This window comes from Chinchilla lanigera, unplaced genomic scaffold (genome assembly GCF_000276665.1).
Source record: "Chinchilla lanigera isolate Chin_1 unplaced genomic scaffold, ChiLan1.0 scaffold00048, whole genome shotgun sequence".
NCBI classification, from domain to species: Eukaryota; Metazoa; Chordata; class Mammalia; order Rodentia; family Chinchillidae; genus Chinchilla; species Chinchilla lanigera.
This window is the reverse complement of record NW_004955449.1, coordinates 1,711,313-1,783,401: the sequence shown is the minus strand read 5'-3', so window position 1 is coordinate 1,783,401 and position 72,089 is coordinate 1,711,313.

Here is a 72,089-nt window from a genome sequence, read left to right as displayed (position 1 = left end):
GCCGCAGCCCCACCCAGGCCAATTCCAAATAATGAGAGTGCTCGCGAAACAACTGCAGGGAGAAGGAAAGTGCATCCTCTTGCCATTTCTCTTTTTAAATAGCTCCTAACTAGAACCTAAACCTGGTGATAGGACTCTTTGTCATCTTGAGTCCAAATAAAGTCTTTTGCAGAATTCATTCCACTCTGTACTTTGAATGGTGGAAAAATCCTATTTTTGTAACCTTATGTCAACATGGAAGTAAGATTATTTTAAAATGTCCTGTCCCCTGAGACAAAATACCCTTGAAACCGAACTGCTGACTCCTTCCTCTTCCTCTTCTGATTGCTCTCATTTGGACGAATGAAAATAAGTGTTCCTCCAAGATCGCAGGTAAGCAAACATCCTGTTTCAAGGCCGATAGGCACCACTCTTACGTCACAAAACTCAAACATTCAAGCATAATTTTTTGGTTGTTGTTGTTGAGACAGGGTCTTGCTATGTATTTCAGGCTGCCTGGGCTCACTGTGTAGCCCAGGTTGGCCTTGAACTTGAGGCAATCTTCCTGCTTCAGCCTCCCGAGTGCTGAGATTACAGGCATGTGCCACTAGGCCTGGATTCAAGTATAATTTGTGCTCCACTGAAGAGTGAGCCAGCCTGGTGAGAGACTTGCTAGGGAGTGGCATTTTAGGGGATCTGACACTTGCCCACCAGCAAAGGCGGCAGGATTAACGTAGAGATTTTAAAGGCAGCGTTGACAGTGAGCTTGGAGACAGATGTCACTTGCATTGCTGTGCACGACAGGAAGAATGATACAAAACAACATGATTAATAATCAGTGGGGTCTGAATCACCAGGGGCCCTTACAGGCACTTCATAAAGATGAACAAAAGCTTTTGCTGTAAGTAATGCAGACTTAGCTGTGAGTGTCGCCTGGCATGTCCTTCGCTGTGGCAACTCATTGCCTCATTGTTGTTGGAGATCTTGCAGGGGAGAGACAAAAGACATCCAGGAGAAGGCAGGTGAATACGAGAGTTGTTATGTCTGACGCATAAAGGCATGGCACATACGGGTTAACATGGGAGTCTGCAAAGGAAGGATAAAGACGCTGGGTTATTGGCAGGGAGGAAGAGAAGATGGCAATTATTGAAGCGATTTCATCCTCTCTGGCTATCTTTTAGGGCACCATTATGAATACTAAATGAATTTCCACAAGACACCCACAGCTTTTCCCTCTTCTCATCAGCTTATATTTTACTCAGGGGACTCACGAAGAATAAATATTATGCCAAGGTAAAAAACAATTATTGTGAAAATAAAAACCCCTCCACTCGAGGTCATTTGATGCATTTCTGGAGGAAGGCTATCGCTGGCTCGTGCCCAAGCATTTAATCATACCTGTTGGTGTCTTTCTCATCACGGAGCTGCATCTTGCCTGTCTGAGAGTCAGCCCTGCTTGTGTGACAATTTAGGGATTGAATCTCAGCCCTTCCAACCTTCCCAGGGCACATGTGGAATTTCAAGGAAGCCTAAGGCTGCAGGAAGGTGGGGGTGGTGCTACTACTGCCACTCCCAGTGGGGAAGATGGACTACAAGGTGGAGGTGACCTGTGTCCCAGGGTTCTCTATCTCTCTTTAGCCCTCTCCCTTCTCCCTTCGTTAAAGGGCACTGACATGTGTCAGACACTGGGCAGATGGAGTGGAATAAGCTGTCTTTCATGTCCTCAGTGTGCTCGGTCAAATGGAGAAGACAGACCTATAAAGAAGTAATTTTAGTACACCGAGCATGGTGGAAGAGGCCCTGGGCAGGCTGCTCTGGAGGTGTGGAGGATGGACGGAGAGGAGGCTTGGACCGCTGTTCCTGGGAAGAACACTTGGCCAGCACTTTAAAGCACAAGAGGGAATTCCCTGGGTGAGTGAGGCGTGAGAGCCCCCTTCCAGGAAGAAGGAACTGCAGGTAAAATGTTCAGAAGCTTGAAATAATGAGGTGTGTTTAGGGAACGTCAAGCAGGTCGTCATGAAGCAGGGCAGGACATGAACGGGACAGAAGCTGAAAATGAGACTGGAAAGGAACCCTGATGCTCTGAGAGGCAGCTTGGCTATGGTGTTATTGCCCTTTTCATTTTACAGGTGATAGGAGTGTGGCAGAGGGAGACAGAGGGCTGGCCAAGCCCCTGAGGAGTGGCAGGAGGAGGATTTTGCTCACTTCCAACTTTATCCCACAGAGGATCCTGGAAAACCAAAGATGGATGTCACTGAGCACAGACCAGTATGACAGTAGGTAGCACACCTCTTCCCAGACTAAGAAACGGAAACTGGGGTCCATTAGGTGGTCCCTGGCCTGATGACCCAGAAGGAAGTGGAGTCTGCTTAGGATGGTTCCTGTAAGGAGAGTTACAGAAAGGGACTGCCTCAGAGGTGCGGGAAGGCAAAGGGCAGCCAGGCACCCCGGAGGAGCAGCAACGGGAGCTGTCCTACAGAGCCCAGAGAAGGGCAAGGAAGGGCGAGGAATGGAACTGAACTGGGGGCTGGGGGCAGATAGAGAATAGCTGCCACTCACTGTGTGTCCCTGCTTCTTGCTTAAAGACCCCCCGGGATGGGGAATTGACTCCCATGGACATCTTGGTCCCCTTCTTTTGCTGTCAATAAATCCCATACAACGTTTGCTTTAAGTCTTTCTGTTTAACTGGCTCTTTTGAGAATCTGGTGAAAGATACGGGCTCTTTAGGAAAAACAAAACAAAACATATAAGGGTGAAATTTGTGTTCCATTTTTATATCCTGAAGAACATACCCTCAGCCTGGGCCAGCGGAATGGGCTGCACTTGGGATCTTAGAAACAAGATTTTCTAACCAAATTCGCAGGTGGTTTATGTGCACATTTAAGGTTTGCGAAGCCTGGCACGAGACGTCAGCGGAACTCCTAGTTCCCTTGGTTGGCTGCAGGAGCTACATATATCAGTGAAGATGTGGTTTGGGCTGTGAATAGAAGAAAACCCAGCCAAATAATTGCTTAAACAAAACAGGGGCTTTATTTTTCTCAGAAATAGATCAGAGATCACCTAGAGATAAGTCAGTTTGAGGTTGGTATCATGATTGCCAGCATTCCACCTGTATTTCCACTTGGTCATCTTATTTTCATGGCTTTTGTCCTTGTGGTTGTCCTAGGATGGGTTCTAAAACCCCAGGTACTGTCTTCACATTCTGGGGAAAGAGTAAAATGAGCAAGCCACCAAGCACTTGTAAAGATCATTCCTAGAGTTGCCTCCTGGGCACTTGTACTGTCCATGATTTGATAGCTTCCTCTAGCTGCAAGGGACATTGCAGGCTAGAGGGCCGCTTTCACTCCCACACAAAACAGAGGTTATGTTAGCAAGAAAGAAGGGAGGAATTGATCCTGAGGAGGTGATTATGGGACTCTGTCATCATATATAGCAATGAAATCATTAGGTATGAAAAAAGTCTGTCATTTCACTTTGAATTACTGATAGAAATGTGTTACATGCATTCTGTACTTGGGAGCCAGCTTTTCTAAAATAAGATAAATTCAAAACTTAGCAGGGAGCAAAAGAAATTATAGAAATACAGAAAAGGGATATAAAATTATAAACTGAAAATATTATAAACTGATTAATTGTGGCTCTTATTATTTATAATTGGTAGTCATTTCTTTAGTATTTGAACCAAAATATACTTTTTTCTGTAAAGAAATATTTACCTAAACAAAATAGAAATATAGCAATAAATACAAAGCACACTCCATCTTAAAAAAATTATGCCCAAATTTCTTTTGTGCTTTTTTCTGGAAAGAAGTCTACAGTTTTTATTACAATCCTTTTAGTTTAAAAAGCACTGCTTTAGAATTATTTACAAGCAAATTACATGCTAATTCCATATCCATATTACATGCTATTCCACTCTTTATTGAGTTCTAAATGCAAGTTTACTCAGAGTTTTTGTTGCTGATTCACTCAAATGCATACAATTTGAAAGGAATACAACTGTTATTTTTTTTTAATCTATACTTCATATTCGTCTCTAATTCAGAGTTTTTCCAATTAAATGAATGACTTTTAATGATTTTAAGTAGCTGAGTTCTGTATGATCTTTCCTGTTTGTACAATACCAAGATGTAATATTGTCTTAAATACAACCTAGCTAAAGAGAGCTGGGTTCTCAGGAGACATGAGACTCAGATGAATGTTCTGGATTTTGAAAATAAAATCTGTTGCATAATATCCTTCAAATACTTCCAGTTTTTAATGGATCTATGTGCAGGGACATGTGAGAATGGTCAGGGTCTCAGGTGAAGGTTTTTGATTTCCATGGAGTCAGAGCTCGCAAGTGGACTCCGGGGGATTCTTGAGGGTGAGAGTTGAACTCTGCTCACAGACACTGTCAGAGCAAGACTCTCTGTCCAGGTCTCACAAACAGGCTGCAGGCCACCAGCTCCTGGAGCCACCAGGTGCACTATCAGAGTATCACAAGGGCTTGGGCGTTAGGAGTGTTCTAAGATGTGGGGTTTGTCTTGTCATCTTCTTAGATTGGGGGTATAAAGAAACATTTGTTTTGGTTACTCTGCCTTTCAGCTAGGTTTATTCATTGACTGTGTACTCAGCACCAACTATATTGTTCTGCTAGAGACAGGAGGGAAAAAGAAAAGCTACAAAGATGAACGAGACAGCATCCCTGTCTCTAAGTGGCATATGTATACAAAGCTGATCCTAGCTAGAGGATTGTACCACATGCAGAAGATTGTAAAGTGTTATATAAGACCTCTAAAGTCTTTGGGCCAGCTCCCTGCCCCTCAGGTGCCCAGGAGGAGGGTCCCCGGCACCGGGGAAGCCATGGGGCGGGGAACACTGGCCCTCAGGCCGGCCCCCAGCCTAGCAGGCGCCCGGGAGGAGGGGCTCCGGCACACGGGAAGCCGCGCAGCGGCGAGTTCTGTGGCATGCCGGCCCTGAGGCTGGCTGCCGCCACTCAATTGAGAACTGCCATGACACAGAGAAACAGTGACACAATTGGCCCACCATGCCCTGGCTGCAGATGTTCCCCCCCACAGACGTGAGTGAATCATTCAAACATGGAGAAACCCCTGGGAATACATGCCACACTACGGGTCACTCTTGCTCTTGCCCTTGAGAACCAGAAAGGTCCAGAGTCAGCAGAGGAGCAGCTGCTGAACAAGGACTCAGAGAACATGAGAATACGGACTAAGCCGGAGGAGTCAGAGGTCCTATGGACTGGGGTCATGAGAGCTGTTCAGAAGCTGTAAACCAGGAGGACCTTGCACAATACCTTCCAGGGAGACTCCCTGGAAGCCATTCTAGCCCTGACAGTACAGGCTGTGGTGGAGCTCCGGAGAGGTCTGCAGCAAGATTCCTGCTGCCTGTGCTGATGGTCGGGGAGAGAACACTAACTGGTTGTGGGATCCCAATGTGATGGGAGGCTGGAGAGAAAAAGCTACAAAAAATGGCTTTCACCCGAGACGGCTCACTTGAGATGTTAGTAAGGATTGCCTTTTCAGTATTCTATAGCCATGACAAGGAGGAGGCCAAGGAGACAAAATAAAGAGACTGAGAAAAAGCAGCTGCTTTTGCTGCACCACTAAGAGAAACAGATCCCAAGTCTGATTCCCGGGGCCCCAAGAAGAACTCGGTGACTGCATTCATCTGCTACCACTGTTAAAAGCCAGGCCACCTCAAGAGGAACTGCCCTAAGAGGCCCCATGGACCATGCCCTGAATGCAAAGGTGACCACTGGAGATAGGTCTGCCCTCTGAAGTGGAGGCCCCAGAGCTCAGACCCATCCTACCAGTTAGTCCAACAGGAGTGAGAGGGCCTGGGGCATACTCTGCCTTCTCCCTCTGGCCAGACAGTCACCTCCATGGAGGAGCCCTGGGTAATCATGACTATGGAGGAACAAGAAAACAGCCTGTTGCTAGACACAGGTGCCAGTCTCTCCGTCCTTCTTTTCAATCCTGGCCTTCCTTCCAGCCATCACACCTCAGTGACAGTAGTCACTGGTGAGGAGGTAATATGCTATTTTTGACAACACTTAGGCTGTAACTACTTTTTAGATCCTTCTTGTGTATCTCTGTCTTCCTGAGAAACCACTTTGAAGATGCCAACATGTATTACAGCAGCCACTCATATTTTCCTGCTAATCTGTCCATAACTCTGCAATGTTTGTATTGTTCCTATGCTATTTCATAAATGGATGCATGTTTATTTTTATGTGTTTCCTACAACAACCATTGAGAATAGTTAATGATTATTTAATAGGTCACTCATGTATAGCTCTATTTATTTTCTTTAGAAGCCATTTTGAAGATACCAAAGTATAGTACAACAACTATTGATAATCTCCTACCTCTTTTGTCTGTAACTCACTATTATTTGTCTATTTGTTTTCCTGAGAAACTATCTTGTAGATAACAATATGTAAAACAACAACCATTGATAATTTCCTACCACTTTGTAATTTGGTAAGCCCCCCTATTATTAGGTTATCCTTCTTTTACTCTTTAAAATAAAAAAAGACCTCTAAAGCCTTCCCATACTTCCCTGAAAACTTCAACTGATGCTTCATACATAAAATACAAAGCTATGAGATTCTGATTTAGCTTTCTAGTTTATAGATACGTTGAAAAGTAGGATGTATCCAATACTCAACCTCCATGTATAACTTCTAGTTGTGAAGAATCTGTACTAAATATTTGTCAAGTATATTCTCAAATCTGAGTAAGTTGTTGACACCGAGCTTGTATAGTTCGTGAACTTTACAATATCAAAGTTTACTTAAACTGTGTTTTGACAACTGTATTACAATTTTTGTTAACTATATTGTCTGTTTCTATAAATACAACATTGTGTATAGTGGTGCATATTTTTAGTCCCAGCATTGTTGTGGTGGGTGGCTGAGGCAGAAGGGTCCGAAGTTTGAGCCCAGTCTGGGAAACTTTGTGATTTAGTGAGACTGTCTCAAAATAAAATAAAATAAAGTGAAATAAAATAAATTAAGATAAAATAAATGGAAAAAGATGTAGCTCAGTGGCTTAGTATGAAGGTCCTGGGTTCAATCCCCAGTACCATAAACTAGTAGACAAAAAAATTTTCTTGTATTGCCGAAATATCTTCATTTCCATGTGTCGGTATATTCTCTTCAGGATGCTGAATACCCATGTGACATTACATTCCTCACTATACTTTTGGGAAATAGCCTTCCTAACCTATCCAAGTCTTCATGTTATATGCTGTTCAGAGACTCGGACATGGTCCATCCTGTTTCCAAGGCTTCTGTGATGTTATTGGCATGTTAATTATTATAGCAAATGACAAAATGTGCAAAATGGTACCCCCTTCTTAATGACATAAATAAATGAAGCAATTAATTTTACACAATAAAAACAAGCAATACAATAACTTACAAATTTGGAATTCCTTCATTATTACACCAAATTGCAAAATGGAAACATGTAATTTCAAAAGGCTCATAAGTAAAAATGGAAACACAGCTGATGCCGCGTCAGCTTGTGGGCTGCACAATAATGTGGGGCTCGCACAGTGTGGAATAGTCAACATCTTTTAGACGTCCCAGGCCAGATATGATTCAGAGACTACAACTCTTCCCAGAGTCGATCTGTCCCAACGATCTAAGCTATCTATGTGCTGTGATGAAAAACAAAACAACTTTTTCTTGTTGCCCTTCAATTTTAGTTTGGAATTCCAGAACTTACTTTGCCCAGGACACTCATTTCCACTTATCTGCAGTTGCAGAAGCTGGAAGCCTATGATTGATCTTGTAACTTCAATATCTGGAGAGAGATAAGTACGGAAGCAAATTTCCTGGGAGAGCTGACAACAGTTTTTAAAATGAAATGTGTATACAGCCAGCCTGACATACTCTATTGCCCACCATCTTTGAAACCGTCAGTTACAGGGCTGACATTGGGTTCTGTGTGTTTGTTTTGGTGAGTGAGAAAGTAACACATATTTTCTTTGACATCTTGTGCAATTTTACAAGTATTCAGGGCACATTCCTACTTTGCATGGAAAATGTATTTGCGCAGTTGTCAGAATGATGGACAGGGGAGCGAATGATAGGACAGAGCGCTGATCTTTGCTTGTTATTACATACAATAGCCTGGTAGGAATCCTGATGTGTTGGTGAGACAAACTGTGTCCCATTCTGGAACATATTAAGTTTGTCTCCAGGACACACATGACTTCGCTAGGGTGACGAACCTCATTCATAATAGATGCTAATCTTTTCAGGGCTGACTGATGACAGCACTTCCTGCCCTTCACGGAATTAGAGCTGGGTTTTATCAAAGGACTCAAACTGCCTGCTAATTAGACTAATTCCCTTCATCATGAATTATTTATTTCCATTGGTAACCGATCACTGTGACATTAATGGGTTCTGCTCAAGTTAGTTTCATACTAATACACACTAGGAGTTAAATGTTTAAAAATTCCTGATATTTCATTCTAGGTCAAGTGTATCTTTGCCTAATATTTGACAGATTTGAAGAAGCTTTGATGATTATGTTTTAGGTGCAAATAAAATGGGATGGAGTTCCAGATTTTGTTTAGATAGAAAAACAAATCCATTTCTTTCTCTGCTCAGGTGTCCCCCAATTTAGCACATGTCATTTTACCTTAGGACGTGCTTTCTGCACCACACAGCTCTATGTTTTCTCAAGGTCAAACTGTCACACGAAGGTGTTGGTGATCCTCAGGGTAATAGCATGGAGAAGGTGAACTAGACACAATGTCAGCTAGCAAAGTTGGAGCCATACTTCATTCAATTACTGATATCTGTTGATAAAAACTGGAATGTAATATCTTATTTCCTTTCTTGTAAAGTGCACTTTTATTTGTTTTTTTGTTTGTTTGTTTGTTTGTTTTGTTTTTCTCTGGTACCAGGAATCGAACTCACGACCTTGCGCTTGCCAGGCAGGCCCTTTGCCGCTGAGCTAAATCCCCAGCCCCCGTAAAGTGCACTTTTAAAAGGTAGAATTTACAGATCCAGCCTAGTGCTGTGCTTGTCTACGTTGGTCAGTGTTTTTCAAGGTGTAATGGGTACATCAGCTAGTGGTGTTAAAAGTGTGGATTCCAGGGCTGGGCCTGTTAGAATCTCTGAGAAAAAATCCTCAGAATTTGCATCATCAGCAAGCACCTGTCCTGAATCTGGAGCAGTGTGAGAGTTATTACATCAGTTATTCAGAAAATCCTTACATCGATTAACGTTTTGTCAGAAGTACCGAGTCAGCTCATTCAAGAGGGACAGGATCTACCTAGAGCGCTAGTGCTAGCTTCTGGAGCCGGCATCTACAGCAGTTGCATCCATGCAAGCTTGGCTTAGAACTGACTGACCATAAAGGCAGATCGTCAAGGAGGTCTGTGGACATCAGCCCCAGCATCAGGCATCACACTTTGCTCAGGGGACACAGAAGATGTCGAGGTCGAGGATTCCCAGTCGCTACTCACTGAGGTAACTGGGATCAGGTGATGAGGAGTCCTCAGCACACACTGAGGCACGTGTGCACCCTGAGCACTTTAACTACTGCATATTGAATTGTGGAAAAATAATAAGAGAAAAAAGAGTGATATAATGAGTGGTGACTGGAGATGAGGTGACAAATGTAGGGCAAAGACACATGCACACAATGCCCACAACGCAATACAGCAAAATCACAAGTAACACGGTCCCTCAGAAGCAGCTACGGTTCCAACCAAAGCTCGGTCTCCACACAGGTCCCACACATCTAGACTACTGGTCTCAAACACACGCACCTGTGGGAGCAGAAAACAGCGTTCTCTGCAAAGTCAGGGTAAAATACAAAAACCACTCTTTAACTCCAGGCAAATTCTATCACACTTGCACTTTGAAGCGTAGACTACCTTTCAGATTTTCGAAGGAAAGTGGTAACATTGCATCGTAGGAGGCTTTTTGTAGTGGAAGACACAAGATCTATGGGACTGAGAAAGCGTGGTTATGTGGGTTTGATTTGTGGTTACATATATATTACATTGTTGTTACATATATATTACATTGTTGTTGTATATATATTACATTGTTGATATATATGATTACGTATATATCGCCTGATCCCAGTTACCTCAGTGAATAGTGACTGGGAAGCCTCGAGCTGGGCATCTTCTGTTTCCCCTGAGCAAAGGTGTGATGCCTGGTGCTGGGGCTGACGTCCACAGACCTCCTTGAAATACACACACACACACACTAAACAAATATTGAAGTATTTACTATATTCTAAGCACTTACATCGGATAAAGCCAGGCTTACAAAAATATGTGAAGAAATTATGGACTCATGAAGAGTTTCTCAGTGTTTTCTGAACTATTTAGGCAAATGGCTCATTCTACCTGAAATCACAGACAGTTTTCAACTTAAGGGAATATTTGAAGACAAAAAGCTATTATTACTGATGTGAGGAAATATTTCTTATTTTCCTTTTTTCTTTTGGACAGACTTAGATAACTTCTGCACTATAGTTTTACAGAGACACACTCACATTTACATACGTTTAAATAAATCTTGGATCTCATCTCACTGTTTTACCCCCTTCTTTAAGTCACTGTTGTTTAATTCACTTCATTGATCTGAATTTGGAAGCTTATTACACTGTTTCTCTCTTTCCTATGCTCCTCTACAAGTCAAATTGAAGCTGGAATACGTTTAGTTTGGAGAGCTCATTCATGTGTTAATATTTGGTATCTTGAGTAGATCTTTTTTGTTTTTTTGTTTTCCGGTACCAGGAATCGAACTCACAACCTCACACTTGCCAGGCAGGCACTGTGCCACCTAGCTAAATCCCCAGCCCCCTTGAGTAGATCTTGAAGACCTTTTACAAGGCAGTTCATCAGTTAATAAACCAAAAAAATGAAGATTTTCCTAAAAAGTAAAGCAAACATGGGCTTCTAGCTAGGGATGGCAAATGTGTTCCACGATGCTGATCTGATTGCATTTGCTAGTTCTCACATCATTGAGAGAGATCAGCTATCCAGAAGACTCTTTGCTATTTTAGTTTAAACATTATATGCTTAATAAATATTCACTGAACCAAGGTTTCCAGTGGCGTTAGCACTAGTCCCAAGCTCTCCTTGCTTGTATTCTGAGATTCTCCCTGATTTCAAAGAACTCTATTTTTGAATGCTATTTTCTTCAAACTGTTGGTAATGCAATGTTGAAAGTAATGACCAAGGCAAGGTAATGTGGTGGGATTTGAGTTCTCAAAGGAAAACCAGTTTCAGCCCATTGTAGAGCTGGAGTGTCAGGGAAATCTCAAACACCTGGAACTGAGGTAGTAACTGTGACAACACACGACATAGACTTCCACATTCTACCCCAAGGAAAATAATGTAATCTACTAACTGCTGAGGTCTGGGACATTTGGGTCATTCATGTGAGCATACTTGAGTAGTTTTTAACATTTTTAAGGAGAAGAATCTCTAAAAATTACAAACTTCTTGTTAGTCAAGTAACTAGATGCTTAGAATATTGAATGAAAAATCTATTAATTATGTCAATTTGGGGCTCAGATACTGGGAAGATTTCTACAACATTATTTTCCCTATGTAACTATACAACCAGCTCCTTCCAAAATGGGGCTACAGGGCCAGATTTACCTTTCTATCATAAACAACTAGGAACCTGGAAAAATGAAACAACTGTTTTCACATGGAGATCAATGGTGTTACATAAAACAGACATTGGCTTAGCGCAGTGATTCCTCAGAGAAGAAAAACGAATAAGGTGGACCCTGCTCTCACCCTGGTTTCTTCCGGGCAATTACCAGGCCAGAGTGCAGGCAGGGGAATCCTAAGCAAAGTAAATGGGTTTGCTGAATTCAGAAGAAACAGATCAGAGAGGCTGAGGAGCTGCAGGTCAGAATTCTGAAAAGGAGAGCACTGTGTAGAAATAGAGCTTTATATATATAAATCTCCACAGAAGACCCCTTGAATCTTTGCTGATAACTAGCCTGTGCATGCACAGGATAAATCTCCAAGAGGCAGGGCAAAGTGCAGTCAGGGAGTTGTAAGTTCACAGAGCAGGAAGAAAGCTCTCATCAGTCACCAGAGTATTTGGTGAAGACAACAGGGGGCCACACCTTAACAGTAAGACTGAACAACCCCTGAAATGAAAATATACTAGATGTGTGACAGGAAAGCCACCGGAACAGATGGAGAAGGAATGAAACTGAAAGGCAAATACTTTAATTGCTTGCCAAAACAAGGCTCAGTACTATTTAAAGGAAAACATTAAACAAAAAAAATCCAAACCTCCGCAACATAGCACTCATAATACCCAGCATCCAAGTGAAAAAAATCATAAGACATTCAGTAATGGGAAAAAAAAAAGATTCATTATCAGAAGAAAAATAACAGAGATAGAGTAGTCCTGCAGATAGAATTATCAGAAAAGGTTATAAAATGATAAGTGTGTAAATATGTTTGAGCAGCTAAATAAGTACAAGAGAAAAAGGGTCAAATGGAATTTCTAGATATTAAAAATGTAATATCTGAAAAGAATATCTTACTGGATGGAATTAATGGAAATGAGTAGCACAGGCTAGTCATCAGCAAAGGTTCAAGGGGTCTTCTGTGGAGACTTATATATATAAAGCTCTATTTCTACCAGTGCTCTCCTTTTCAGAATTCAGGTTAGGCACTGAAAAAGAAAAGATCAGCAAACTTGAAAACACAAAAATAGAATCTATACAATCATAATAGAGAGAAAAATCACAAAAAACAACAAAAAATGAGAACAGCGGTGACCTCTCGGACAATATTAAATGATCCAACATACATTTAATTAGAGTCTCCAAAGAAGAGTACAGAAAGGAAGGGACAGATATTTAAAGAAATAATGAGGAAAATTCTAATTTCAGTGAAAATTACTGGGACTTCAAGCAGGAAAAACACACATAGGTACACACACACACACACACTCACACCTCCCACAGCATGTCACAACTAAATTCTTGAAAATAAGTGATTAAGAGAAAATCTTAGAAGCACATGGAGATCAAAGGTATTGCATAAAGGCAACAAAAACTATGGCAAGTCACAGAATTTTTTTCAGATACTATATAGGCCAGAAATGATAGAATGGCATCTCTAAAGTGCTGGGAGAACAAGAGAACAATATCAACTTAGACTTTCATATCTAACAGAAATAGCCTTAAAAATTAAATTGACGAATAAGGTATTGTCAGAATAACAAGAGCAGAGGGAATTCACTGCCATAAGAAATATTGAAGAAAATTCTTCAGAAAGAATGAAAATGGTACCAGATGGAAACTTGGATTGAGTAAAGAGCTGAAGAGCCCTAGAACTGTAAGTGTATGAGTAAACATAAAAGGGATTTTGCTAATTTTATGTTTCTTTCAAGAATAGCAATAATTAGATGATCTGAATACTCCACTTAAAAGACAGAGACTCCCAGACATGATAAAAAAGCAACCATATGGACTCTATAAGAAAACCACTTTGATTACAAAGAGATTGGTTAGAAATTAAAAGATATTAAAAAGATCTAAAATTTTAACTACCATAAGAATGCTGGGTGGCTCTTATAATATTGGACATGGTAATCTTTGGAAAAGATGAAGAGGGACATTTGTGATGAATAAGGAAATAATTTGTTAAGAAAACGTAAGATCCTATGTGTTTGTACCTGCAGTAACAAAGCTTCCCAATGCATGAAGCAACAAGTGACAACAAGAAAGAAAAGAAACAAATCCAAAATTATGGCTGGACACTTTAATTGTCAGAAATTGTAACTGTTTCAGTAATTGTCAGAAAAATAGAAAATCTGTAATAACAAAGATAACTAGAACACTACTACTGAGCAATAAAATCAGATTGACATTTATGGAGTATTCCATCCAACAACAGATGAATACATGCTCCTTCAACTGCACATGGGAAATTCATCATGTGCTGGGGCCATGAAATAGGTCTCAGTGTATTTTAAAAGGACTGAAATCATAACAGAGTATGTTCTCTGACCACCAGTGGATTAAATTAGAATTAATAGCAGGCAAATATCTAGAATACCTTGCTAGTGTTTCACTCTCTTAGACAGACGCTATGTAGGCATCAGAGGTCCTTCATGTCTTCTAGACAAATATTGTGTGTATTATCAGTACTTCTTTCAAATAGCCTTTTTGAAATTGCTAGCCTGTGCCTAACAAGTTCACTTTCCCTGCCCTTGGAGTTTCCAGCATCTCATCCCTCTAAGGGAGGGTCATGAGGCCTGTTTGCCTGCTAACCACAGAGCAGATCTCAGGTACGAAAGAAAGCCTGGGAGTCTGACATGTAGACTTGATGTCTCCAGGCCCAACCCTGGCTGCTTGCATTCATCTCACTCCTTCCTGCAAACAGTTCCTAGAACAGCGAAGTGCTGAAGTCTTTTTTCCACAGCATCCAGCTGGAGCGCAGGCATGAAGACAAACGTGTCCACAGGGCCAACAGGACTCGGTGAGTCAGAGCAGGCCTGCTGCAGATCAGACCTCAGGCAGACTTGTGATCTCACATCATCATTCTTCTCACCCTTCTTATTAATTTTCATGCACTTTTGTTTATTCTTTTCAGAGAACTCAGGACGTCTGAAAGCAGTTGCTATATTTCCATGACTGCAATAGAAGGAAACTGAGAGGACCTTGTAAGCCTGGGGGAGAGGACATGGATTAACATAAGGAGGACAATGCAACAGAAGCTTGGATTCTTTAGAAGGGAGCCATGGTATAGTAAGAGAGGCCTCAGAAGTTAGCTCGACCAAGCTCTGTGTCTTAGTTATGAGATATCCTGCAAATTTCTTATATCTCTGTGCATTGGTTTTCTTAAAAAATAAGACCAAAAACATACACCTTGTACATATATTCTGAGCATGATAAGCACTATGTACTTGGGTATGTGTGCATAGGTGTGAACACACATGCACACATGCACATTTTGGTCTTTTACTTCACCAAATATTATCTGTATCATGCCTATTATTCCTGCAACATTGCAAATGCACAATAAGTAGGGGCTGCCATCATTGTTTCGAAAGTCACTTGAGCAATTTAAAATGATAAATGCCTGTTCTAGGTGGTAGAGAGTGCCTTCTACAGAAGGAGGGGGCCTGAAAGAATCTGAGTGAAGACTTTGAAAACTTTGGCTTACAGTAGAAGTAAGAAGGAGAAAAATACTAAAATTAATAGATCTCTTTAAGGAAAATGCAAAGACGTCCTACATTGTTTTCATTAACGAAGAGATCATTCTTGGATCTTCTGAGAGGCACACATAACTTCTTTACAGTGTTCTTGTAGTTCCGTGGTTCTAACAGAAATCCCATTTTCTCGTCAAAGCAGATGCATCTCCACTTCTTTGCAATGGTGTCCCCTGAAGATAAATGCACCATTTAGAGCTCACTATACGTTTTGTAGCCTGCGTGCGCTTTCTAAATATAGTAGCCAGATGATTACTTAATTTAGCTAGAAATGGCAGATTGTTGACAAAGACTCCCTGCTGAGTTCCAGTGCCTTGAAATGCAGCTTTTATGAAGCAAATCATATCCGAAGAGATGACTAACAATGCCATTTGCTTCATATAGTGACATAATATTTAGCTTTGTCACTGGAGTATAATTGCTTTATTTTTACAATGTTAGCACTCTATTGATAAATATAGATTACCTGGAACAAGTCAGTCCTGCCACAGGGGGCACAGCAGTTGCAAAGAGTGGAGCTTTCAGGCGAGGAAACTCTCGAGACTCAGATGTGCCATCTGCTCTCCAACAGTTGGCTACCCAAATGGTGTGTATACAGCTTATAAATAGGCTCAATCATATAAGATCACTTAACTGACTCATGATCTAATAAATAGTAGATAAAGAAAAATAAGCATATAGTTTCACACAACAACCACCGCTGTGAAGGGACCTGTATATATAAGTAATGCTGCCATTTTGGTACTAGATCAGAGTGTGTGGAAGGGTTGTGGGTATTAGAATTGGTATTGGCCCACATTCTCCTACCTCCAGGTATGTGTCTTCTTCCTGGATTTAGACCATGTTTTTGATGAGAGTGTGTATCCTCTCTCAGGCATATGGGGCTATAGGAGGGTTAAGAGAACCTGGCTCCATCTGGTTTGTGCCAAACTGGACCATAGAACTGAACAGTCGGGGTGTTTGGACACTCAGAACCATCTTGTGTCTCGCTCTCATTTCCTCATAGGTGATCCAAAGATATGACACCCCCACTGCAGCATCTGTACAGCCTAAGGTTAAGTGAAGAGTAAATTGCACACCCTCTGCTCAAGTACCAAGATGGCAGCATTTCCTACGGAATTTATGACACTCTCTGACTGGCCTGACTCCAAGATGGGATAAAGTGCTCAGTTTGGCCAGATGTGACTTACCTGCCCACCCCTCTCCTGGTGTGCACGGCTGCGTGGGGAGAGGGTTGGCCTCACCTCCAGAGCTGCAGGGACTGAGGATTATCGTGGACTGAAGGAGGGTTGATCCCTGAAGGAAAGGCATCAAGAAAGGCAAAGATAGTAGTCGCAGAAGAAAGAAGGAAGATTGTTTGCTTCTTTTCTTTTTTAAAAAAATCTATTGAGTTGTTTGAATCCTTTAGAGGTATGTTCCACTCTTTGCTTTGGCTAATTTGTGACGTTAGAGACAAATCTATTGTTCACCCACTGCAAGTGCATAAAATATTTTAATATTCACCTTATATTTATTTTCTTTTTCAACCTTTACTTTTATGTTAATAGATCTCATCTATTTTCCTAATTTTCTTTATCTTATTTATCCTAAGTATTTTTAAAGCCACCTCAAATCAATTTGTAGGTAAGATATAAATAAATAAATTTATCAGAGCAATATACCAAATACTTATTTAAAAGCCTTAAAAATACCTTGGATTCACAGAGCAACACTACAGGAACATTTTCTTCTGACCTCTCTGAAGTTCTTCACACAGAAGTGCTAGTGGTAAAGCTAAGCATCTTTGCCTGTGAGAGTTTTAACTGGCTGGTCTGCAAATGTTCTCTCTACACCTCTAGGACGCAGTAGTGCACATAGGAGACCCACCCTTGTACAGGAAGTTGTCTTCATTCTGTCAAACCCTGGTGTGAACAGAATTGGCAGTGACAGAACTCATTCTTTGGTCTAAAAATCCTAGGGAAGCTGAGATGTTCCTAGAATAACCTCATCCCTCCAGGTGGTCAGGGCACTGTTCAATAAATACCAAGGAATCTTTGAGCTGGAAAGTTCATCCAGAACTCAAATTCTGGTCTAAAGTTCTTGTGGATAAGTTCCTAGAATTATCTTAGGGTCCCTAGTAATGAAAGTCAGTTAGGAATGGCTCATTTCATTCTTATTGTTGGAAAAGAAACCTAGGTACTTGCATGGCAAGTAGCTAAACATCTGTGGGCCAGACATAATTTTGCTTTGGTCATTGTATCACTTAGGGTACAAGATTTCAGATTTTAGTTACATGTAAAAACAAAACAAAACAAAACAAAACAAAACAAACTCAGATTGGCTTAAATAAGTAAGTGGAATTTACTGGCAGAAAAACCCAGAGTTGGGAGAGTTTTATGTGAAAATTGACCCAGATACTCAACAACATCACCAGTGTCTTCCAGTCTGTCTCCTCTCTAACTCTTTCTGGTTTCTTGCTAAATTGGTTCTCCACTTCACAGAAAAATGGTTGCCAGCAACGACTGGAGTCATTCTCATCTCCTGGGCAAATGCATCATTTGTTTCTCACCTTGTAGTTTCCTTCTGCTTAAATCAACTTGTGTCACATTCTCGTCTCTGAACTAATCAGGGGAGACTTGTGCCTAAGACCAATCAGGTGCCTGCTGAAGTAGAGTCAAGGGTACCACAACTGAACAGATGGAAATCTGGGGCACCTGCAGGGAGATGACTCTGACTGGTAGAATTAACTGCATCATTGCTATTTTGAACTTCCTGCATGTGATGCAATAAGTAAACCTATAGTTATAATAGGGGCAATGTATTTCAGGGGATTTCTAAGCAGTTTGTGTAAAGGGAAAAGGGAAAAAATCCACTTTGTTAAGTACATTCAGCTTCTTGTTGAGCACCTACTGTTGAGCTAGAGAGATGGTGCTAACTACCTGAGAACCAGGCATGGTTGTGAGGTGGAGAAGAGCTGCTTCCTTTTTGTTAATTGCAGTCCAGTGGAGGAGATTCATAAAACACCCCAAAACCCAGGATCCAGCATACCACCTGGCAGCACCTACTGAACAGCCTCTGTCTGGGCAGTCACATCACGGTGCCTCCAGGACAGTACGATTCACCAGGTCTAGTGTGGCTTGTTACACTTGAGAGAATTGCAGAGCCTGGAAGTTTCTGTTGGTGCAAACAACACAGGCAAATGCAAAAGGAACTTGAAAATTGACTTTCTTTCCTCCAGTTTTGGGCTGGGGATTTAGCTCAGTGGCACAGTGCCTGCCTGGCAAGCGCGAGGTCTTGAGTTCAATTCCCAGTACTGGAAAGAAAAAAAAAAAAAAAAAGATTCACCTTTCCTCCAGTTTCTCCCTAGTTAAAGATCTTGCCTGGGTTTCATCTTTGTTCCATATATGAAAAAATGCAAATTTTCTATATATTCACCAAGCCTTGTCTTTTAATCTAAGGACAAGAATCCTCCAAATTGATTTTGCAAAATTGTTTCCATTGATTCCCTTCCTTTGAGGTCCATTTGTCTCATGTTTTCATGAAGTATACAATAATCTCTGTATCTAACTAAGAACTTGCATGAACACTGAAATCTTCCAGGAGTAAACAAGCTCATATTTTTGCCATTTGTAAACTTTATTGCTATTATAAAATCAATGTTTTGCAGCCAGAACTCTTGGCAGAGCCTTCAGTGGTGGAGACTATCAACAAGGTACCATGGATTTCTCCCTTCTCAGTGTGACTTGCTATTTGTATAAAATGTTAGTGTGGTTTTATATATGTGATAATCACTCCTGACTATAAATATCTCAGGATTCCACTTAGCAAGGTAGCAGTGGTGTACATAATGAGATGCAAAGCAGTGCCTATACTCATGGATGAGTGGTCCACCTGACACAGTCCTGTACAGACATGGGCAAAATATGCCCATCGTAAGAGCGACAAAGGCTTTAAATGTAGTAAAACCTAAGGGATCTTTGTGGAGGTGCTTCTCGGATATTTGATCTTTTTTCTTTGACCCTTGAATTGTCTAAGTTGGAAATTCCAAGGACCACCCTATGTGCTTCTCAATTTTGCCTCTTGCTGGTTTTCTTGGAAAGTACTTAGCTGTTGTCTAGTGCAGGTATTTCCAAATGTTAGTTTCTCAGAATCATATGGTGTTTCCTGTTTTTTTTAGCAATTTGAAAATAATTATAAAAAACTTACATTCATAGAAATGAAGTTTCAAATACTGTAAAAGAGAATAAAATGAAAGTACACTCTTTCCTTTTGCATGGCTTCATTTCCTAATCAAGTTTTAAACATTTTAGTTTTAAGTAGTTCTTCTCATATTTACATCCATAATATTCAACAGTATGCTTACACTTTTATTCATGAGATTTAGCAACAGAGAAGGTATGACTACCAACCAATCTGAATTCTACCTGGAGACCTCTGCTGTCCTAGGCATACCTTTTGTGTAGGGTTAGGTGACACATGCAGCGTATACTAATTTCCTGTGGCTGCATTAACAACTTATCACAAATTTAGTGGCTTAAAATAACAGAAACGCATCCTTGCACAGTTCTGAAGAACAGAGGTCTAAAAAGGTGTCAGAAAACCCTCTCTCTGAAGTCTCTAACAGAGAACCTTTCTTTGTCTCTTTTGGTTTCAAATTGCTCCAGGTGTCCTTGGCTTGTGACTGCATCATTCCAGTTTCCACCTGTCTTCACATGACTGTCTCTTTTAGTGCCTGGTTTATTTCTTCTTTCTCTTAGAAGGACATTGTTATTGGACTTACCCTACCTATATAATCTGAGACGATCTCATCTCCAGACCCTTAGTTGTATCTTCAAAAATCCTTTTTCCAAATAAGGCCACATTTATAAGTTCTGAAGAAACACGGATGTATCTTTTAGAGGCCACCATTCAACAATGGTAAGAGAAGGTCACAGATGTGGCTCTAGCAACTTGTAACTAAGTATTTTAATATTTTAACCAAAACTTTAATATTTTAACCAGATGTGGCTCTAGCAACTTGTAACTAAGTATTTTAATATTTTAATATTTATTTTGTCTAGCCTAAGTATATACCTTTGCTTTTATTTCTTGGCTTATTCAGTTTAAATAGCATCTCTCAATCTGGGATACTTTAAATAGTATCTCTTAATCCGGATGCTTTTAAAAAATCTGGGACAGACAAGACTTCTTGCTGACTATGACTTCGGGAACTTTTGCTTTGGAATTTTGAACCTTAAATGTGGAGAAGACCAGGATGTCTAAAGGGGTGTAGGGAAGTGGTAGGGATAGAAATGTGTCTTGAGTCCTGCCTCATAGGCCCCCGGAGGGAGGGTCCCAGGCACATGGGGAGCCATGGGTGGGGAGTGCCGGTCTTCCAACCGGCAGCTCGCTTCCTGCCTTGTGGGCCCCCGGAGGGAGGGGCCCTGGAGCATGGGGAGCCATGCTCAGGGAGCACCTGTCTTCCGGCTGACTAGCTTCCTGCCTCGTAGGCCCCCGGAGGGAGGACCCCAGGTGCACTGGGAGCCATGCGGCCTCGAGCGCTGTGGCGCGCTGGCCTTCAGGCCGCCTGCCGCTGCTCAATTGAGAACTATCATGACACAGAGAAACAATGACACAATTGGCCCACCATGCACCGGCTGCAGATGCCCACCTAAGGACGTGTGTGAATCCTTCAAACATGGAAAAACCCCTGGGAATATATGCTATACAACGGGCCACTCTTGCTCCTGCCATTGAGAACCAGAAAGGTCTAGAGTCAGCAGAGGAGCAGCTGCTGAACAAGGACTCAGAAAACATGAGAATGCAGACTAAGCCCAAAGGGTCAGAGGTCTTGTGGACTGGGGTCATGAGAGTTGCTCGGAAGCTGTAAACCAGGAGGACCTTGCACAATACATGCGGAGACTCCCTGGAAGCCATTCTACCCCTGACAGTACAGGCTGTGGTGGAGCCCCGGAGAAGTCTACAACAGGATTCCTGTTCCCTGTGCTGACAGCTGGGGAGAGGACACTAACTGGTTGTGGGGTCCCAATGCGATGGGAGGCTGGAGAGAAAATGCTACAAAAAATGGCTTTGGCCCCAGATGGCTCACTTGATTTTTGACAACCCTTAGGTTGTAACTACTTGTTAGATCCTTCTTGTGTATCTCTGTCTTCTTGAGAAACCACTTCTAAGATACCAACACGTATTACAGCAGTCATTGATATTTTCCTACTCATCTATCCATAACCCTGTAATGTTTGTATTGTTCCTATCCTATTTCATAAATGGATGCATGTTTATTATTATGTGTTTCCTACAACTACCATTGAGAATAGTTAATGATTATTCAATAGGTCACTCATGTATAGCTCTATTTATTTTCTTTTGAAGATACCTAAGTAGAGTACAACAACTATTGATAATCTCCTACCTCTTTTGTCTGTAACTCACTATTATTTGTCTATTTGTTTTTCTGAGAAACTGTCTTGTAGATAACAATATTGTTATAAAACAATAACCATTGATAATTTCCTACCAGTTTGTCTGTAATTTGGTAAGCCCTCCCCCATTATTGTTATCCTTCTTTTACACTTTAAAATAAAAAAAAGAAAAAGAAATGTGTCTTGAAAAGTAGGTGACGACTGAGCTCCTGGAGCTACCTTGGTTCATTAATATTACAAATTATTTGTTTATTTTAAAAACCATTAGGGGAGAACTTATTTTTCTAGTTTTCCAAAAGGACATTTCCAAGCTGTTTCAGGGGACATTTTCTAAAATCTACCAGATCCAGGACCCACTAGGCCACCAACAATAGGGCCCTACCCCAAGGACGGGGGTAGTCGCCTGCAGCTTTCCATTGAGATCTTCATTTGGTCTCTGCCATTGCATTTCATTCAAACACAATTTCTTCAGTGTATGAGGAAGAAATTTGTCTGCATAATAAAGTCAGGCTGACTTTGACTGAGGATCTTTGCTGGGAGCCTCTTGGTTCAGTCCTTTGGCTCCTCCAGTGCCCACTGAGCTGGTCCTTCGGCTTCCTGGTTTTTCTACTTCCTGTTTCCTCCACCTCTGGTCTCCTGGGCAGGTGTGTGGGCCACGCCACACTGCAATGTGAAGGTCAGCAACAGGTTACCCAACTGTCACCCCTCTGAGCTGTAAGGGAGCCCCAGGAGACTGAAAGACATTCTAAGAGAAACAGGTGAAGTTCTAGCCCACCCTCATGGCCTCAGTTTGCCTTTGCTCTCCCACTTTCTGTCCATTGTCCATGGTACAGGTGGCCCAGCCGACTGCAGGTCCACCCTCAGCTGCAGGGAGGGCACAGCAACAAACTGCGTAGTGTGCTCCAACAACTGGGCAAGGTCTAAGCTCCTTTATGTGACTCTTAGTAGTTCTGCTTCTCTGATCAGCCTTCTTGATACAGAATGTGGCTGTTATTTTATTATTTTGTTTTGTCTTAACAAGAATTCATTTTGAGAACTGAATTCCCTACTATATTTTTAACTGGAACCAGAGACATGTGGAGGAAATAGGAGCCATTATTTTGTTTTGCAAGAAAGAGCCTGTCACATACTTCGGTGTCATCTTGACCTTCCCAGTCATGCCTTGCTCGGCTCTCGTCCCTCTTGACCTCCAGATTCTTAACTCTTTCTTTTCATTGTGTATTCACTTCTGACTTCCCATCTAGGGCAGTTCCCAGAACCAGACACCCCCTCACTGCCCACTTTTTCTTCCCTATTTTCTTTATTGCTAAACTTCTGGGAAGGGCAGCTTGCACTAACTCCATCAGTTCTCTTTTTCCTGACATCTTTTTGACTCCTGACCATCTCATTTACATTTTGGAAGGCCATGGAGATTACCTAAGCTTAAAATCCAGTGTACGATGGTTGCCCCAGTTCTCCTCTAAAAGCTTGTTTTTCTTTGTTTTTATGATACCAGGTTTTCTCCTCCCAGGTTCTTCACTATTCTTGCTCTGAATTGTTCCCAAGTTTGGCTTTTTGTTGTTGTTTTGTTTTGTTATTACTCCCCACCTCTTGAAGCTGGTATCTTCAGGAGAGGATACCTGCCCGATGGTAGGATGGCCATCTGTGGACTTTGCATGGTGGGTTCCATACATCTTGAAACAGAATTTTGCTTTCCTTAACATTGTATCTTTCATGGTTGTTTTAGGGATTTTGTTTGTTTGAGGTGTGTGTGTGTGTGTTACTGGAGATTGAACCCAGGGCCTTGTGCATAATAGACAAGTACTCTACCAGTGAGCATGTACATCCCTTGCTCTCTCAAAGTTATTGAATAAGATTTTTATTAAGTAGGAATATTTTAAACTTTTAATTAAATTATCTGGTTCCTCTACCCCAGAAGTTCATTTCTGACTTGAATATATAATTCATTGAGGGAAAAATAGCATTCAGTGTCTTGTGCAGAAGTCTACTTTTCCAGGATCATAGCTACTCTTTTATAGTAGCAATGAAATAGAACAACAATATGAAACAGGCAACAGTACGTACTTCATCTAGATATGGGAAAGAAAACTAAACCAGCGCCATTTTGTGTTCTAGTGCTATTTTAAAGCTTACATTTCTGTTTCCTGAAGTTTGTTTCTTGTAAATGCTGTCATAGTTACCTAACTTGATACCACTCCATGCTCTGTCATAAGACTGCTCATCCCTTATGTAAAATGTCAAACACTTTTGTTCCTTTATCACAAGCTAAGCCCATTCCTTGTAGTATTTCTGTAACTGCACTAAATCATATCAGCACCCTTATAAACCCAGAACTAGATCCGGAACTAGAACTGTACAACTCTTCTCCCCTCCTGCCCTTCAGGGTCGGTGCTCGGTCAGGTGCTGGGTGCCCACTTCCTGCCCCCCAGTAAACTTGCTAGTCTCTGCATCCGGCCTCTGTGGGTGATACAATTAAATAAACACCTTTGCCACAACAATCTGAGTTAGACTATTATTCCTTATTTTTTAAACCAAAAAAATGGTCTTCACAACTTTGTATATTGCTTAAAATCTCACCCATTCTTTAGCTAAAATAAGTCCCACTGTGTTGTGGATTCTTTTCTGTTTTTTTTTTTTTTTTTTGAGACAAGGTCTTGCTATGTCGTTCAGGCTGGCCTTGAATTCTCAGTGAGCCTCCTGCCTCAGTCTCTTGGGTGCTAGGACTACAGGCATGCATCACCACGCCTGGTTTGGTTTCCTTAGTAAGTGCCCCTTAGTTGGAAAACTCTCTTTTATCTATCTCAAAATTCATATAAATATTCCTTCTTTTCTCTCTGATGACATTATCATGTAACAATTATTTTCATACTTGTCTTCAATCCTCTACTTTTCAAGTTCCATGAGGTTTGGGTTAATAATTCACCTTTTTTGGGGGAGGCAACATTTTTCTAGTTCTCTCTGTTACTATATTTGGTACATCTTGGAGATTTCTGACAAGTATCTTAAAATTTCAATCAAAAGGACTGATTCTGAAAGACTGGTAAGGGTTAGAACATAATTTGGGAAGAGGAACTAAATACAACACTGAAGCCACCTGCAGAAGATATGAGGGAAGAGAGCGTTTCTGGGTAGAATCTGCCACATCTCTTCTCCCTGAGGCTAAAAACTCAGGCACAAAGCTCATGAGGATCATGCAGCTCTGCAGTCTCACTTAGGTGTCCAAATGAATTTTTGGCTATTTCAGGAAATCTCACTATCTTGGGGGCCTGATGAAGAGGGAGAAAATAATTCGATGAGAACTTTAGTTGGTTTTTCTCCGGTACCGGGAACCGAACCCGCGACCTTGCGCTTGCGAGGCAGGCGCTTTTGCCGCTGAGCTAAATCCCCAGCCCCTCGATGAGAACTTTAAAACAGGGCATTTAAAAGTTCTGCTTATAAGCCTAGTTCAAGACCTAGGTTTATTCCTAGGTTTTGGGCATGAATACAATTAAAGGAAAGAAAAGCAATCTGTTAATAGCTCTTCAAGGACTTCTGGTGACAAAAAGAACCAAATTCCCTTTTGTATCAAAAGATTTTCCTTCCCATTGGAAACAGAGGGTCATCCATCTTTGCTTAGAATATGGACATTTTTGAAGGCTTCCAGGCTGAGGGTCGGTTTGAAGTATCAGATGGAGATAGCAAGTCAGCTCAGATAAGAGTTTCCGAAGCTATCCATCACTTGAATAAAAGCCCAGCAGCAAGTATTGATCCTAATCCTGAAGACAGGTTGAAAGGAGAAGGTAAGGTCACAGCATCGCGGGTGCTCCGGAATATGAAAGGTGAGACTGGGACAAAGGGCAGACACACGGGAAGAGGCAACCATAATGGGCTAGCTGGAAGATCCTCGGGGGAGAAGTTAAGTATGACCTGAAAAGCCCCATGGGTACCTTTATATCACCTGAATCAAGAACTCAAATGGAAATCAGTGGGCTTACATTTCCAGGCAGAAAAGACAGGATTGATCTGTAGCCAGGGTGAGTCAGAGAAGGTGGTTATACTCTCAAGACCATAAAATTGACATCACATGGACAACTGGCACAGCCAGATGACAGACCTCCTGTTGGCATATAGGTCTTTGCCCACCAGGCACAGACAGAAGATAAAAATAGAGTTTGTGAAGGTTCATATTAATTAATAAATGACTTGCATGACTAGTTACCAATGGAAACAGGAATGTTTGTATGGTATTCTGCAGAATATTTGATAGTTAAAACTTCCTGGGTCCTTATTTTTGTGGCAGGCATTAGGGTGAGTTCTTTATTGTCCCTTATCTTGCTTAGTCCTGATAAAAGATCAGGCATAGGTGCTACCATTATGTTTGTTCTAGAGGTAAAGAAACTAAGGCTTACAGAAGTTCGTGCGTCCTGAGATATTCAGGTTTGGAGCCCTGATCTGTGTGATTTGGTACCTTTAAGAATTCTTCACCAGAAGACCACTCTTTCCTATAGGATGAGCAGGACAGGGACCAAAGGAGGAGAATGTGGCTGGGCCAAAACTGAAGAGGACCGTGGTCCAAGATGAAGCTTAAGGTACCCGGATGATCAGATCATGCAGACCTTCTAGGCCACGTTAGAGTTGGGTGCATTATTCAGATGCCTTAAAAGCCACTGAGAACTTTTGATGGTAGGGTGTGAAACATGTTCAGCTCTGCCTTTTGGAGGAACTTTATGTGAAATGTGGTTCAGTACACACAGGAGAGAGGTTACACATTCACTGTGGGAGCTGGAGCCAGGTTGGGCTAGTTTCTGGTTTCCATACCTGGGTAAGTGATGCTACCATTCACTGAAGTGAGAAATAGCACAAGAGAAACATCCAGATTGGAAATGAAGAGATGAATTTTGGTACTATAACTCTGAGGTGTCTTTAAGAGTTCCAAGAAGAGAAGTTACATGAGAAATTAGAGACTCCTGCCTTCCACTTTGGTAAAAAATTTCATATATCTTATCTTTGATAATTTTGTCTTCATTATCTCTGTCTTCTGTTTCTGGAAACTTTATTATCTACTCTTATGAGCTTGGTCTGACTCTCTAATTATATTTTTAAAAAATCATTCCTCAACCATTCTCCATACTATATTTTATTTAAGTTTTTAGAATGGTTCAATTACATAGAAAGCACATCTATGAAATTTTGTTAATTGCAGGCCCTATGTTTTTGATTCCTAGAAAGTCTTTTATCACCCTCTGATGATGCCTTTTCTCATCATATCTTGCATTTTTTTTTACGACTGTGTTGTCTTAGTCAGATGTTGACATCTTTCTCTTACGGCTCCTCTGCTCTCCTCCTCTGAATATTGCCTCAGCTGTTCTTTCTAACTGCTTATGCTGATCTCTGTCTTATGTGCTGAATCTTTAACTGTCTGTGGAGCTTTGATTTCTATGAAAGACTGAGGCACTGGCAACTGTTTGGAATATCTGGGACTTAGAGGAACAGGGCTTGCTGTGTGTGATGTCTTTGTGAGTTGGCCCAGTATTAAGAGTTTTTTTAATTGGGAAATTCTTAAATGTTGGATGCTGAGTCTTTTCTCCAAGGCTGCTCAGTTTTCTTTAACATCCCCCAACCTCCTGCTGGGAGGAGCTGGCTGCAGGCAAAGGCTAGGGGATGGGTGTCCCGCAATTCCATATCCACAGTTTTACTTCTATCTTCTGTTTAAACTCAAGTCTTACTCCTATCTGAAGCCTTTTGTTTGATTTCCCCAAACTGAATCCTTACTCTTTCTGGATGGGCGGTGGGAGGGGGTCTCAGGAAGCGGGGATAGGTAGCAGTTCACTGCTTAGGGACATGCACAGCCCTTCAGCATTCCGATTTGAAGCTTTCCCCATTTTATTACCAGCCCTGTGACAGTTTTCAGTCTCAGAAAGCTCATTTAGTGTCTGGTCTGTTGGTTTTGTCCTTTCTATGCATGTATGTTAAAACCTTTTTTTATTCCTTTACTGTCCTTTTAAGGAAGTTTGGAAGGAAGAGGAGTCAAGTGTATGTGAAGTTTTTCATATTTAACATGAAATATCTTTTTTCTGTGTTAAGATTTGGAATCTATATAAGTTTTAAAAAGATTATTGACTCTATAATTTGCCAGGATGAGATGTTTCATTCATATGAATGACAATTATCAAAAACAAAAGAAAAGGGAAATGTAGGGTTTATTTGCCTTTAATTGTCCAATTACATCACCGTAAAAGATGTTATGTTAATTGATTAGACACTATATATTTATAGATAAAGAATCAGCAGGAAATAGATTAAAGCCACCTTTAAAATTTAAAAAAACCTCTCATAAGGTGCACTTTTCCACACCTGATGTGGCTAATTCCCACAGTCGTTTAAAGCTATTGTGCATTTCTCTGAGTCAGGTGAAGTCTTTCTGATGAACATGACGTGTCCTGACCATATACATGTCTGCTGACTGATCCATGGCCCTGTGCTTTTTGTTGGGTTAGGGGGTGAGCAGCATTTTTGTTGGCATCTGAGATGAGGTGCTCATCTGAGAACCCCTGAAAATAGTAAAGGAGCTAGGCTTGCAGGGAAAAGCATAAGGTTCCTATAGTGCCCTGCTGGATAAAAGCAAGAAATTAGCTGTCACCCACGCCAAAGGAGCTGAATACCTCCAGGTAAGCACGCCATCATTTTGATTGAAGTGGAAGAGAAAGTGGTCAGAGAGCTTCTACTTGGCATCTGAGTACCAGGCAAGTAAAGGCGGAAGGAAAAAGCTTTCAGTGCCTCAAGAGCAGTTAACGAATCCTGAAAGGGAAGGAGAAGTGGCCAAAGCCGCACTGCCTGAAAGTTTTATTGAAAGAAAGGAGAAAGAGCTCTATACAAAGGGGGAAGAAATGATCCTGTTGGTGTTCAGAAAAGATGATAATGTAAGTTACAGGAAAGAACTGGGTGAAAATAGCACTTCCGATTCACACATTTTTATAGAAAGCTACGTGTAACATTCAATGCTTAATGAAATACAATGGATTTTTTAAAAAAGAAGCAGTAATTTTAAAATATAGCATTTGAGTTGGGGAGATGTTGGTCAAAGGATACAAAATTTCAGCTAGATTTGAAGAATAAGAGAAACATAGTTAGCCAATATAGCTATAGGGAAGAAATTCCACTGTAACAGTCATAAAAAAAGTTCGGTCTTGAGACAGGATAGCAGGTAGAGTTAGGGAAAGGGAAGTGGACAAGCTAATTCTAACAGGAACTCAGGCAAGTCAATTCCAGAAAGAACCACTGACAGGCTTTTAGTGACAAGATTTGCCAAGAAGCAAAAATGATGAGAAAGATGTCAAGGATGAAAACTATTTTTTCTCCAACTGACAAATTCTCCAGGAATGACTTCTCCTAACAAGATTTGTGGTGAATTATTGTTATTAGGAAAAAGGGAAAATCCATCCACTGATGCTCTATAAAATGGGCAATCCCTAGTTATCAGAGGTTTTAAAACTCATTTGTTTCACTTTATTAAACTGTAAATAAGATGAGTAACTAAAGAATGAGAAAATTCTATAAAGTTAATACTGCAATGTAATAATTTTACCATATGAGTAATATGAAAGAAAAATAAAATATCATTGTAGAGAATTGTAATGCAGCTTTACTCTCCATTCTAACAATGATCTCTAAACTCTTAATTAATTGATATTTCTCTGTTTCTGGAGAGCAATACTAATTAGGGCTCATAAGAAAGACCTAGTAATAGGGCGAGCTTCCAAGGCCATTCAAAAGGGGTGACTTGGGTTCTGTATAGATTCAGAATAGGAAGATTCTCTTGTTGACAGTCCTTGCATTCATGCCCCTGAAAAAATGTGCTGCTACTGGAACAGCATAAGTTACTCTGCTTTGACTTCTAAGCATGGTGTGACCCTTCTGATCAAAGACCCTCTGCCCCAGGCTTTCCAGAAATGACCTCACTCACTGCATTTAGTGAACTATAGATGATGTGCCCGAATGCCAGGAAGCTTGCAAAAGTGCCTGAGGTGACTCACTAAGCTCACTGGGTACCAATCACCCGATGCCACCCTGGAACACAAAGCATGCGACTCAGTTTCTACCATCACCATTCTTGCTGATATTTTGGGAAGCAAAGCAGAAGGTGAAAGGTCAGATAACAGGAAGGGCTTCTTTAGGGAGCAGTCTTAGTTCTTCAAAAGGATTTGGTAGGAGATGCGGGAATCTTCTGGGATACTTTCTGTAAAACATAGACTGATGCTTGTTGCACTATCAGTGTATTTCTCTCCATGCTCCCTTCCTGTTCTTCATGCCTCCTGCACTGCCTCTCTTTGTGTCTTCTTATTTTGGTGAAACATGCCTCTGGGTTCCCATTCCAAGACAAGGCCTCTTACTGCCTTCTTATCTCTCTCCCCTTCTTTTTCCAATGAATTGTCCCTAAAGAGTGTGTTCCAGTTATCTAATCCTGTATAACAAATCAGTACCAAACCTAGTGACTTAAAATCAGAACAGAAATACAGTGCATATAAGTTAAGCGGAAAGCTGGACAACAAGCCCAAGGTTCTAGAATCAATGGTTGGCCATGACTCGTAATAAATTAATGCCCCTGAGCAAGTTTAATCACCTTTCTCAATATTTGTTCCCCAAGCCAGGGCCCTCTCCAGCCTTAAAGTGGCTTTATTTTATACTGCCCTCTATCCTTAAAGCCTCTCATTAATTCCATTGTTGAATATATCATTTCTTCAAAACAGAATCACTTCAAGTGCTGTCCCATGGGCATTTAGACACTGACTTTAAAATATGACCCAGTCCTAATGTACACTGGATATTTCATCCTTTACTTTATTATCATATTTTTACAAAGGACAAAATGCTTCAGCGACGTCCCTGTACAGAAGTGCAGAATCTTATAGCTGGGAGGGGACATAAAGACCCTAAATCCATCAAATTAAAAGCCATACATTCTGTATATTTTCTAAGATAGAAAATTATAACCATCCCTTAAGCACAGATCCGCCCATCAGTGTAAGGTTTGAATAAAATGTGTGGGTATAAATTTTAAACAAATCTTATTTCACTCCAAATGCAAGTGGTCCTTGAGAGGAATCTCTTCCAGGAGGCAAAAGACTTACTCAAATTATGTTTTGCTTATTCAAAACATTTGGAAGAGTCTACTTTTTGAATTGCTTTCAGAACTTTTTACCAAATCAGTTCTTTTCACTTGATCGTTTCACTTGATCATCCATCTGCTGTGTGTGCCCTGCTTCTCCGTGGTCTCCCTGAGTTAGCTCTGTCACCCCCTGCCGTATTGTGTTGGCTCTGCCGCTTCACCCTATAGCTTTGTTGTGTTAGCAAAGATAAGAGATTCAGAAAAGACTCAGGAGGCCTGGGAGAGGTTAGGAATGGGGATCGACAGGCACATTTTGCTAAGAAAATAAAAAACATGCAGTGTAGAAAAAGTTCATTTCAAAATGTTCATTTCTATTTTGAGTATTGTAAGCACTATGGGGCAACTGACTTCCGGAAATGGGAATCACTTAATCATCAAATGTTTATGTAGCCTAGTTCTAGGTGCCGGGTGTGTGCCCAAGGGTAGCATACAGCAGGTTTCTGCTCTTTTTAGGGGAAGAAAGACCATATATAAAAAGAAAATACGAGTGGAGTTAAGTGGTAAGAAAATAATTTAAAATTGGAGGTAATGGGGAGTGGCTGAGCAGTAACTTTGGACAGGGTCAGGAAGAGCTTCCCAGAGAAAGGGGTGTGTGAGCTGAGATGAGAATAAGCAGCCGTCCTTGTGGATAACAAAGGGCCCAATGGATGGAGCAGCTGCTGCAAAGGCCCTAGACAAGAACAGCAAGCCAAGTGAAGAAACAGACTCGGAGCCACCTGAGAAGGGCAGGCAGGGCCAGATCAGTAAGACACAGAAGGCAGAGCGAGGGGTGATGGGGATGATGTTTGAGTGGCATGATCTGTCTTCTGTGTTGAAAGTCACTGGCACTTGGGAGCAAGGAAGATGGTGACGGATAAACAAATGGCAGCATTATTACCCACTGATAAATGGGTAATGAGCTATCAAGGTGAGAAAACAGAGTCTGAAATGCATTTTGCTAGGTGAGAGAAACCAGTCCAAAAAGCCACATACTGTACGACTCCAACTACATGAAATTCTGGAACAGGCAAGTCTAGAAGCAAAGGCCAGGTGAACAGATGAAGCACAGAGGTTTTCTAAGGCAATGAAACTATTCTATATGATTTTACAGTATGTTGAATACATGTCATTATATTTTTGTTAAAACCCACAGACAATATGAGTGGAACTGAATATAAAGTATGAACTTTAGTTCATCGTTGTATATCAATATTGTTACAGATTGTGCCATACTAACATAAATGTTAATAATAGGGAAAGTGGGGTGGGTGAGGAGGTATTTGGGAACGTTCTCTGCACTGCCCATTCAATATTTTTGTAAAACCACTTAAAAATAAGATTTCTAAAAGTAGATGCTGGAGGGAAGATAGGTTGTGGGATGACCTTTTTAGAGGTTTTGCTTTAGCCCAGGTGGGGGAAATGTGGCCTGGATTTGGAGACAGAGGAGAAAGGAAGGAAAAGGATCAGGAAAATAGATCTAGAGCACATTTTGGAAATTGGTTCAGCAGCAGTGACTAAAGGTTCAGCAGCAGTGACTAAAGATGTGAAGGTGAAAGAAAAGATATTGGGTCTGGTGAACAATGAACAGTGAATGGTGATGCTCTTTACTGAGAACCATTAGGAATTTGTCACCTAAGGACACACCCATTCTCACCTATCTGACAGCCATTCAAAGGCCAGGTGGGTGGATGGAGACACATTTGCCATACTTGGGTGAGGTCAGGACTGAGGATGGAGACCTGAGAGTATCAGAATATAGATGATGCTTAGATTCCCAGGAGTGGATTAAATGGACTAGGAAGGGAATGTGAGTAGAAAGTGGCCCCGGCACTGCCTGGGAACATTTCAACAGAGGAAGGAGGAGCCAGAAAAAATTAGCAGAGGAGGAGAAAAGGAACAGTGAGGCTAGGTGACACCCAGGAGAGGGTAGCATCGGAGAGCCAGGAGAACAGTTTCTCTCACCCTCCACAACTGAACCCAGGCCCAACTCTTTGGGCTGGATTCTTCACAAACACCTGTTCAGATGCAATAGATCACTGGGCAGCTGGCTCTCTACCTTCTCCCAGGTCAGTTCTGAGGTCATCAGCAAAGGGGACACATGTGTTTCAAATGTGTCTCCCTTGTGCACCGAGGTCTCTCCTTTTCTTTTTATTTTGGGGGGAGGGGTCACACAACCAGAGTAGCCCAAGGACCCCATTGGCTCACTGCAGCCCACAAGTCATGAATGGTTTTCACGTTGGAAAAAAAAAAAACAAAACAAAAGAAGAATATTTTGTGGCAGGTGAACATGATAAGAAACTCACATTTTTTGTGCCTATAAATAAAGTTTTATTGAAACATAGCCGTGCTTATTCACTTAGTATTTTCTATAGCAGCTTTTGCATTGCAGTGGTAGAACTGAGTAGTTGTGTCAGAAACTACACAGCCCGAAAAGCCTAAGATACAATCTGTCCCTCTGCAGAAAAAACCTCCTGACCCCTGGTTTAGAGCACAAAGTCCACACTGCCACATGGATACAGGCTTCTCTATCCTCATCATGGTCCTTGGGCATGCTTCAACATGAAGTCTTTCTTCTATGTGTCACCCTTATACTCTTCATGGGACTACTTTATTCAGTGGCTTCTTGAATTTCTGCTTCCAGTCTGACCTTGTCCCTGTTTACAATTGCACATAATCTGTCTGATGGATATATCCATTCAAGTAGTCCCTTAACTCAACATTTCCAGAGTGGAATTAGTTACCTTCCCCTAAAACCTGTTTTATTTATTCCTTAATGTGATATAAAAAATGTAGCTGGTCTAATAAAAGTAACTTATTTAGTGGTTATCCTCACTCCTAGCATGGAGCTACAAAAATGGGGAACTTCCTGAAGGACCGGATTGCCTTTGTTTTGCCCTCTTCAGCACACCTGAGTTTATGCCAATCACTGGGTAATACCCAGTGGCCTCTGCGTAGTTTCAAGAGAAGGGCTGGCCATCCAGAAAGACCAGGCCAGTGATTCGAGGACTGGAGCTATTCCCAACCCTCCTCTTCCATCTTCCGGGGAGGGGGAAAGGGGTTCAGACAAGAGGCTTATGCTTTCACCCACTTGATGAAATGCCAGGAAAGATGGAAATAGGGAAGCCAAGGGAGCTTTATGGAGCGTGAACATATTGACGCACCTCCCAGAGGGTGGCACAGCCTGACTCCGGGGGGCAGAGGTTCCTCTGCTCAGGACCTTCCAGCTTGCTGTCTGTACTTTTCACTTGGCTGTTCATTTGTGTACTTCAGCATGATGCTGTTAGTCTCTTGCATGAGTCATTTTAGTGGATTATTAAGCCTGAAGCGAGTTGTAGGAATCTCTAAATTTTCAACCAAGTCAAGTGAAGTGTAGGTTGCATGGGGATTCCACTGACGGTAAGCGTCTGAAGCAAAGGCTAAGCCCCCTGCCCCATAGGGTCTGTGCTAACTCCAGATAGTGTCAGAACTGAATTGAATTGGAAGATACCAGTTAGTGTTAGAGAACTGGAGTTGAAATATACCTGGTTAAAACCTTCGCCATCCAACCAGTCATCCGTTGTAGAAGTCCACTAGGATACTCAGTGACTGTCACATGCCAGTAGAGTAGCATGCCAAGGGCACTCCCTGACGCCAGTGTCACCTCATCTCAGATTGATCCACTGTTTTAATTAGAGGTCTATTGAAAATGCAGATCTGATCCAGCTCAAAGACCATTCCTACCTCAGCAATGGGCTCAGGCTTAATGTGAGTCACAATCACCTACGAAGCATTTGAATACAAATGTCTGCACTACATGCCCATGCACTCCAAGGCCTAGCCAAGGACCACCTGCAGGATAATATGAAAACTCTCTCCCACAGTGTTTGTGTCAGACATTTTCAGTATTTGCTTTCAACTCTGGAATTCATGCTGTTGAAAAAACAATTAAATCATAGACTTTTTGAGTTATTTGTGTTACAGGGAAATATTAATAATTTTTAAATAAAAATTTTATCCCAGCAGTTAAATAACACTTCATGAAATGTCACCATTCAGAAATATTTGAAGTATCTTTATCTTGCAAATCCTCTACACCTAGATTTTTTGGATGTGGGCTGTAATTTGATGACTGATCAGAGCTTGCAGAAGTTGATCTTAAGTGACTAAATCTAGCTGCATCTTACCTGAGATAAACCTTATCCCAAGACAACGTCTTTAAGCTGTCAAATGAACGCACGTCTCAGGGAGTGGGAGGGGCCACTTTCAACCAAAGAGGGAACCGAGGCAGGGACTGTATCTCCAGGTTTCTGTGTCATAATACTGCATATGTGGTGGGATTCTGTACCCTTTGTTATCGGGAATGTAGCTCTCTAAGATGGGAATAATTCTGTAATATCTCACCTACATGGATTATCTATTCCTATAACATTGTGGGTAATTTAAGAGCTATTTGTATTTTAAAAGAAATCATTCACTTTATCAGCAATACACAGGTGACTTGACCTTAAACTTAGGTAATTATAAAAATGAAAGAGCTAATACCACATTCACAAGCATGTGCAGACCCTCTCTCTTTGCCTATTGTCTAGGAACCATTATGCTGTGTGTAGCTTTCTTTCTGTTCCTGTTTCCTTGGACCCCTTCCAAGCTCCAGTCTGTTATTATTTAAACTCTCTCTGAATGGTGGTATGTTGGTATTTTTGTGCCCTGCCTTGTATGACTTAAGGATTTTTTTTTTTCATTCTTGGTGAGATATTTTCCATATCTATTCACAACCATTATTCCTTCCACATGCTGCAAATATAATGCCCACCTAATCAATCACCAGTTCTACATTTGAAAATAAAACCATCCTTCCTTTATTATATTAGGCAATTAGTGAAATGAGTGTTTTCTAAAACTTGTTGCCTTTCTTCAGGGCCCTTGGCTCTCAGCCTGCCTGCTCTGCTGCTGCCTCCTTTTCTCTCCTGTTTGCAAACAGTCTCATGCCCCTTCACGGGTGCTCAGGGGGATTCGATCCTCCAAACTTCACCATCTGCTTTGATGATCGCACCTCCTTTCTGGGGAGCATCCCCGCTTCCGATGGCTCACAGGCCCTGAAACTGTCAGGGGCCCAAGGCTCCCTCTCCCTCCTCCTCTCCCCTGTGAGTGTGCACTGCAAGCCCTTGGACTGAAGTAAGGAAACTCTGGCAGGTTTTACTTTCAGACAACACAGCAACCATACAATCAACATTAATCACGGAGAATTACAGACTGCCATTGTTGATGGTTTGCTTGAGACAGGGTCGTAAAAAGAAAAGAAAAAAAGTGGAGCAGCTTACACACTTAATTCTTTCCTTACCAGTCCACATTTTTCTTAAGTTTTCCATTTTAGTATAATTTTAAGAGAGATTCCTTTTGTTTTAAGAACCTACGGTGCTTTTGTGCTCATACAATGTTTTTGTCAATTAAATTTCTTTGGGAAGGAGGAAGGGAGGGAGAGAGAGAGAATAGTGAAGCGTGAAGCATCTGCTACTACAAGAAGTCTTTTGGCCAAAGCCTGTCAGAGGGAACTGCTAACCATTGTCCCAGCAAAGCAAATGGCTCTTAGAATTGTGGTGCTTTCTAATGTATGTGTTTGTAAGCAATTAAACTCCAGTTTTAGGGAAGACTCACCACAGCATACATTATTTTAATAGACATACTGTAGTACTTTAAATCGTCTTTGCCATCTGCTCATCGTGATTATAAATGCAAAAAGGCCATATTTTACATTAGCATCAGAAACTAGTGCGATATTAGGGATTGAAATGCCCATATCAGCCCTTTGTACAGCACCGAATGCATCTGTGCTATTTTCCCTTTCTTTCCACAATGCAAATCAGAGAACGAAGATGCTTGCTCCTCATGGGCTGTTTCCTGACATGCATGATCATTTTTAGGCAAGAAATTCATTAGGAGAGGATTTTGACTTAATATTCAACCAAATATGCTTTTAAAATTATATGCGCTTATGTGCCTTGTTCTAGCTGGCCCTGTTCGGCTGTCTTTGCTTCTGGCTAATGAGGGAGAAAAAAGACAACATACCAAGGACGGCAAATGGACTGTAATCTTCTTTAACATCCATCAGAGATGCAATGTGTAGCAGGGTAAGTGTTTCTTCTCTAGAAATAAAATTTAAAATATATGGAATGCAATGTATGGGTGGAACACTTAAACTAATATTGAAAAAGCATCTGGATGGTCATATGCTCTGTTTTCATTTGCATCTTTATGTCTGGAAGATCTTTCTGGAAGAAGAACAACACCATCCAAATGGTGAAGGAAGAAGGAATGGAGAACTCAGTTCTATTTTCTTAGCCAGGCCAGTTAAAGCCACCATACGAACATATTTATGCCATCAAAAATGGTAGAGACTCCCTACTAGGTAGGATTTTAGCTGGAGTCTAGAAATATTGGCAAGAGGAAGAGATGTCCACAATGAGTTAAAAGAAGTCCAACAGCAAAGTCTACTTGAAAGAATGTGTCTCCTCCCTGAGCAGGAATCTTGATGTGTCATTTGCCTACAGACTTTAGTTCATACTGCATTGTGAGTTCAACAAACTTAAGATCAAAGGACCATAACTGTCCCTTATAAGTGCTTATTAACTGTATTTCTGGTTTTTTTGCTTTGCCCTTTGCCCATATTGGTCAGTCTTGGAATGATAAAGGTGTGTGTTATAGGATGGAAATGTCCCCTGTAAGTGAAAATCATATGTACATGCACATTAGCAGTGGGGGACAGACATTCTGATCTGCCCCCAGATAAATACCATCTGAGGTGACTGCCCCTCCAGGGAAGAGAGAGAGACAGAGGCAGAGACAGACAGAGACAGAGACAGTAAGAGAGAGATCAAGCATTTCCAGCTCCCCTTGGTGAAGCCCAACCATGTAATTGTGTGGGGACCTGCCTGGCTGGAATCCTATTATTAAGAACTGAATTTCCTGAGACCCAGCCTCCTAAGCACGTACAATGAGCCAACCTAACCTCAAGACTGATTTCCTGGAAGCATCACATTCTTCACATTCCTCCTGCTCAGGAGCAGCAAGGGCCTTCACAGCTGATGTCTGAAGCCTTTGCTCTCAGCTCTGCCACCTTTCATTCAGTTTCAGGACTTGTCCTGTCAGTCCTCTCGGCCCTTGTGCTCTCCTAGAGTGGGAGGGAGCAGCATCTCCCACGTGGCCTGTGAGGATCTGGGGGCTGCATCTCAGACCTTAGCTGGGTAAAGACAGCTTCCATGTCTTCCTGCAGCAATAGGGACTTTCTAGGGGCTCTCTTCCCTGAATTTCAACAGAAAGCAAAACCCACACCCAGCTGAGTCCATCTGTACGCTCCCTAGCTAAGGGCCAAGACTAGGAGACACTTGGTCCTTTCTCATGGGTCTAATTAGTGCTTTATTGTCAGGCTTGTCTCCCTCAAACTTTCCTTGCCTCCACTTGGTCTTCTCCTCCCCGTCCTCGACAGTATCTTTCTCCTTCCACAATTTAGGACTATCTCTTATACCCACATCTGCCTGTCCTCCTATGGATAGTTGTGAAAACTCAGGTCCTCTAACTTTGAGTCCCTCAAGTCCATTGATCCTTTCTTCCTCCAACCAAGGTTGCCTTTCACAAGTGAAAATGGCTTTCACAACTCTGGACCTGAAGCAGTAAGCAAGCATCAGTGCTCACTCCGAACTCAGGGCTGGATTCTGCCCTTCCCTAAAAGAAGGATTAGTTCAGCTCTGGAGGATGGAGAATTTCAAAGCAGCAAGAATTTGGAGGAATAAAAATTGCCCAGGATGACACTTTAAAACACTAATTTATTTCACATACATTTATTTCACCTAGCCCAAATTTCGTCTTTGCTACTCACAATGATTAGAAGTGACTTCTACCACACCTCAACTCCCTGTAACAAGTGTGTAGCCCTCATACTGGGGCTAGAGAGTCTTGTCTATAGTTAATTTTTCTTTGTCTCTTCCAAGAGACTGTAATCCTACTATCCCTCACTATGAGGGATGAAGCACCTTTTCACATCTGTTTAACAGGAATGTGCGACTGTTAATACACATGCAAGCTAAGAGGAGCTACAGGGCAGTAAGCACTATGTCCTTGCCCTTGGTACACAGCCTCCTGGCATCTCCCTGAGCCGTCTTTGTTTCATATGGTGTCCAGGTGATGCCCATAACATAGCAGGTGGGGTGGGAGGGAGTCTGGGACTGGTCTAAGTCTTGTCTTGCACACTTTGTCCTGTTCTTTGGGCCTGTAGATAGCCTGACATTCAGTCCCTTGTCAGTATGTCATTGCCTACCAACCTCTGCACTTGATTTTGGGGCAGTGAGTAGAATTACTAAAAAGCAAAAGTTTTATCATTGAGGAATATGAACCTCTAATCAATGTGGTCTTCCAACGGCCCCAAAGTTGAAAATGGAAGAATTGAATGAATGAATAAATACTGCACACTGGTGATAACATACATGTACACAGCTCTTGCACTGTGAGATTTTCTTGTGTTTAATATAAATACAATAAGTAAAATATTCCTTTAAATGCTTCAAATTGTTACTCCAACTGAAAAAGATTCCTGCACCTGGCTATAAAAAATTGAGTGATACAAAAGATTAGATGCAAAAGGCAAATTTCCTTCTTCCCTCTCACGGAAACAGCTTCTAATTAGTCCTTCCAGAAAAGTCCTGTGCATATACAAGGTGCATATATGGAGGCACACAATATGCATTTCTATAAACTCCTTCCCCTCCAAAAAGTGAGCATTCTCTATACTGTACGCTGCTCTGAAAGTTCACCAGCAACTCTATTTACTCAAGAATGAATCTTGTACTCCTGTGTCAATATGGACAGCTCTCACCTATCCTTTTGAATTAGTACTTCCTATTGCATTATTTGAATGTTCTATAACTATTTTTTATTCTAAAGAGAAAAAAACGATAATACAACATTTCATAACAAGAAAATAGGAGATTGACAATGGTAAATATATTGCGTATCGTTATCTTCAAAGTAGTTGCTCAGATTACAAGATATACGCATGCGTAATTGATCAAACAATATAAGCACAAACCATTTTTTCAATGAACTAAAAGAAGTCAGTAGTATACTATCTTATCTATCTTTGTATATATATGTTTTTTCTTTTTCCTTCCTTCTTTTCTCCTTTCACCCATCCCAGCTGCTCATCTTGTGTTCTATAATTTATCTAACCAATTTCTCATTTAAGAGTGTTTAGATCAGTTACAGTAACAAGAATTTCTTAACAAAATTAATGAAATTCCCTAAGCAAATATGATACTGAGAAAGTTGTCTCTGTTTTTGCTAAATTTCAATGGGCTCAAACTGCCGCATTGTGCAACGCTAGAGAACCCTGGGATGGGTGGTCCCTGGCCCTCTCTGGGCAGTGTGTGGGGCAGGGGAGGGCAAGCTTTCCCCAGATTATGAGGCCATAGCAGCCCTCAAGGCTTCTATGAGTCCTGTTCTCTATGAGCTCCCTTGACTAGGTCTCACTTAACTGGGTCCTCCCTAATACCTCCCTTTCTGGCCCAGCCACTGTGCTTGTCAGGCCGATTGAATCAGTGTGACCTGCCACCTCTGTCCTCAGACCACTCCATCTGCTCTGCTAACTGCCCAAGCCTCCCTTCTCAACCCACTTGCAGGTTCACATTCGTGAGCCCACAGGCTTCCTCAGCCACTTCCCACATTTGGAGAATGTTACTCCTCTAGGCTTCTGATCTCCTCATCTTTGCAGGGTCAAAACCTCTCCAGCCACTTCCTCCTCTGCAGGCCCCTCCTACGCGTTCCTCCTTCTGGTGTCCGAAGGCCTCAAGGCTCAAAAATGAGCAATACCTGCTTCTTTGTCAACACTCTCCCAAGATGGCTGAGTTAATACCATGACTCACCACAGCTGAATGAGGAAAACACCCTGGACTCATTCTGGATCCTTCTTTTTTTCCTACATCAGGGCTCATGGAGTCCCACCTGTTCTATGGTTCCTGTCCTAACCAGAAGTGCACTGTCTCTGCTCTGAGCCTCTTTATGTGGCTGTGTGCTCCACAAGCTTTCGAAGTTCTAATTTGAACAAAACCCATTGTATCACTAGCTCCTTTGCTTGGATGGGGAGAAAAGACCAAATACAGTTGAGAAATGACCACACAAGGTACATGCTGTCGTTGCCCGCTGCTGCCCCCTGCAGCCCACCTGACAAGGTACCAGCTGTAAGAAGACCCAAAGGCTAAGAGACACATCTGGACCCCACTGTCTAATACGGCAGCTATGAGCCACAAGGGACTCTTGAGTCCTGAACTGTGGCCACTCCATCTGAATGGAGAACCACTGTAAGTCTAAACACAAATTTCAAAGGCTTGGACCACAGCAACAACAAAGAATATAAGACATCTTGATGTTGACTTGTACGTTAAGTCAATTGTTATGTTAAAAGTTTTGAGTTGTCTATGTATCACTATGTATATTTAAGTGGACTACAAAATTGTTGGGTTAAAAATATGTTCCTAATATTTTATCATAATTTACTTTACCCTATTTCATCTTTTTAAAATGTGTTCTAGAAAATTGAAATTACATAAGTGGCTTGTATTATATTTCTACTAGATAGCACTGTTCTGGAAAGTTTGATAACTGGGGTTTTTACAGTTTAGTAATGTGATGTCCTGTAATATTAATTCCTGAGAAGTCTCCCTGGGTTAAGAAATTTTCAGGAAATGAAAACTCCAGTGTTATAATAGTCTTCAGTTCAGAGTCCCAACGGAGGCACAGCTTTGTCCTTAAGAAGGAACTTAATTTTTGAAAATGATCTGTTGTACTGGGCATGATGGTACATGCCTGTAATCCCAGCACTTGGGAGGCTGAGGCAAGAGAATTGCTGCAAGTTCAAGGCCAGCCTGCATTACAGAGTGAGAGTCTGTTTTAAAAAGACCAAAAAAAATCTGTGTATTTACTCAACAAACATCAATTAATCACCTACTCTATGTGCTTGATACTGCTAAACAGTGATACATGTACAGGTGAACAGGAAAAACTCCTTATCTTAGGAGGTTTATCATAGATCCAAAGGAATTATCCTAATAATATTTCTATTATTCTACTAAAGGCTTGTACAAAGTAGGAGTGCTCACTTATTTGTAGTCAGGCTTGATCAACAAAGTAGGAGATTAAGCTGGGATTCCAGTCTATAATCTTTCATGCCTTATAAGCCAGATGGGCCAACATTTGAGAAATTTTACCACTCTCGTTCATTTCAATAATGTATCATTTTGCCTGCCAAGGTAACCACACTGAAAAGGACAGTGGTTGTTTTTGGTTTGTTTTTGTAGTGCTGGAGAATTGGATCCTGCGCCTCTAGCATGCTAGATAAATGTTCTACCCCTGAGCTACATCTCCAGCCTGACAAGGCTTGTTTTACATTCGATGTCTTTGCATGTTCGTGCAAATAAAGTCCTATACCCAAACCCTGCTCCAACACCTCCTCAGCCTAGAGTTCCCACTAACCAGCCAGGCTGGTTCTGAGTGGGAAGAAGGGGTGGCTGTGGATGGGACCTGGGCCATCTTGTTGGAAATTCTCAGTGGGCTTGAATGAGAGCCAGCTATGCTGCCTCTGCAGCTCCTCCTCCCCGTTACAGCAATGTGGATAGTGGCCAGGTGTCTAATCTAGGCCACTGCCTCCTGTTCAATTATTGGGCAGCTGGGAAACTTCTCTTATCCCAATACCCAGTAGGTGAAATTCAGGAGAATTTTATATAGCCTCCTACTGTGCACTTAATAATCAGTTCTATTTAAATGAAAATGTTTTGAAAGGGGAATTATGTTGGTGATTGAGACAGGCTAGGAAATGCCTTTGCCGAGTCTTTTGCCGGTAGGAGGCACACCGGCAACAGACGGCTCTGTCCAGATGGGGAAGGATAAGCAGCACCAAGCTTTGTGGCCCAGGATTACAGACCTGTCTGGTTGATGTATGGTCACACAAACATTTTCTCACGCCACTAAATGACCATAACACCGTACAGAGAGTGGCTGGTCAACTCCAGTGCAAACCATTAACCACATTAGAGAAAATAGCTCTGGAGAGGTATTGCTCAATGGTCTTAACTTCAAAAGATGTCACGAGAAGAGCCACAAATTATTATTGCCGACAATTTGTACAATTTGTCCCTGGTGAAATGTGTGTGTCCCTACACCGCATCATTTTACATAACAATATGAAATATTAAAAGGGAAAAACGTTTTGTAATAAACAGCAGTTTTGCTGATTGCGCCTGATTATGTTAAGCAGCTTGTACCGTGGGTGTCAGAGGAGACTTAATAGCTCCTATAACTAATCTCCACGACTGACCTCTCTCCTCTGCTGATGAAGCCTATTCAAAAACCCGCTGCCCTTTGCTCGTTTGCAGATCGTACATTTCTGAACTGTTTTGATCATGCATATATTTACTAAAGTTGTTGTGTACAGGATTTGTGCATGTGTGTGTGCGTGTGTGTGTGTTTAAAAATATGTAATGCATGAAGAAAGATTCCTCCCAGGGCTGTCTTATGCATTATTAAAAGAGAAACAAGCTACACAAGCAGTAAGGTGATGCATATTCACAGCGTTCCCAGCAGACAGCAACACATCTTTAACTACAGCTGGAGGCCATTCCTCCAGGGACAGGACCCGTGTGAGGCAACATGGTGCTGAATTCTTTTACTCCAACAGGAAAGGGCAGGATGTCTTTCTGGGGATGGACGCCGTCTTGGTCATTTCATCAGCCTCGATGGCTGGTACTTAGAAGCAAAGTGCTATTCAATCATGAAGCAATTTCATTTTTCTGATAAAAGTTTTTGACTTAAATGGGATTTCCAAGAGAACATTTCAGAGTGTGGAGAAATCCTCCACCCCATCGGTAAGTGCAGATAAATATGTAAGTGCCGATGTGTAAGTGTCTATAATTCGCAGTTTGTTCATCCTCCTTTCTCCAATTCCGAGATGTTTACAGAACCGCAGGGGAAATGTGTGGGAGGGTGAAAGCGAAGCTTTCAGAGCACAGAGGCGATTGGTCTAGCCCAGATTATGCAAATGTGGTCATCTTGGGGAAACAAAGACAAAGAGGAAGGGAAAATCAACCCTTCAAAAAGTAAAATGTATCGTATGACTTGCCAGGGAAAGGGGTAGACTTGGTACAACAAGGTTACAAAAAAGTGCAGCTTTCTCTGAGACAAATAGCGGCTGAGGCAGGCTGATAAATGTTTCCTGTAGGATTTGAAGCAGGTTGCCACCAGCAAAACAAAAATCCCTAGGGGGCAGTACATAATTAACAATTTGAAGATGTGGGCTCTTGCCATTGTCTCAAAGGGAGCCAGGGACTCCTGCCCCCCAAAGCATAGAACCCAGGTCCCCATATTAATCTCACAATCCCCCCATAAATGAACATCCATGTTTCCCCAGAGGTGCTGAAGATGCCTTTGCTCTGTCTGGCGAAAGTGTCCTGGCTGATGGTGTCATTTTCCTATGATTTTATATCAACACTACCAAACCTATTCCTAGTCTCTGGGAAAGCACTGGCTTGGTTAGGAAAGCAAATAAATTTCCGGTTTTTTTTCTCTTAACAAAGAAAAGAATAAAATTGAGACTGTGAGAAGACAGCCACGTAGATAGGGTGATTGTCCACATCTTTAAAGACTCAGAATGGTGACTATTTCTGAAAACAACTGTCCTTCAACTAAATTGGACCCATAAACAGCAATAGAACCTCAGGGGAGATCGTAGTCATTGGGGAAGCAGTTATACAGAGATTTAGGTGTGCTTTGAAATTTACTTTGGTTTCTTTCAAGACAGGTTGGATTTTGGAGGGAGGAAGAAGCTAATTGACAGAAGGAAAGGACAGGACAAGGAAACAGAGGCCTTTTCATCTGGGGTGCTGCTGGCATTCTTTTCAAGAGAAACCAGTCACGTTTTGTAAGACACAGATCCAGGACAGCACCACTTCAAGTTTGCTCTGCAGCTGAATCTTCGAAGCAGTGTGGGCCGCAGCTCAGAGCCGTGGATTTGAGGCAAGACGCCCAAATTTCCCACTGTGACACAGAAACTGCATGCTCCTCGGGAAGTTGCTTAGCTTCTTTGTGTCTTGGTTCCTTCAATTGCAAACTGACTTCAGATCACTTGCCACCTGCCTACCTAATCAGAATATTGTGAGGGTTAATGAGATTGCACTTGCAAAGTGATTGCCTCATCATATAACTCCAAAGTATTATTATTCATCATAAAGACACAGCTGCAATATTGTATATTGTTACATACCAGACGCCATGCTTCTATTTTTAGCAACCTCGAAATGAGGGTGTCTTGGAATTATACAGCGGAGGGGACCTGACGATACTACCTGCCTCAGCGCTGCTCTGGGTGAATGGATGTCTAACCGTCCCAGACGGCCGCGGTTCGGTCTCCTCCACACATCTGAAGCGGGAAACTCCTCGAGCCGCCCTCCAGAGTCAAGGCCCGTGCTACCATTCTGATGGTTAAGAATTGTTGCTTCAGTCTGAATTTTCCCTTGTGTTTCACTAACATCTTCGCATTCTTCTGTGGATAGGCACATCCGTCTTCACATAATGATCTCGAGGGCAGAAGCCAGGTCCTGTGATTCTTGTGTTCTCCGCACCACCTCCTGGTAAGGCAGCGCAGAGCACACACTCGGGAAGTGCGCGTTAGATTGAGTTCAATCATTTGTAACCACATGAGCCAAAAGAACACTGCTCCTGGCACATTCCACACTAAGCCCAGGGCCTGCGGTCCTGGCCTGGAGTAGGACACAGGTCTGGGAGTCTTGGGCAAAGGGATGATGTGGCTGTGTGTGTATGTCCACATGTTGGAACTAAAATTGCACTCCAAGCTTCTTTTCCTTGTTTCTAAAAGCCCTGTGGGTTGGGCTAGTACCTGATGTTTGTGCCCCCACTTCGTATGTTGGAAGGCCAACCTTTAGAGTGATGGTATTAGGAGCTGGGGTTGTGTGGAAATAAATAGGTCATGAGGGTGAAGCCCACATGCCAGAGCACATAATATATGTTTGGTCTTTGTTGTGTTTCCTGGCACACACTAGTAAAATCCTTGAAATTTCCAAAGCAGTATTTTTTTCTGTGCCAATGGCAGCTCTGAGGTTCCCTCAGGATGGGGACTGTCATTGGAAAGACCAAAGCCCCACCTCCACCCAGCTCACGGTTAAGCTGATCTCCAGTGACTGAAGATTTCTCAGCCATGTCTATGTTTTGTTTTGTTTTGTTGGTGCCAGGAATCGAACTCATGACCTTGCACTTGCCAGGCAAGTGCTGTGCCACTGAGCTATATCCCCGGCCCTCAGCCATGTCTGTGTAATGATGCCTCCATGAAACCCAAAAGGACAGGGTGGAGGAGTTCTCGGAGAGCTAGACCCAAGAGGTCCCTGGAGGGTTGGGTGCTCAGAGAGGTCATGGCAGCTCTGTCCCCCTTTCCTGATACCTTTCCCTATGGATCTCTTTATTTGCAGTCACTGTAAGATCCTTTATAATAAACCCATAAGCTGAAGTGTTTCCCTGAGTTCTAGGAGCGGCTCAAGCAGAACCCAAGGAAGACTGTGAGGACTTATACCATCTGGTTAAAAAGCACAGGTAGAAAAGCCTGAGCCTTGAGACAGCCTCTAAAGAATAGGAGGTGACTGGGCCCTCAATCTGTGGGATCAGATGCTGTCTGCAGGGAGACGGTGTCAACTGAACTGGACCAGAAGAGGCCCAGCTGGTACGTCACAGCAGAATCGCCTGCTTGCCTGCTTGCTCGTTGTGTGGAAAAATGCCCCACACAGCTGGTGTCAGATGTGATCTGTGTTGTGAGAATAGAGTAGCAGAAACCTTAGTCTGAGCTGATTTCCTGTCTATAGCAATCTGAATGGGACCAGTGCCCTTCTAAGAAGACACAGGCAGCTTGCTTCCTCTCTGTCCCGGCTCTCCACCATAGGAGGACACTGCAAGCCTTATTTTTTCTTTCCTCTTATTCTAAGGACCTTGAAAATAATCAATCACCTCGTCATTGTTTCTTCCAAAGCCCCATAGTTATGGAGATAAAAATCAGTGACTTGTATTTGTTCAGTGTTTAACATTGACAAATATATCTAATCTCACAAAAACATGAGTAGGTAAGGATGGGTCTTATTATAGGTGAAGAAAATAAGGCTCAGGCATTGTAAGTAGCTCACCTAAGTGTTCACCTTGAACCTAAGTTCTAGAATGAAAATGGAAACCCAAGATCTAATTTTCTTTCAACATAATTTATTATTATTATTATCATTATTATTATTATTATTCTTGGATATTGCAGATTGAATGCAGGACCTTCACACTGAGCTGCATTCTAGCCTTATTTAGTCACTCATTTTTATTTGTGATACAGAATCATATTAAATTAAGCTACCCAGGTCAGGCTTGAACTTGGTATCCTCCTGCCTCAGCCTCCTAGACTATTGAGATTACAGGCCTGCACCACCGTATCTGGCTAAGCTTTAAGATTTTAAGTGATAATTCCTAACTCATAAGTTTCCAGATCTTCCATGGACCTCATCGTATTTAGTGGGTAGTGTGTATAGCTGAGTACAGGACCTAGTTCAGAGTCTATCTTTTGAGCTAAAGCTTCCCCAGGCCTGAGTTTTGCTTAAAAACTGAAATCACACATCCCTGGCATTCCCGGGTTCTCTCCAAGACTGGAGAGCAAGGAGGAATGGCTGAGTTGGGCCCTTTGAGTTAGGTGAAGGAGTCGGAGCCTGGTCTTAGGAGATATTTGGGTGTCACTGAAGTTTTCATCACAGTCTCATCATCTCCCCATTTTTATAACTACTGTGAGCCCAAGGAATGGCCTACAGAGACTATCTTCATTCATACAGTCCTTGCAATCTCTTTCCACTATTCCAGCAAGGAATAAGCTTGTTAGTGTTTTTGTAGTCCAAATAACTTGAATAAGTTAAGGAAGTTAACTTGAATTGCCAAATCTGAGTCAAAGACTAGGTTAGTTCCTTCTTTGCCGGGTCCTGTGACTGTTTCCCTGACCTGCCAACAGGACCACAAACATGGAGAGATGCACACAGAGGGAGACCCGTGTCCCTGGTGCTGCTCTGTGTTGCCGGTGCTTGCAAAGTGTAGGGCTGCGAGAGGGAAAAGTGTGCAAATAAGAAGTGTCATTGCCTTCATTATAAGCATTTATTCTTAGCAAGGCCACCAAGTTCCAAAAACAACATCCCCTGGCCCTATAAATCTTATTTTCCCTAAAGTAGAATAAATGAATCCACTTTTCCCCTCTCTTTTCTGACACCGTCAGCCATCTCTCCCAAGGCCTGAAGGTTCTGCGGTCACACCACTAGGGGGGCTACAAGTGTCTACATTTCCGATTCACTTGCCAGAGCTGCCCTGTCTACCCCTCGCACCAGTGTCAAAGGGCCTGGGGACTAGCAGAGATCAGTCTAGAATCACTGTAATGCTGCATTGTTAACATTAATATTGCTTAGCATGGATGACAACAAGAACAATCCTAAGTTCTTCCTGAGTGCTCACTCAGGACCAGTCATGGTGCTGACGCTAAACTTTGGACCCGCAGTACTTCAGTAGGCAGCTATCACATCCATTTTGCAGCTGGAACAAGGCTGAGGGATGATTCTCTATCTACTGAAGGCACTGTGGGCTCCAGCAGGAGCTGTAGCCACCAAAGGGTGAAAGTCACAGGGTGAACCCAGAGGATGAAGCCACCGGCACCAATGAGTTGGATGTTCCTGCAGAACAGCGCTGGCCGTAGGCTACGGGCTCTGGATGTTCAGCAGTTTCCAGGTCACCTCAGAGAGGGTCCAAAGGTCCTGAGCCTTGAGGTAGACCTGACCTCATCTCAGGGCCTCTGTAGACTGCTTCTGAAACTTGTTACTTGTAACTGCTGCCTCACGGTGCCCATCTGACAGTGTCCCCACCCTCCTTATCTAGTCTGGTGTGGTGAGTCTCGGGCTATTTGGGGAGAGGGCTGGGGTGGGGAGTAAGGGAACTGCTGTTGATGGTCTTTCCCTTCTTGACTGTTGGTTTCTCATGGTATCCTTAACTCTGAAGCAGTGAGATATCTGGGAAGCCTGATATCCACCACCGTAGAACTCTAGGGGGAGACTGTTAGCCTCAGAACGGCTAAGACAGAAAGCATTCACTTTCAGGGTCACATAAACATGCCCCTGAGTCAACGCACAGCCGCATGCTAGATGCACACTCCTCATGCATGACCCAGTGCAATCTGCGTTCTTGTGAAAAGGCGAGACAGAAGTTGTACAAGTAGGTGAAATGTCCTCTCATGCTCTCTAAAAGCTACTGTTCCAGTGACACTAACAGTGAGGATGGGATAGTAATTAATGTAAGAACAAAGGCAATGTTGGCCTCTAAACCTGGCTCAGCGGCCCCTCCCCTCCCCTTGCTGAATTAAAGTACTCTCTTGTTGGGTTTTATACACAGAGTCCCTGCTTGGAGTTACTGATAAAAAGGGACAGGAGGATCCAAGCCCCAACGTTGTGGGGATCCGAAGAAAACCAGGCTTCACTCAGGAACCAAATGATTCATCACCGGAACATTGTCCATTTGCTCAGCTCCCCGAGAGTCCAGGCAAGTTCTCGATGCATGGATCAGGTGGGGATATGATGAAAAGGAAACGCATCCAACCATGAGAACAAAACACAAGTCTCTGCTCTTTCAGCTCTTTGTATTCTGGATGGAGCGTCTTTCTTTGGATCCTTTGAGAGCCCTGCAGTGTAATAAAAGTTGTGCAAGGCCTCCTGTGTAGGCCATACAGATGCCGAACCTCTGCTTTATCACCTCCTATAGATGTGATTATTGTGGGAGGGGGTCTTTTTGTCTTTTAGCTTTGAAACCCAAGCTGTGAATTACTTAATGGCCAGCACCTTTAGGTAACTTCAGCAGTGTGTGAACATTATGAACTGTGCTTGCACAAACCTAGGCTGTATAGGCTAAGCCCTCTGATGCAACCACCACACACGGGAGGAAGGACAGCATTTTCAGTACATTGTTCCAAGGAAATTGGGTATCCAGATGCAGAAGAATGGAACTAAGCTATATCTCTCAGCAGTTACAAAAATCAACTGAAAATAGGCCAAAGACTTAAACATAAGACCGGAAACAATGAAAATACTACGGAAAAAAAGTAAGGGAAATTCTTCAGGACATTGCAGTGATCAAGGATTTCTGGACAAGACCCTGAAAGCTTGAGAAAACAAAAGCAAAAATAGACAAATGGGATTACATCAAGCTGAAAATATTCTGCACAGCAAAGGAAACAATTACCAGAGTAAAGAGAAAAACCGACAAACTGGGAGAAAATATTTGAAATTGCACATCTGACAAGGACTTAATATAAAGAACTCCAAAATTCAATAGCAAAACTCCCCCAAATACCCTAATTAAAAATGGATAGTAGACCTAAAAAGATATTTCTCAAAAGAAGATATACAAATGACCGTCACATATATGCAAAAGATGTTCATCACTGCCCATCACTGGGAAAATGCAAATCAAAACCACAGGGAACTATCACGTCACACCTCCAAAAACAGCTGTTATCAAAAAATAAAAGATAACAAGTACTGGGAAAGATGTGGGGGAAAAGGAACTCCTGTACACTGTTGATAGGGTTGTAAGTTAGTATGGCCATTATGGAAAACAGTATGTCGACCCCCCTGCCCGCAAATTAGAGCTACTATGTGATTCAACAATCCTATTACATTTGGTATATATCCAAAGAAAATACAACCTGTATGTTGAAGAGATATCTGCATCCCCATATTAATTCTAGCACTGTTCACAATAGACAAAGTATGGAATAAAACTGAGTATTCATCAGCTGATGAATGGATAAAGAAAATATGGTACATGTACACAATGGAATACTATTCAGCCATAAAAAGAATGAAATCTTGCCATTTGCAACAACAGGGATGGAGTGGGAGAGCATTATGTTAAATGAAATAAGCCAGGCCCAGAATGATCTGACTTATGTGGAATGAAAAAGAGTTGACCTCAAAGAAGTTGAGAGTAGAGTGTTGGTTACCAGGTGCCTGAGGGAACACCAGGTCAAGAGGGCCAGGGAAAGGCTGATGTCATTTTTTTTCTGGCCTTAAATTGATAAAGTTAGAGTGGCTCATGCTTCAGTTCATCAAGCATTTATTGAGCAAAATCTGTGTGCTGTCAAGGATACAAGGATGAGAAAGGCCTTGTTCTTGTCCCCACTAATTTTATAATTTTATAAAGATGAGACAAATGTGAAGGTGAACACAGTGTGAAGCAGAAAATGATGAACTTCCACTGGAAAAGCAAAGGGGAGAGAGGTTACATTCCACAGGGAAGACAGGGAGAGGTATGGTTTTTGTGATGGGCCTTAATTGAGGTGGAGATATGTTAGGATTGTGGGAAGAAGGAATGATCTGAGGAAACGTATGGAGCAGGGATGTTCAGTGACCCCCAAATTGATGGATGTGATCTGGTTTAGGGCATCTTATGACTGCCTAGAATCCTGGGTAGATGATTTTCTTATTAAGAGATGATTCACATAGGGTAAAATTCATTCTTTCGAAGTATACCATTTACTGATTTTTAGTACATTGGCAGACTTGTGCAATCATCACCACAATCTAATTTGAGGATATTTTCATCACCCTCTCCCATGCCCTGTACCTATTGCTCCCCATTCTCCTCTCCCTCGGACTCTGGCAATTACTCATCTACTCTTTGTAAGACTGGGTGGATGATTTGTGCATAATTAGGAAGCAGGGAACTACTAATGATTTTAATTGAGGTGAAATTCACACACAGTGAAATGCAGAGCTTAAACATACAACTCAATGAGTTCTGGCAGCAGTTCATTCTTTTTATGGCTAAATAATATGAATGTGCCACATTTGTTTTTCTTTTTATTGATGGACTCAAATGAGTCATTTCCAGTTTAAGAGCAATTGTAAAAAAAAGTAGTTGTAAACTTTCTCATACACGTCTCTTTGTGGACATGAACTTTCATTGAGGAGGTGATAAATAACTTGGAATGCAATTACTGGTCAGGGAATTACTTTTTTGTTTTTGTTTTTGTGTTGCAAGAATGTGATCCATTAGGACTGAACTCTGAGGAAAAGAATGTAACAGCAGAATGTGGGAAGAATTAGGAAAATCAGGAAGGATGATATCCTTTGTAATTGGGATTCAGAATAGACAGTGCCTAGAAAATGAGTGGATCTTTTCTACTTGGACAGTGGAAACAGAGGTTTTAAAAACAATTTGTCTGTTATCAGTTCTTCAAGCCATTCTTAAGTTATAGGCAGACAGCTGGTGTAACAATAGGATCGTCTTTATTTGGTGTTGGACAACAAGATGAAGCACTGCACCACAAGGCCACTTCCCAATTTTTCCCAAGGTGCCTGGCAAAGAGTATTTAGTTGAATGAATGAACTGCTAGTGGTCATTTGCTGCTTGGGAGGAACTAAAGGGCATTGGGGAGAGTGGGTGGGCCGAGGCAGAAACTCACGCACCAGAAATTAGCCCACTTACTGGACTGGTTGATTAGATTAGTTACTGGTGTAATGAGGTGGAGAATTTTATTCATCGGAAATTCTCCTCCAGAATTGCTCCCAAGAAAATCAGTCAGAGCCTGCCTGTGGTTCTCCCTCCCACCCCGAACTCCTCGGGGAATCTCCTGGAGCTCCCAGGGCATGTTTATTCAGAGAGAACATGTATGGACACACACTGCACAAGAAGGCTGAAGTAGAATTTAAGAAGAGTGGGGAGGGATTTCTTTTTGGTTGCTATGCTGACTACGAACAGTTTTAATCATCTGTTTCTTAGTTTCCTTATCTGTAAAATGGGAATAATAACAATATCGGTTTCATTTCCTTTTTAAGTAAGTAGATTATAAAATAAGCAGAGATTTTTTTAAATGTTAAAATGTTTTGTAAAAGGTGGACTCCCTGTTGGTTGTTAAATAAACAATCTACAGATTTCTCAGCCTTTCTAGGTCTCCTATGCCCCAATAGTCCAATTGGCCTTCTAATTTATTCTCCCACCACTCTTGCCTCAGATACCCACTGGACACCAGGTGCACGTCCTGTGCTTGCCGACTGCACATCAGCCGTGGCCCCCGCCTGGACCCGGGAATCCTTCCCAAGCTCTGTCCCCTACACTACTTCCTTCCCAGGAGCTCTTCTCCTATGTGGCTTCAGCATTCGAGGTTACGGCAAAAGTCACCTGTTTTTGAGATTTAAATAAAAAATTGACTCAAGATAATCCCATGGAAGTGCAAATTTCCGGGGAACCACAAACTTCTGGTCACTTCTGGCTCCAAGTTCCTGTTGTAAATGTTTGAACTCTGTGTCTTGCCATCTATGGCTTTTTCTTCTCTGAGCAGATGAAGGACACACACCACCCTACTTTTTTATAATTCCCCCCACATGAATCACTCAGAAGAGGAGACATTTGTGCTCTAAGTTTACCAATAAGTTGGGGCAAAGGAGGGACATTTATTTTCCTGCAGTGTGGCTGCATGATATCAACTTGCCTCCACCCTTCATCTCCAAAGTTCCTTGCCCACCCTGCTCCTAGAACATCCCATGGGCCGCTTTTCTGCGGGTACAGAGCACCTGCCTGCTGGCGTCTTTCTTCCTCCTTCCCTCTCTGCTTTACTTACCTTGGCTCAGGCCCGTATTCCACCGGCCAGTCCGCTGTTGCACTATCTCCTTCCAAACACTGGCTGCAGGGTCTCACCTTCACTGCTGGAAGAGCTTGTCAATGTTTTGGGAAAGAAAACTGTTCCTTTTTTAAAGTATATGTGCAGGATTTAAAAATATTTTTCCCTGTTACATTGATGAACATTATTATGATGTGCCTTATAGTCCTTCCTAGTTATATGGCATCCTCTAGGCAGAGCTTATTGGTGTTTTCTATCAGAGTTTACACTCAATGCCTTGAGTACAGTACAGCCTCAGTGATGAATGAAGGAAGGAAGGAAGGAAAGCAGGTGTCAGGTCTCCAAGCTAGGATAGTAATGTGACTCAGTCACCACTGGAAGGGATGGATGTGAGTGCAGAGAGCTCCTCCTGACCTTCACCTTCATGCTACTGAGCTACACCAATGCCCCTCCTGGCAGCCACAGGCTGCGTGCCACGCCTGCCTGGAGGGATGAGTGTGGAGTACCAGCTCCCTCAGAGATGCTGCTGATCTCTAGGGTCTGACCATTGCCAATGAGAACTAAGACTGCTTCTGTCACCGACAGGATTAGTCCACTCTGTCGCATGTGTGATCATTTAGATAAGATTTCCTCCAGGAAAATCAGAGTTGTCACAAGGAGTACAAGTCCGGGGCAGAACCACAGACACTCTCATCCTCACTGATGGGAAGTGTGAAACATGTATTTTATTATAAACACTGAACTTAGTGAAAAACAGAAAGAAAAAGACTACAGTCTCAGCATCCATGAAAGAGGCCGTACAACGAAGAACATGCTCTTGAAATTCTTTGGATGCTTTGGACCTTTAGATCTGGAAAGTAAAAACAATACGAATATTTGTAGAACTTTATATAGTTCAGTAGTGAACCCAAAAGGGGCACAATCTCACCACATCCTCACCACATGTCTATACAGCAAGAGTCACCACCAGTCCCCCTCCCTCCACAGGTAACAGAACCAAAACCTACAGAGCTGATTTTCCCAGTGTCACGTAGCCAGCCAGTGGCAAGTCTGAAATGAGAAGGTTGTCTTCTAACATATAAGATGTTTTCTGTCATATACTACCTTGCCTGTAAGACAGCCACAGAGCCTTGCCCTTCTGTTGCTGACTCTGGGACATAAAAACCCAGTGAGCAGTGTGGTGGGCTTAGATACCAGTAATAATGCAATATTGTTGGGAGCAGTATGGTGTAAGCCAGCACACCATTTTTCTACTCTACACCTCAGTTATGACCTATTAGTTGGGTGAACAAACCTGCAGTGTGTGAAGAACCTGATCCAAGAGAAGCACTGGGGTTTTAGAAAGTTGGAAGGGAACACTAGGGGCTGCTTCCTCCTTGCCCTGCCCTGCCCTGCAGAATGGCCAACACAGTATGATGGCTACTTCCTGTGTTTTAGTATCTGACTAGCCTCAGTGTGTCCAGGCTCTTCTGTTTTGGGTACGTGACTTAACCCCTCTGAGCTGCAGTTTTCCTTACCTGTGAAATAGGAACATGTCAGTTAAGAGTCTTCATTGCAAGCGATAGAAATACGTTCACTATTGCCCAAGAGAGTAATGTATTGGAAGGACCTTAGTTGCTTCCCAGAAGCAAAGAGGAGACTAGAAACTGGGTGACTCCATGGATCTACTTGGCAGAAGAAACACATTCTCGCTAGAGCTCCAGCATCAGAATGATGCCATCCCAGCCCTTTTCTGTGCTGGTGTCACTCAGGGTGAGCTGGATGGACCAGGTTGCAGCAGGTGCCAGCACCTTGGCGGGAATGAGGGTTGCATGCTGTGGTTACCTCTCCCATCCTCTAGAACCTCATGGAACAGGCAAAGAAGGACTGGAGGGTGGCTTTGAAAAAGGGAGGAAGCAAAACCAGAGAATTACAACAAGAACAATGGCAAAAATGTACTTTGTAGTTTTTAGCAGTAAAGGTGTGTGCTAAAGGTGTATGGTTTATATCTAGAGTTCCCTAACAGGCCTTCTGTGCTCATAGATGGGGCTCTGGAAGAGGACTGGACAGTGGGGGTGCTATAGCTGACTCGCTGTAGGAGGTGGGGCTGGTTGGAAGTGGGAGTGCCAGGGGGTGTGACCTGGAAGTGTGTATCTCCCTCCTCAGCTCCTCCCTTCACTGTCTGCTTCCCAGCTCCACAGCATGAGCAGTTTTCCTTCACAATGACTTTCCCTACACCTCTTGCCTTCGAGCAGGCCAACGATGGACAGAATAAACCTCTGCTCCTTTAAATTGTGGGTGTCGGCTAATTTGTCCCAGTGGCAGGGAAAGTCACTATGACAACATAGTAAATTTAAATTGCACGACAGGATGTCTGGCACAGAGTGGGTGTGTTATAACCCCCAGTGTTGTTTTAAGCCAAAGACAGAAGAGAACTGAGGATGAACACAAACAATCCATAGAGAAAACATATCAAAAGAGGAAAGGATCCAACAGGTGGCTGGGCAGGACACAGAAGGGACCTCCTCCTCCCCCAGTACCACGACCATCCCTAAAACGCCATGAAATCCATCATGAATGCTTTCCTTTACTTGAACATTCTCTTTTGTATAAAGAATGCCAAGAACGCTAAGGGGACAGGCACCAGTAAATTGACAACAACCGTTTCACTGACCAAGGACCATTTCATTGACTAAACTGAATAACAGATACATAGACACATCTGTACTGAAAGCAGATGGCAACAGGGGTGAAGTGCAAATGGTTCATTTTAGGACTATGCAATTTTAACAATCTGTGGAATGGAAAGAATATTTTATAATTATTATGATGGACTCATTTTAAAATTACAGTAAAATGGTTTTCACTTATTCCTCTGTAACCTGAATAAAATGTATTGGCAATTATCAGTTATACTCTGATATTTCTGCACACCACACTAACTACAATGGGCATTAATATTTATGTGTTACCTATGCTGTTACTGAGTGGGCCAGATTTAGTCCCTGGATCCTCATTTCTCTATTCCTAGAGACATAAATGGGAGTTGCAAGTGAGTATCTGAAGACACATTTTCAACTGTTGTAGTTTGTCATTCTTATAGTTTATGACCTGAAAGCTTTATAACCATGGCAAATCAGCTCTCTCTTTGGGAATGGTCTTAAACAAGTTGGAAACCATAAACCTATAGACAGTGCTAAATGTTTCTGGACAATCACCTCAACAGGGAAAACCTCAATGGTGAAATCACAAAGTATTTAAAAATACGATTTTTGAACAAAATAATGATACCTATTTATCTATCAGATCAAATGGACACAGTCTTAAGGCGTTTCTGTTCTAGGACAATTTTGTGTGATGTTGGAGAACATGGATCATTTTCCGTTCTCAGGTCTGCATTTAATCCTTGACATTTCTGCAGAATCTTTGTACAAAAGAGATTTCATGTATCCTTGTCATAGTACTTTTCTCTCAAAGTTCCCCATCTTGCTACTAAAGACCTTGCCTTTGAGGAACTAGGTAATGCCTACAAAATTTAAAACAACTAAGACCTTAGAAACATATTTTGCATCCATATTTATTTCATTTATACAAAAAATGAAATGGAAAATTTTACAAACCTCTGGTTTTTTTTTAAAAAACAATCCAAGAATGCTCCCAATGTGTGAAAAACCCCTGTCTTTTAAGTAAAGTATCATCAACTTGAAATGCTTTTGAAGTGATATCATGAGACAACTTTTGGAATTAGTAAACTATTTATATTTAGGGAGAGGCAAGAACTAAATATGTGGATTTAAGATAAATTAAGACAAAGGAAAAGGATTAGGGATGTAGTTCAGTGGTAGACCCTTTGCCTATCGTGCCCAAGCTCTTGGGTTTGATTTCTATCACTGCTTACACACACACACACACACACACACACACACATACACAAATATGTTTACTTCTTATTTAAATTTTAACATATGGAAGGTTTGATGTCCAGATGGTGGAATATAGCAATGTGAGGAAGAGAAGGAGGAAAGTGGATCCCTGGGACCAGCAAGGATTTGAGAATTGAAGCCCATGGGGAGAGCAAAGAAAGAGACCTCAACACAGAAGAAGCAGTAGCAAGTGGCACTTTCTCACTGAGCCCTTGGCTCACTGCTCAGGGGGGCAGATCACTGCAAATGCACAGGGACTGCTGGTGACCCCAGAGGCCTCCATGGAGAAATGCACCAGTGGAATGAAGCAGTGCATGTAGCAGACTGCAGTGGCTCATAAGTTATTCAGGTTCAGACATCTCCCAGGAGAGAGCAATTGGCTAGTTGCCATCTTGGAGAGGGGCCAACTGAGTTGAGAACTCAGAGCAGCTGTGGGTTGGCTTCATCTAGCAACTCCCAGTGTCAGGGTGAGGCAGAACTGAGTTCAAGCCAGCAGAAGGTCAAAGAGGTGAGTTCAAACTGGCAGGGAGCTGAGTTCAAGTCAGCAGGAGGCACACAGAGTGTTGCCAGCTGAGCAAATCAGGTTCCAGCCTCATAGCAAGAAACCAGGTTGAACTTTAGTGGAACTACAGGTGCATGCCTGCTGTGATTACCCACTACCCCACTGTAAATCTACAGTTGGCTTGCTGGGATTAATCAGCATGTAGCTGGGCTCTATCTACCCACTCTGTCTACCAGTGACAGAGGACACATATCCTTAGATATTTCTTAGATATTTCTTTCTTCTGTTCCTTTTTGTTGTTTTTTTTTCTTAATTATTTATTCCTGTTTTTATGAATGTAAACATTGGTTTTAGTTTTCTTGTTGTTCGGTTCTGTTCTTGTTTTTATTTCTTCCATCTCTCTTTCTGTCCTGTCTTCTTCACCAGTTTCTCAAAGTTTACATCCTTTATCCTCCAGCCTTGTTTCTAATCTCTTTTTTTATTTTAAAGAGAAGAAAAAAAAACAATAACAACAATGGTAGAAAATTTTGAAACCAGATTGTAGGAGAGAAACAATGTTCAGTACATTGTACATTGTTATCTTCAAAGTAGTTGCTCATAATTCAAAATATAGGCATGAAAAACCCATCAAACAATATAGGCATATACCTATCTTTTCAATGAGCTATTGGCCATTAGTAGTATATCTATCTTAACTAATATATATATATCCTTTATATATATATATGTATATATATATCCTTTATATATATATATATCCTTTATATATATATTCTTTATATATATATATCCTTTCCCCTTCCTGTTTTCCTTTCCCCCATTCCAGTTTCTCTTTACTTTTGAGCATTTTCTTCCCATTTCATGATATCTATTGTACATTTGGGGTCTTATTTACTCTTTCATCTTCTTATACTAGGGAGAAATACATGTGAGACTGATGTATTTCACTTACAAGTATGGGTTCAAGTTGCATCCATTTCCCTATAAATGTCTCAAGATAATTCTCCTTTATAGCTGAGTAGTACTCCATTGTATAAAAATGCCACATCTTTTTATCCATTCCTCAGTTGATTGGCATTAGGGTTGTTTCAAAGATTTTTTTATGACAAACTGTGCTGCTATAAACATGGGTGCACATATATCTCTGTGGTATGATAGTTTTAATTCTTCTGAGAAAATACCCAGAAGTGGGATAGCTGGATTAAACAGGACCTCTAATCCTAGCTTTTTGAGGAATCTCTTTTTGAGGAATCCTAGCTTTTGATATCCAAAGTGGTTGCACCAGTCTACATGGCCCCCAAAGTGGAAAAGGGTTCTTTTTTCCACACAGCCCCTCCAGAACTTATTGGTTGATTTCTTGACGATAGCCATTCTTACTAAGGTAAGAGATGAAATCTCAGTGTTGTTTTAATTTACATCTCAAATGACCAATGATGTTAAACATTTTTTTCTTGCATTTATTTGCCATTTGCATTTCTTCATTTGAGAAATGTGTATTCATTTCAGATGCCCATTGGTGGATTGGGTCTTTGAATTTGCGGGGGTCTGAGTTTTTTCAATTCTTTATATGTTTTAGATATAAGTCCTTTGCCTGAGGGACAGATAGCTAAGATGTTTTCCCATTCCAAGGGCTCTCTTTTCACCCTATTAGTCATTTCTTTTGAAGTACAAAAGCTCTTTAAGAGGATGAGATCTCAGATGTTATTCTTTGAAGTGTTTCCCATGCAGTTTGGGTTTTGTTCATGAAGACTACATCTACTCCTATGTCTTCAAGATTTCTACATACTTTCTCTTCTGGTAGATTGAGTGTTTTTGTTTTAATATTTAGATCTTTGATCCATTTTGACTTTAGTGCATGGTGATAGACATTGGTCTAATTTTAGTCTTCAGCATGTGGAAAGCCAGTTTTTCCAGCAGCATTTATTAAAGAGGCTATCTTTATTCTAGTGACTATGTTTGGTTCCTTTGTCAGAGATAAAGTGGGTGAGTGTGTTTGTAGTTGCATCCACATCTTCTAATCTATTCCACTGGTCCTCAGGTCTGTCTTTTTTGCCAGTACCGTGCTGATTTTATCACAGTAGCTCTGTAGTATAACTTCAAGTCTGGGATGGTGATATCTCCTGATTTGCCTTTGTTGCTAGTATTGCCTTGGCTATTCTAGCTCTCTTCTGGTTCCAGATGAATTTTAAAAATGTTTTCTCTAGTTCTGTGAGGTATGCTAATGGTATTTTGATCAGGACTGCATTAAATCTGTATAACAATTTTGGGAGTATGGTCATTTTCACTATGCTGGTTCTTCCTATCCATGAGCAAGGGATATCTTTCCATTTTCTGATATCCTCTTCAATCTTCTTTTTCAGAGTACTGTAATTTTCAATATATAAATCTTTTACTTCCTCAATTAGCTTGATTCCTAAATATTTGAATTTTTTGGATGCTATTGTGAAGGATATGGTTTCTCTAATTTCTCTCTCAATGTTTGTTGTTTGTGTACAAGAATACTATTGATTTTTGAGTATTGACTTTATATCTAGACATGCAACTGAATTTGGTTATTAACTCTAGGAGTCTTTTGGTGGAGTATTGGGGGTGTTTCTATGTAGAGTACCATGTAATCTGCAAATAGTGATAATTTAACTTCTTCCTTTCCTATCCTTATCCCTTTTATTTGTTTCTTTTGTCTAATTGCTCTGGCTAGTATTTTCAGAACTATGTTGAAAAGGAGTGGTGAAAGTGGACATTCTTTCCTTATTCCTGATTTTAGAGAGAAAACTTTCAGGTTTTGTCCACTTAGTAGGATGTTGGCCATTGGTTTGTCATAGATGGATTTTATCAGATTGAGGTAAAGACACCTATTTTTATTTTCTGTAGGGTTTTTATAATGAATGAGTGTTGGACTTTATCAAAGGCTTTTTCTGCATCTATTGAGATGATCATGTGATTTTTGCCTCTGGTTGTTTTGATTTGCTTCTAATCTCTTCCTCCTCTTCGTTTTCTCTCTTTTCCCCCATAGCCCCCTTTAAATTTTCTTCTCTAAGCTTAAATTCATGATCCTGAGGGTATATTTACCCTAAACAATTCTCTGATTTGTTTTCGATTTTTGTTATATAACCACAAATCTACTTCATATGGTTAAAGGTGGCAAATTAATAGTTACCACAGTCTGTCTTTTTCCAGGCTGTTTGATGCTATTGTTATTACCGATTGTACTATTTTAGCTAAGGTGACATAATTTTTCTAGTCAATTGTTCTTCCTGATATGCCAATACTGAGATTGCCTAAGGGTATAAGCAATACTACAGGTCAGTGCTAAAGAACCAGGGGTAGGCCAAATAGGCAGCAACTTGTCAAGTCCAACACATTAAAGAGGCAGGATCTTGCAACAGACTAAAATCCTAAAAGTCATCTATATCTGGAAGACATCGCTGAGAAGTCATCATTTCATAAGTGTTCTAAATAGCAGCAATAAAACTACCTGTCATAAGCAATTTACAAGCATCTAGCAAGAGATTAAACTAAAAAATTAAAAAATGAGAAGATATGGAAGCGAGATGAAACTCCAGACTTCCAGCTTTCCAAAGGCAAACCCAGGGGGCAATAAGGTAGAACAATTGAAAAGTCACTCACATGGACTATCTGAAGTGGTAACAGCAGAAGTAACAAAGCAGATGAATGAGGCTCTAGAAGAAAACAAATCACAAATGGTTTCTCAGGTAACTACAAAGATGGTGACCTCAATAAAGGCTGTGATTAGTGACTTTAGAGCAGACACAGACAAAGAATAGAGGTGCATAGGAAAAATGAACACACAGCATATGGGAGAAAATGAAATTTATGAAACAGATTTAAACAGATATCCAGGAGATTAAAATTTCCATTGAAAGCATATGAAGCAGAATGAGCTAATGTGAGAACAGAATATCACATACAGAAGACAGGATCGTGGTTAGGGATCATGAAAAGAAAGATTTCTTAAAAATAGCAAGGGACTGTGAAAAATCAAGCCAACAATTGTTAGATGCAAGGAAGAATAAGATAAAATTGATTAGAGTCAATGGAAAAGCAGGAGATAGTGCAAACGACATTTAAAAAAAGCTATTCACAGAAGTAATGGTAGAAAACTTCCTAGGCATGGGAAAAGAATTTGACATACAGAAAGTGAGGTACGTGCAACTACAACTAACCATGATAAAACAATCAATCTCAAGGCATACAATAGTCAAGATTCCAGAAATTCAACACAAGAACAGAATATTAAAAATGGTTAGAGAAAAGAAATAAATCATCATTAAGAAAAGCCCATCAGAATCACAGCTGTCTTCTCAGCACAAACCCTCAAGTCAAGAAGAGCTTGGAGTGAAGTATTTCAGTCTCTAAAAGAAAACAGCTTCCAACCCAGATTGATATAACCTGCAAAACTATCTTTCAAATTGATGGAGTAATAAAATACCTCCATGACAAAGAACACCTGAAGAAATTCATGACCACCAAACCAGCACTCCAAAATGTTCTGAGGAACATTCTAGAAAGAAGTAATGGGGACTACAGCTCAGGGAAAAACCAGGAACCAACAACAGGAAAATAATATGACAAGGATAAGTCAATACATAGCAATCATAACCATCGATGTAAATGGTCTCAATTCACCAATCAAAGGAAACAGACTGGCAGAATGATCGAGATGCAAGATCCAACAATATACTGCACACAAGAAACACATTTAATTAAAAAAGAAATTCATAGACTGAGAGTAAAAGGCTGGAAAACAGTACTCTATGCAACAGGATGCCAGAAAAAAGCAGGGATAGTCATTCTATTTGCAGACAAAGTAGATTTCACGCCAAGACTAAGAGAGGCAAAAAATGCTACTACATCCTTGTGAAGGGAACAACCCAAGAGGAAGAGATAACAATCATAAATATATGTGCACCAAAACTAGCATACTCAAATGTATAAAACAAATATTCATGGGCATGAAAAATCAAATAAGCACTAATACACTTGTAACAGGGGACCTCAATACCCTGCTGTCACAAATAGATCAAGAAGACAAAAATTCAACAATAAAATATGAGAATTGAACCAAACTTTTGAACAAATGGACCTCGTAGATGTCTACAGAGTATTATACACAATATCAGAATACACATTCTTCTCAACTACACACAAGATGTTCTCCAAAATAGACCACATACTAGCTCATAGAACCTGCATAAGTAAATGCAAAGGAATTGAAATCATCTTATGCATATTATCAGAACATAGTACAATGAAATTGGAAATCAATGGCAAAAGAAAGCACAAGAACTTCATAAGCGCATGGAAATTAAATAACACCCTCCTGAACAATCAACGGGTTAAAGATATATTTCAAGAAGAATTTAGACAATTTCTGCAATTAAATAATAAGGCTGATACAGCATATTGGAACTTAGGTGACATAAGGAAAGCAGTCCTATGAGGGAAGTTTATAACAGTGAATACCCCTATCAAGAAAACAGAGTAAGCTCAAATAAACCTAATGTTGAACCTCAAGCTTCTAAAAAAAAGAAGAGCAAGTCAGGCTCAAAGCTTGTATGAAGGAGGAAATTATAATGATCAGAGCAGAAATTAATGCAATAAGGACTTAGAAAATGACACAAAGAATCAATGAATCAAAGAGTTGGTCCTTTGAAAAATTAAATAAAATTGACACACCCTTAGCCAATCTTATCCAAAAAAGGAAAGAAAGGACTCAAATTTATGCAGTTAGGAATGAAAAAGCTGAAATCACAACAGATCCTGCAGAAATCTAAAAGATCACCTATACCTACTTCCAGAATTTGTATTCTAATAATATGGAAAACACAGGAGAAGTGGACAGATTCCTAGATCAAGAAGATATAAAAATTCTAAATAGGGGCTGGGGATTTAGCTCAGTGGCACAGTGCCTGCCTGGCAAGCACAAGGTCATGAGTTCAATTACTGGTACTGGAAGAAAAATAAAAACAACAACAAAAATTCTAAATAAACCAATATCAATCAGTGAAATTGAAGAGGCAATTAAAAACCTACCAACAAAGAAAAGCCCAGGCCCCGATGGATTCATTGTGAATTTTATAAGAAATTTGAAGAAGGCCTCATGCCGCTATTTCTCAAACTCTTTATTGAAATTGAAAGCAATGCAATACTCCCAAATTCGTTCCTGGAAGCAAGCATTATCCTGATACCAAAATCAAGGAGGATCCATTAATAAGGGAGAACTACAGGCCACTCTTCCTAATGAATATAGACACAAAATTCTCAATAAGATACTGGCAAACAGAATGCAGCAAATCATTAAGGGGGTTACACACCATGACCAAGCAGGATTCACACCAGGGATATAGGGATGCTTCAAGATACACAAACAAAAAATGTAATATATCATATTAACAGAACCAAGAACAAAAACTATATGATTATTTTAATTGATGCAGAAAAAGCATTCAACAAATTCCAATACCCATTCATGAAAAAATTCCTACAGAAAATTGGATAAGGTGGTCTTTACCTCAATCTGATAAAAGCCATCTATGACAAATCAGTAGTTAACACCATACTAAATGGACAAAAACTGAAAACTTTCAATCTAAAATCAGGAACAAGAAAAGGATGTCCACTATCACCACTCCTATTCAATATAGTTCTGGAAACATTAGCTAGAGCAATCAGACAAGAGAAAGAAATAAAAGGAATAAGGATAAAAAAGGAAGAAGTTAAATTATCATTATTCACAGATACTCTGATAGCCAATATAGAAGACCCCAAAACTCCACCAAAAGACTTCTAGATTTAATAGCCAAATTTAGTACTGTATCGGTTTATAAAGTCAAACTCAAAAATTAATAGCATTCTTGTACACAAACAATAAACTCACTGTCAGAGAAATTAGGGAAATCACACCCTTCACAATAGCATCCAAGAAAATGAAATACTTAGGAATCAACCTCACAAGGGGAGTAAAAGATCTATACATTGAAAATTACAGTACTCTGAAAAAAAGAAATTGAAGAGGGTATCAGAAAATGGAAAGATTTCCCTTGCTCATGGACAGGGAGAACGAACATTGTGAAAATGACCATACTCCCAAAACTGTTATACAGATTTAATGCAATCCCAATCAAAATACCAATAACATATCTCACAGAATTAGAGAAATGTTTCTAAAATTCATCTGGAACCAGAAGAGACCTAGAATAGCAAAGGCCATTCTGGACAACAAAGGCAAAGCAGGGGGCATCACAATCCCTGGCTTGACATTATACTACAAAGCTACTGTGATAAAAAACAAAAAACAAAACAAAACAAAACAGCATGGTACCTTGGAAAAAACCACAAAAACAAAAACAAAAACAAAAATCCAGACCTGAGGATCAATGGAACAGATTAGAAGATGCAGAAACAACTTCAAACACACTAGTTACCTATCTTTGACAAAAGAGCCAAACACCCTTACTGGAAGAAAGATAGCTTCTTTTTTTTTTGTTTTTGTTTTTTTTTTTGTTTTGTTTTTCTCCGGTACCGGGAACTGAACTCACGACCTTGCACTTGCCAGGCAGGCGCTTTTGCCGCTGAGCTAAATCCCCAGCCCCAAAGATAGCTTCTTAATAAATGGTGCTGGTAAAACTGGCTTTCCACATGCCAAAGATTAAAACTAGGCCCATATCTTTCACCATGCACTAAACTAAAATCAAAATGGATCAAAGATTTAAATATTAAAACAGAAACACTAAATCTGCTGAAAGATAGAATAGGTAGAACACTTGAACACATTGGTGTAGGCAAAGACTTTATGAAGAAAACCTCTATAGCACAGGAACTATCACAATGAATCATCAACTGGGATCTTATCTTATTAAGAAGCTTTTGAACAGCAGGAGAAACCACCAACAGAGTGAAGAGACAACGCACAGAATGGGAAAAAAAATTTTGCTAGCTATTCCTCAAAGGACTAATATCTAGAATACACAATGAATAAAAAAACAGACCTCCCAAAATTTAAAGACCCAATCCAAAAATTGGCATCTGAAATGAACAGACACTTCTCAGATGAAGTAGAAACAGCAAATAAATATGAAAAAATGTTCAACATCACTGGTCATTCAAGAGATGCAAATTAAAACAATACTGAGATTTCACCTCACTCCAGAAAGAATAACTATTATAAAGAAATCAACCAATAACAAGTGCTGGAGGGGCTATGGAGAAAAAGAAACTCTTTTCCACTGTTGGTGAGAGTGTAGACTGGTGCTGCTACTGTGGAAATAAGTGTAGAGATTCCTGAAAAATACTGAAACTAGAGGTTCCATTTGATCCAGCTATTCCTCTACTTGGTAATGTCCTAAAACAATTAAAAGCATTATACCACAGCAATATATGCATAATCATATTTATAGTGGCACAGTTTATAATAGTTAAGTCTTGGAAACAGCCTAAATGCCCATGAACCTATGAATGGATGAAGAAGTTAAAGTTTTTTATACAACTGGTTACTACTCTTTCATAAAGAAGGATAAGCTTGAGACATTTCTAGCTAAATGGATGCACCTCGAGACCATACTCTTAAGTGAAATAAATTAGATACACATGTTAAATACCATATTATTTTCTGGTGTGAGAAACAGAAAGTGTAAATAGGGACCAAAATGTATAATAAATATTAGCAAATGGAAAGAAAATGTTAATGGGTAAGGGAACAAGGCAGGGCTTGTGGGAAAGGAAGGAAAGGAGAAGAAAAAAAAGAATAGAAGGAAAAAATGGAAACAAAGCTTTTGTTTTTTTTTTGTTTTTTGTTTTTTTTTGGTTTTTCTCCGGTACTGGGAACCGAACTCACGACGTTGCGCTTGCCAGGCAGGCGCTTTTGCCGCTGAGCTAAATCCCCAGCCCCAAAGCTTTTGTAAATAAGGGAGGGAAGAGGGCTTGAAGGGAGGGAAAGAGAATGTGAAAAAAAAGAAGCAAGATATATCATGTACAGGTACAAATTCCCTATGGTGAATTTTATCATTATGTATACCTAAAATGTAACAATAAAATAAAAAACATGAAAAATAAAAAATTAAAATTTTAAAACGTTTTGGTGCCTATATTATATTTTGAAAGTGCTGAAGATTTTTAAAAAGCAAATTGCCAACAGCTGCATTTTAATGAATTTGCACTTGAGCAATTACCTTTGGAGGTGCCCACAAGATATTGCGGTAGGAGACACTTAACACTTGTCATGTAGCCACCCTAGAGAGAACAAGTTTCTCACAGCTTCAAGCCCATTGCACTACTCTGGAGCAGCTCTTAAAATTCTGGTCAGCATCTCCCAATCAGATACTGAGAAGTAATAAGGCATCTTGGCAAAGTGGCAGCAAATTAGTGGCTTATAGGTAAATACATACTCATCGTTACATGAAAGTAATAATATATGGGTAAACAAACAATACATTAAATTCGTTAACCCATTAATTACTTAAGATTTTGCATATATAATCTTTTCTTTTGAAATCAACTTTTTACCCATTATCTATAAAGAGCAAGTATATAGAATATTTAAACAAATAAATAGATGAAATTTTCTTTAAAAATTTTTAAAATAAAAAGTATTCAAACAAGCTAACATTTCCTCTCTGAAGAATCATGGCTATGTTCTTAATGAAGTTTGTCCCCTAAGATTTTCAACATTTAATATTTTTAGTGACCAGTGCTACAGTACCGATTAGCTCAGTACTGGAAAACCCTTTAACTTCTGCAATTTTAACAATTTGATTACATCTTTAGCAAAAGGAGGCCTAAGTCTATTATCAAGGGTTCCATGATTGTGTGGTGATTGGTTATTTTAAGAAAAGCTTATATAAGAACAGTAGACAATAGAAAAAGATGAAGAAGAGATTTTAAGAATTCAAACCATTATTTCCCAAGCTTGGGTCTTGTTTAAACTGGTAGAGAATAATTTTTAGAAAGGACCATCAAAATGAAAACATAAAAAATTTAAATTCTTCTAGAATTCCCAGACCCCATAGACTTTAGTTTGATTTTAAACTACTCCAAGTAGATTGATTCCTACCATTATCTTTAGTTACTGTCTTAGAAAGTAGCATCACAAGAATATGTAGGTAATGCTTTCAAAGTTAAAGTGTACTTGAGTCTGGAAATTATTTCTTAATTCCTACTTAGCAGCTTCTTTCCTTATACTATGCCTTCAGTGGCTATGCTTGGCTTTCACCCTCTGGTTAGTAAGCTATTCATATACTCTACACCAATAATGAAATTTCTTCAGGTTTACCGATTCTAAGTAGTAGTATCATACCTCATCATCTTACTTAAGATTCTATTCTTTTTTAAAAATAAAAAACAACATCCCACTGAAACTCCCTTCTTCCTTCCCACTTCTCTCCTTCCAAGTTGCAGAGCCCTAAACTAGAAACAAAGTCTGACCCAAGCAGGAGGGATCCAGGCTACTATAATGCAACACACATATTCTTAGACTGTTCTTTATTAGTACTTTCAAATGGGAGAAAGGTAACCTCACAATTGTGCATATGTGTGTGTGAACAATCAGTAAGTGCTACATCAACACAATCTCTTTCCTCATCCATGTAAGATGGTAAGAGAGTCGTGGTGTGGTCCCTAGACTGGAGGATACAGCAGGTCAGAAGGGCACTGCTGGGCAGGGCTCCCCGAATCCTGCATTCTTTGCTGTCCCATTTTCCCCATTTGTTTGTGTCCCTGACCTATTCTGAATCGGTCTGGTTATCAAAGACACTTCATGGAAGTTAATGATTGCTTGACTCATGGAAACGTGTGTGTTTTGCTTTCTTCACTTGTAAAGTTAATGACTGACAAAATAGGAAACTTTATATAACGAGCCAGTGTTACTGCCTAGGAAACATGATCTCTTTCCTCCCTGACTCAGTGTGTGATTCTTTCACACTAGCTGGAAATGTCCATTCCTGTTTATCCTTTAATGTGCCCCCCTATTCTGTTCAGCTGAGCATCAGTCCACCCTGCATGTCCTCATTATACCTGCTAACGGGCCCAGGTACCTCTGTTCCATAAGCCACATCTGCGTCCCATGTCAAGCAGCCTGTCTGAGTACAATGAAGCCTGTCAGGCACATTTCCCTACCTGTCCAGCCTGTCTGCAGTCCTGTGACAGGCACAGGCTCTAACCTCTGCCCTATGCTGTCACCCAGCGTTTGAGGTGAGCACTCCATACAGAGGACCCATTCCCAGCTGAGCTACCTAGAAAAATGCTTGAGCCCTTCAAATCAACATGACTTCAACTTTGTCCCATTTCATACTTTTAATACATTTCAGATTCCTGGCAGTGTCCCTAAACAGTCAAAATAATCATTTCTGATATTCCTATATCATTATCTTTCTACTATTAACATGGCTTGATTGTGCTCCATGTTCAAAGCACAGTGTTCATAGCAAAACAACTTTCAGTGCACATAACATAGTCTCATCTCTGTATTTAAGCATCAATTCACAGTTCCTTGGAAAAGCAGCCGTCTCTGAACAAATAGACTTAAACAGTTAACACTCTTCTCAGAGTATCAGAGCTCAGTAGTAGCTCCACCACTGCCTTGAAACTTTGGTCAAGTTCCTTGGGAGCTTCTCTGGTTTTGACCGGTGTAGACAGGTACTTTCCCCCACAGAGAAATTGGGAGGGTTAAATCAGAAAATCACACAAAGCTCCTTGTGCAGTGTTTGTCATAGAGGAAGCACGCTGTGATGTGCATTAGTAGCAGATACTATTTTCCTGTCTGCTTCATGAAATGTTGATTTCTGCCACAACAAGTGGCCTATGCAGCCTTCTACAGTATATATATATATATATATATATTTTTTTTTTTTTTTTTTTTTCTTTTTCTTTTTTAGGGAAACTGTCTTAGAAAATGCTCATCATCTGGAGTTTTATTGGAGATCCCACTGCTTGTGCAGAGCTGCGCTATTCATGGCTCTGAAGGCTGACTTCTGGCTTACTCTGTATCTAATCAGGGTAGAAGACACAGGACAGCTGTCCAGAGGTAAAATCTGTGTCAGGTTCCTCTGCAAATACAGTTTTTCAAAAAACACAGCAATGGTTTTTGAAATACATGGCAAGGCTCACTTGTCACTGTCTGGGCAGGGTTTCCACTTCAAACTGGAATTTTCTCTATCAGTAGCATGCTTTGCAGCTGCCATTTCTAACTCCCTGTGGGTCCACATCCCATCCAGACATAAAACCACTGGGCTCACGTCTGGTCTGGGAGGGCTGTTGTCGTGGGTGAGGGAACGATTCTGTTAAGGGCGGCTGCCACTTGAGTGCGAAGGCATTGTTCGCGGCCCAGCTGTACTTCATCAGGGTAATGACTGCAGAGGAGAAGAAGGCTCCCTGCCAAAGGTGACTCCGTGGAGAGTCAGATGGTCCTCCAAGAGAATGCAGCTCCACAAAGAGCCGCTTAACCTGGACCCTGGCTTTCAGAGGCCCAGGAGGGAATCTGAGTTTCAAGTACTGCTGTTGTTTTCACATGCCCATAAAAGGGATCTTTGTCAGAAACTAATCATTATCATAACATTTGAGCAGCCACATCACACCATTCAGATCTGCAAATAACCAATGGTGTCAATTATGCATAGGACATAGAGCTGGGTCTTGATGTAATTCAGAGAAATAAGAAACGGTTCAAGCCCTCTAGTGGCTTACAATTTAGTAAGGAAGCTAAGACAGTACAATCACCAATTATCCAGACGAGTACTCACTGGCGTTTGCTTACGTGCCTGGAAAGGGGCCAGGCTCATGGAAGCAGGTGCGTAAAGCAGGCTCTGCCCTCGAAGAGTGAAAGGAAATATGAGTTACGATGATTCTTTCTTTATTTTAAACTTTTTATTTTGAAATAATTTTAAACTTAGTGAAAAGGTAGAAGGAGAGTGTACTGTATATAACTTTTACCCCGATTTCTAGCTTTAAAATTTTTATTCTCTTCCTGTCCTAATGAGGATATATATATATTTTTTTTTTCTGTCCTAATCAATTGAGCATAAATTGAAAATTTCTAGATATTTCACTGTATATTTCCTGAAAGACAAAGGTACTTTCCTCACTAATCACAGGGCAGCCATCAAAATGAATAAATTCATATGGATAAAACATTAGTGTCATAACATACTTAAATTTTCATTATGACATAACATGACATTTTTAACCAGTCATCTCTATCCAATGAAGTTTTTATCTATTAGTTGTCCTTTAATGGTTTATACATCACAAGTTTTTGTTAAAGGCAGAGGTCTGAATCTGAAGGAAAGTCTTAGCCAATTATACTAGATACACTAAAGATTACACTAAATAATCTTTGTTTTGCATTTTGGAAGACCTGTAGATCCAGAATCATGAACACATTTAATACACCATGAGATTAACACTAATGAGTTACCATACACATGTGAAAACCTTTGTTAAAATTTAGCTTTGTACCAAGAGCATCTTCTATGAGAAACCTTTATTGTAATTTTTACTGAAAAACTTTCTTTTGACCAAATGACCCAATTATTGGGGTGTCTCCCAAGAGACTATGGAGATCATTGGGGCTCCTTGTTAATGAATAAAGGTTGGCCACTCCTCTATTCACCAAAAACAAAACAAAACAAAACATTACTGTATAATCCTAGGATCCCATTTACATTTCAACAATTGTCCCAAGAATAATCTTAATAGCAAAAAAAAAAAAAAAAAAAAAAAAATCTCTTTGTGGTCTTTTATCCAAACCAGGATAACAAGTTGCATTTATTTGTCACATCTTTTTATATATCCCTTTAGTCTCCTAAACCTGGGACACTCTTTCAGTCTTTCCTTGTCTTTTGTGACCTTGATATTTTTGAAGCATACTGGACAGTAATTTGACAGAGCATTCCTCAGTTCAAGTTTGTCTAATGTTTCCTCATGATTACAATGAGGTTATGCATTTTTGACATCAAAATCTCAAAATGAGATATATATCAAGACATATATAAGTTTATCAATATAGAAAGTGTCTCACTACTGATGATGTTAACTTTGGTCATTTGGCTAAGGTGTGTTTGCCAGATTTCTTCACTTAAACAGTTATTGTTTTATTTCTTTGTTATTGGTAAGTATCTTGTGGGGAGCTACCTTGAAATCATTTAAGTACCTTTTTCCTCAGAAGCTCTCAGCTTAGTTTATGATCCTTGGATGATTCTTGCCTGAATAAAATACTGCCAGAATAGCTACAAAATT